Source organism: Pyrus communis, chromosome 8 (genome assembly GCF_963583255.1).
Source record: "Pyrus communis chromosome 8, drPyrComm1.1, whole genome shotgun sequence".
Taxonomy (NCBI): Eukaryota; Viridiplantae; Streptophyta; class Magnoliopsida; order Rosales; family Rosaceae; genus Pyrus; species Pyrus communis.
This window is the reverse complement of record NC_084810.1, coordinates 21,244,649-21,316,381: the sequence shown is the minus strand read 5'-3', so window position 1 is coordinate 21,316,381 and position 71,733 is coordinate 21,244,649. Positions and strand designations below refer to the sequence as shown.

At 37.0% G+C, this 71,733-nt stretch overlaps 5 protein-coding genes and 3 pseudogenes across 6 annotated transcripts in view; 5 read left to right on the top strand and 3 right to left on the bottom strand.

Moving 5' to 3' along the window:
• The window catches only part of LOC137743594 (probable LRR receptor-like serine/threonine-protein kinase At3g47570), a 3,288-nt gene extending 1,149 nt beyond the window's left edge, over positions 1-2,139 (top strand). Inside the window, exons 1-2 of the mRNA XM_068483518.1 lie at positions 1-1,625; positions 1,739-2,139. The exon at positions 1-1,625 is cut by the window's left edge and continues 1,149 nt beyond it. Of these exons, the coding sequence (XP_068339619.1) occupies positions 1-1,625; positions 1,739-2,106 (1,993 nt within the window). The 3' untranslated portion in view covers positions 2,107-2,139. The remainder of the gene's footprint in view (positions 1,626-1,738) is intronic.
• A 13,377-nt stretch (positions 2,140-15,516) lies between these two features.
• On the top strand, positions 15,517-18,778 carry LOC137742120 (RHOMBOID-like protein 1). Its single transcript, XM_068481877.1, has 5 exons — positions 15,517-15,848; positions 16,841-17,004; positions 17,688-17,851; positions 17,941-18,200; positions 18,621-18,778. Exons 1-5 carry the CDS (start codon positions 15,814-15,816, stop codon positions 18,649-18,651), a joined length of 654 nt encoding a protein of 217 aa, XP_068337978.1. The 5' UTR covers positions 15,517-15,813; the 3' UTR covers positions 18,652-18,778.
• Positions 18,779-19,785: 1,007 nt separating this feature from the next.
• Positions 19,786-22,181, top strand: LOC137742121 (probable LRR receptor-like serine/threonine-protein kinase At3g47570; annotated as a pseudogene).
• On the top strand, positions 21,648-24,701 carry LOC137743121 (probable LRR receptor-like serine/threonine-protein kinase At3g47570; annotated as a pseudogene).
• Positions 24,702-41,261: 16,560 nt separating this feature from the next.
• Positions 41,262-44,513, top strand: LOC137742214 (expansin-A6). Its single transcript, XM_068482009.1, has 3 exons — positions 41,262-41,503; positions 41,809-42,127; positions 43,778-44,513. The coding sequence occupies exons 1-3, from the start codon at positions 41,350-41,352 to the stop codon at positions 44,085-44,087; spliced, it is 783 nt and encodes a 260-aa protein (XP_068338110.1). The 5' UTR covers positions 41,262-41,349; the 3' UTR covers positions 44,088-44,513.
• A 1,954-nt stretch (positions 44,514-46,467) lies between these two features.
• On the bottom strand, positions 46,468-50,622 carry LOC137742617 (uncharacterized). 2 transcript variants are annotated; one of them, XM_068482528.1, is made up of 3 exons: positions 50,175-50,622; positions 49,863-50,020; positions 46,468-47,309 (listed from the first exon to the last, which is right to left on the bottom strand). In XM_068482528.1, the coding sequence occupies exons 1-3, from the start codon at positions 50,209-50,211 to the stop codon at positions 46,800-46,802; spliced, it is 705 nt and encodes a 234-aa protein (XP_068338629.1). In that variant the 5' UTR covers positions 50,212-50,622; the 3' UTR covers positions 46,468-46,799. The 2 variants fall into 2 exon arrangements, with proteins under 2 accessions (XP_068338629.1, XP_068338630.1); XM_068482529.1 differs by having other exon boundaries at positions 46,639-47,309; positions 49,863-49,997; positions 50,175-50,620.
• Positions 50,623-51,070: 448 nt separating this feature from the next.
• On the bottom strand, positions 51,071-52,536 carry LOC137743120 (probable LRR receptor-like serine/threonine-protein kinase At3g47570; annotated as a pseudogene).
• Positions 52,537-52,794: 258 nt separating this feature from the next.
• LOC137743119 (factor of DNA methylation 1-like) lies at positions 52,795-57,451 on the bottom strand. Its single transcript, XM_068483025.1, has 7 exons — positions 57,055-57,451; positions 55,043-55,075; positions 54,226-54,812; positions 54,073-54,129; positions 53,744-53,977; positions 53,256-53,477; positions 52,795-53,103 (listed from the first exon to the last, which is right to left on the bottom strand). The coding sequence occupies exons 1-7, from the start codon at positions 57,449-57,451 to the stop codon at positions 52,831-52,833; spliced, it is 1,803 nt and encodes a 600-aa protein (XP_068339126.1). The 3' UTR covers positions 52,795-52,830.
• Positions 57,452-71,733: the final 14,282 nt, after the last annotated feature.

Here is a 71,733-nt window from a genome sequence, read left to right as displayed (position 1 = left end):
ATTGCCCATGTCAATAGCCAATCTCTCAACCAAACTCGAATGGTTTTGGGTTCACGGTAACCAAATATATGGAAGCATCCCATCTGGGATAGGGAATCTGGTGAGCTTGGAAATGTTGATTTGGGGGAATAATAGCTTCACAGGTAACATCCCCTCTGACATAGGTAAGCTTTCAAACCTTGGAGCATTAGAAATTTTCATGAACAAATTATCAGGAAATATTCCGTCTTCCTTAATAAATTTAACCAAGTTATACCATCTTGCGTTGCATGAAAATTATCTTGAGGGCAGCATTCCTTCAGGTCTGGGGGAATGCCATGGGTTGCAAGTGTTGTCTCTTTCTTATAACCTCCTAAATGGCACAATACCCAAACAAGTTTTTAGACTCTCCTCCTTATCGATTTCTTTGGACTTGTCTAATAACCTCTTCACCGGTTCCCTTCCCCCGGAGGTTGGGAATTTCCATAGTCTAAGTAAATTGGATCTTTCTGATAACATGTTATCTGGAGAACTCCCCAGTAGCCTTGGTGGTTGTGAGAGTTTAGAAGTCCTGCATTTGGAAGGAAACTTCTTCAACGGGTCCATTCCTTTGTCTATGAGTTCAGTGAGAGGGATTCAAGATCTAGACCTTTCTCGCAATAATTTATCAGGTGAAATTCCAAAATTTTTAGAAGGCTTTAGAATCCTGAATAATCTGAACTTATCATTCAATCAATTTTGGGGAGTGGTACCAACTGGAGGTGTTTTCGAAAATGCGAGTGCTATTTCAGTTGTTGGCAACACTAATCTGTGCAGCCCTGTTGCTAATTTAAAGCTTCCCAAGTGCAAGTCTAAAGAGACCAAGAAACAAAGATTGTCCCGTAGCTTGAAAATAATACTCCCTTTAGTATTTGGACTTGCTCTTCTAGTAATAGCCATGGTTTTCTCCTACGTCTTTCTATGTTCTTCAAGGAAGAAAAGGAAAGAAATTTCATTGAGCACTTTGGGGAACACTAATTTGCAAGTGTCATATGCTACTCTACTCAAAGCTACTGACGGGTTCTCAGAGGCTAATTTAATTGGTGCTGGTAGTTTTGGGTCTGTGTACAAAGGAGTTCTTGATGAGGATGATAAAGCTCAACTTGTTGCCGTGAAGGTGTTTAACTTGTTACGCCATGGAGCTTCAAGGAGTTTCATAGCCGAATGCGAAGCTTTGAGAAATATTAGGCACCGAAATCTCGTCAAGATTATAACCGTGTGTTCAAGTGTTGATTTTCATGGTAATGATTTCAAGGCTCTAGTTTATGAGTTCATGGACAACGAGAGCTTAGAGGAGTCGCTGCATCCACCTACTGGAATTGAAGATTTAAGAGATTATGTACCCAAGAAGTTAAGTCTTCTTCAGAGGCTAGAAATTGCCATTGGTGTTGCTTGTGCACTGGATTATCTTCATAATCATTGTGAAACGCCAATAGTTCATTTTGATCTCAAACCAAGCAACGTTCTCTTGGACAACGAATTGACTGGCGATGTTTCTGACTTTGGATTAGCAAGGTTTCTCTCACAAGTAACGAGTAATGTTTTAGCAATTCAGAGTCAGGCAAGTTCCATTGGAATAAGAGGAACGGTTGGTTATGCGGCTCCAGGTATATATATGTTAGATATATACTTCATTATATTTCCTTTTTTATTTTGGAGTATTTAATTTACAACATTCAAACTGAACTATTTATACACAAATGTGATGTTTGAATTGTAGAGTATGGCATGGGGAGTGAGGTGTCAAAGAATGGTGATGTCTACAACTTTGGCATTCTCTTGTTGGAGATGTTTACAGGGAAGAGACCCACTGACAACATGTTTGGTGACAGCTTAAACCTTCATAATTTTGTCAAGATGGCTCTCCTTGGGCAAGTTACTGAGATTGCAAACGCACCACTTCTTCAAGGAAGCATGAACGAGAATCCAAATCAATGCGGTGCGACAATTCATAAAATTGAGGTGTGCTTGAGTTCAATATTTAGAATTGGAATTGCTTGTTCAGCTGAATCCGCAACAGATCGACTAAAGAATATCAATGATGCTGCATCTGAACTTCATTCCATTAGGAATACTTTTCTTGGATAGAAACTATTTTTTATGTGCTTTTGTGATGGAGAAATTTCGTGTACTGTTAATGAAGTTTAGCTTTTTTGTTACCACAGTTGATGTGGAAGTTTGCAATGTAAATAATCACCAATGAGGTTCATTGTGCGAAGAGTGTATTACTACTTCTTGTACTTGGTATTTTTGTGTAATATTCACATCAATTAAAGTCTAGTTCGTGCCACGATATTGTTGAATATTCACATTGACAGATTCTAAATTTTCGAAAGATTCATAACCTCAAGACCCTCTATGTACATTCAATAAAATCATCTCGACGATGATTTCAAGGCTCAAGTTTATAAGATGATGCACCAAAGGAGCTTAGAGGAGTGGTTGCATCCCCTTCCTGTAATTGAAGAGGTAAGAGATTAATAAATCCAAGTATTTAAAATCTTCTTCAAGGGCTAGATATTGTTATTGGTGTTGCTATTATGCACTGGATTATTTTCATAACCATAGTGAAACACCGATAGTTCATTGTGATCTAAAGCCAAGCGATATTCTTCTAAACATCAAGTTGACTGGACATGTTTATTGAAAGTGAACTAATCTCAGACTATAACTTATATGAACCCCTCCATATAAGTGAAGGGAATTGGGTTCAAGTTGGTTGGTTGGTATGGTTAATAGGGTTTGCAAATGGCCATTTCAACTTTAAAGCCCATGGGGGTTTGCGAGACGATGAGGGATACGATGGAGTCGAGGTTCTCACGAGGGGGTTTGCGAGGAGGAAAGTAGGGTTTGAGAAGGCATTGTCAATCTGTCAGTCACCCTCCCGCCACCGCAAACACGCCCCCACCAACCCCCTACCCCCGCCAAAAAAAAAAAAAAAAAACAACCCTCTGACCGATGGCACACCCACCTGCACTCCCCTGCCGAAAATCTTCTCCCCTAAATCCCGGCGAACCTCTCCTTCCAACCCGTCAACCCTTCAACCACGTGTGCACCATTGAAATCAGATTCCCTTATATCCGCTCATGTTAAATTGGCTAGCTCTTCTGCATCAGTCAGTTTACATTGAGTGAAAATGCGGATACTAATGACAAAATTAGTCTTGTTCTTTTCAAACCAAATATATTAGCGTTAGCAGATCGTTCATTGTGGAGGGTAGCAGACAAATGCAACAAAGAAAAACTACAATTTGCGGAAAGAAAATAATTAACAAAAACAAAAATTTTAAGGAACAAAAAAAAAAATTGAAGTTTTTTTCTCATGTGTGGGACCATACCAGTATTTGATTCAACCAAGAGTTTTTCTCTGAGCTAGAAGTTCGGACTTCCACTTTTCAACTGGGGATGAAATAACAGAGAAAACGCACAAAATAAAAGGCCTAATTCCAAATTATTTAAAGGAAAAAAAAATTTGAATCAAACTGAAGAAAAAAGTTCAAATTAAGAAAATCCTAGTAAGTGGAAAAGGATACGGTGAGTGATTATTTACCTTGAAAACTCACACAGTTTGGAATGGTTCATCATTCATCAACAATCTCTGGAGTCATCGAGTGGCAGCATCAGCTTCACATCCAACAGCAGGAAGTAGCTCTATGTTCTTGTATAAAAGAGTGTGCTCATCTGGGTTAGCAAGAGTGGGGCATTGAGTCTGCCAATCGAAAACCTTAACCTCCCACTCCCTGTAAGCTGCAGGTACAACATTCTAAGGAAGTTCCATTGGGCACCCTTCCCTTGCGAAATCTGCTCCATGGCCATCCCATTCACCAGACACATTCCTGAAATAATCACGGTTATTCATTCTTTATAACTGTTGACCAACCGTACACAATAATGACTAATTGTAACATGAGTTTACGAAAAGAACATTCAAATTAATACAAAATGCAAGTTCTAAACTTTTGATTTCAGTAAATGTTCACAGTTTTCATATGTAGGCAAGCCATGTGCTTGTGTAAAAGCTCTTACAGGGTACTTTCTCACGAATGACCTGAAGCATATGTGTATTTTCATCTTGTTCTTTAGATTTCAGGAAGCTGAGGATGACTGCACAGAGGCCTTGAATTTGGATGATCGTTATATCAAAGCCTACTCACGACGTGCAACGGCTAGAAAAGGACTTGGAAAGCTTAAAGAATCTTTTGCGGGTTGGTTTAAAACCAAACAATGACCTTGTTTCCTGACAATAATTAAAGAAGAACAGAAATATACAACAAAAAAAATTCCAAAAGAAATCAAAACATAAATGTAATCAATAAATAGTTAATTAATTAATCAAATAAATATAATACTTGAATGGCCCGTTTGAACGACCCGACGCAAGAACCCGATAACCCATCACGGCAAGACCGGACATTTTAGAACCGACTGCACAGTGAAAGGCCTTCCCTGTGTGTCCTGAGCAGAACAGAGTGAGTGGTGGTGGTGGTGGTTTTGTGGTGATGCTTCGCCGGAAAATGGGGGCGTTGGTGCGCTCGGTGTTTACAGAGAAGAGAAAGAGGGAGCTCCAGGGAGCTAATAGTTGTTTGATGGAGTTGAGGCTGGCCGGAGTTCATCTACAAACATGGGAACCAGCATGAACATTTCGAAAATCGACATTTCTATTCGGAAAGATACATTTCAACTGAAACAAATATAGAAAATACCTGATACGGATCGAAGCTCTCATTGTCAGATACCTTCAGAAAAGTTGCCAAACAAACCAGCTGCAGAACACAGATTTACAAAAACCATCAGCGTCATTTCTGTTGAAATTACATCAAATTAATATGATTTAACATAAAAATGCGATTTTTCTAATCATGTCAGTGGATTTAACTACGAATTAATACCAACGAACCTTCACCAACGCTCTTCCGAGATAAACCAGCGCTGCCTTGACGGAAGTACCGAGCGTATCGTACTCCGATCTGCACAATTAAATCGCACAATCGATTTAGGGTTTTGATTTGGGGAAGAAGACGAAGTGAATTGGGTGTGAATTGTGAGAGCGTAAAAGATCCGAAAGAAAAACAGAAAAGTAGGAGGGGTGTACAGCGGCGTGGCGGAGTAGTAGAACGTCAGAATGGCGCAGTTGAAGAAGTGAAACACCGTCATTTCGCTCCGTCTTCTTCTTCCTCCTCTCTTTCAGAAGGTGAAGAGAGTGAAAGAGAGTGACAGAGAAAGGGTTAGAGAGAGGTTGAATAAGAAGTTAGAGAGAGGGGATACAGATCCTCTCCGTATCAACACAACCGGAGCCCAGAGATCAATGCTTCCGGACCACTGAAATTTTATCCAATAGCTACAATTATTATAACTTTAAAAGGTGTCAACGTAGCTAGGAATAACAAAGCTTTGCTATGGAGGTAGAGAGAGAGATTGTCGAAGAGCTTGAGAGAGAATATTGTACTCAACTTTCTATTTCTGTTAAAATTAATCAATACAAGGCACTTCTACTATTTATACTAATACAATCTCATAACACCCTTGAGACAGAACTCAACAGCCACTAATATAAAGACAGATGACACCCTCTACATAACTCAAATGATAAACTACAAATATCCTTATATTCTATTATTCCCCCTCAAGCTTATGTTGGGAAGCCCCAAACATAAGATTGGAACAATGACGACTAAAAGAAGGAGAACATAGGCCCTTGGTAAGGATATCTGCATATTGCTCAGTAGAGGATACAAACTGAAGAGAAATAATGCCTTGTTGAACACGTTCTCTAACAAAGTGACAATCCACTTCCATATGTTTAGCTTTGGAGTGAAAAACCGGATTAGTTGCCAATGTCATAGCTGAGATATTATTACAATGTAACATAGGAGGAACAGAACTCGAAATATACAAGTCCTTGAGTAACTGTTGAATCCAAACAATCTCAGCAGTGGTAGTGGCCATAGCTCGATATTCGGCTTCAGTGGAAGAGCAGCTGACTGTGTGTTGTTTCTTAGAACTCCAAGAGATGGGATTGGAACCAAGAACACCACAAAACCTGTGGTAGAACATCTATCATTGGGATCACCCGCCCAATCTGCATATGTGTAAGCTCGAATATCTAAAACTCCAAGTCGAAAACAGACTCCCCAATCCATAGTGCCTTTGAGATATCGCAAAATCCTTTTGACAACAACAAAATGAGACTCCAATGGTGTATGCATGAACTAACAAACCTGATTAACTGAGTATGCAATGTCAGGTCTAGTGAACGTTAGGTACTGTAGAGCCCCAACAATGCTTCTGTAATTTGTTGGATCAGAATATAAAGAACTGCCATGATTTAATAACTTGTGATTGGGGTGACAAGGAGTAATGCAAGGCTTGCACTGAACCATATTTGTCTTCTGCAACAAGTCTTGTATATATTTAGACTGATGAACAAACAACCCATGTGGACAATACTCAATTTGCAGACCTAGAAAATAATGAAGACTGCCCAAGTCTTTCATATCAAACTCCTTGGTCAAGTGTTGAATCATAGATTGGACACTAGCATCATGATCACCAGTAAGTATAATATCATCCACGTATAACAATAACACAATCATATGAAGACCATCATACTTGACAAAGAGAGAAGGATCTGCATACGAAGCTTTAAAACCCAAAGAAACTAAGAATGAGGTAAACTAGTCATTCTAAGCTCGGGGAGCTTGTTTCAGCCCATAGAAAGACCTTTGCAGCTTGCACACATACTCAGGATAATCAATATCAACAAAACCCTGAGGTTGAGACATATACACTTCCTCCTCAAGGAACCCATGTACAAAAGCATTTTTGACATCGAGTTGCTTCAACTTCCAACCTTTGGTAGCTGCCAAGGATAACATCAATCTCATTGTTGTTGGTTTAACCACAAGACTGAAGGTCTCATAATAGTCAAGGCCTGATTCTTGAGAAAAACCCTTGGCCACTAACCGGGCCTTATGTCAAGCAATAGAACCATCTGGATGCCTCTTAACCTTGTAGATCCATTTGCAGTCCACTAGGTTTTTATTTGGAGGTAGAGGAACAAGGGACCAAGTCTTTTGTTGAAGTAATGCAGCCATTTCCTCTTTCATAGCCTATTTCCACTCAATAGATTTAGATGCTGCAGTAAATGAGGTTGGTTCTGTGCCAATGGAAGACTGAACTGTGGCACTAAAAACTTGTTTCTTCTTAGAGATACCAGACTTGGACCTAGTTTGCATAGGATGACAATTTTGAGGAGCAATGACCACAGGTTGGAGATCTGGAACCTGGGATGTGTTGATGTCTGGATGTAACTCTGACATGGAAGAAGCCTCGGAATTACCATGGATTGCTGATGAAGTAGAGGAGGAGACAAGTTCACCGTGTGAAAGAGAACTAGACTGATTAACTTGAGGTGATGCAGCAGGTTGGTTAAACATATGTGGTAATGGTATAGGGATAATGGGATACTGATGGAAAGTATTTGAGTGAACAACTTGTGATGGTGAGGTAGAATGAGGGAAGGAAGAAGATGTCTTATCAAATGGTGGAGACAAAGAAGAATAGTGTGTTTCATCAAACAACACATGTCTGGAAACTATCAACTTGTATTTAGAAACATCAAAACAAATGTAACCTTTGTACTGTGCAGCATAACCCAAGAAAATACACTGTGTTGTCTTAGGATCAAACTTAATGGTTCTATAAGGTTTCAAAGATGGATAACATGCACATCCAAAAACTCTTAAGTGATCTAATCTAGGTGGAGAGTGAAACAACACTTCAAATGGTGATTTCATGCCAAGAATAGGTGTAGGCATCTTATTGATAAGATAGGTTGCAGTAGCACATGCATGATACCAAAACAAATTTATAAAGAAGCTTGCTGAAGAAAAGTAATAGTTGTTTCAACTACATGCCTATTCTTTCTTTCAACTAAGCCATTTTGCTCAGGTGTGTAAGGAAACGAAATCTGGTGAACAATGCCTTTAGACTTTAGGAAAGACTGGAATTGAGAACTAACATACTCTCCACCACCATCACTTTGAAGAATTTTAATAGACTGAGTAAAAGAAGTAACAATATAGGCTTGAAACTAAACAAATAATCCAAACACAGCAGCTTTATTTATAACAGGAAAAATCCATGTATACCTAGTACATTCATCGATGAATGAGACATAGTACTTGTAGCCTTCTAGAGACATTTGAGGAGCAGGGCCCCATACATTAGTATGTATCACTTCAAAAGGAGTGGAAGATTTAGAAGCATGTACAGGAAATGGCAATTTGGTGAATTTTCCTTTTAAGCAAGAAATACAAGACTGAGAATCGATGGTACTAGGAATTGGAATGAAAGACCTGCTAAGGGCTGTTTTTACAATAGAATTGGTAGGGTGTCCCAATCTACAATGTCATAGGGTAGAACTAACTTTTTGTCCAAGAAATGTTGCTGGATGACCAATTGAAGGTTTGAACATAGGAATGGGGTAAACTGCATTGTTATTCAGTCCTTGGAACAACGTTCTCTTGGTGACCTTGTCCTGTACACACACAGAAAATTCATCAACAATGCATCTGCAGTTGTTATCTTTACACAGTTGATGCATAGACACTAAGTGTTGAGTCAATTGAGGAACATGCAGAACATAATTCAATTTAAACATGTGAGATTTTGTGGAAAGTTGAGAACTGCCATAATTAGCAATTTTTAAACCTTCACCATTTGCACCAGTAACACTGTCATTATCAGCATAGGGAGTAGCCATATGGAGATTGGATTGATCACTGGTCATATGATTGGTCGCCCCACAGTCAAGAAGCCAATATTCCTGTTGTGGTGCAGAAGAAGATGCTTGAGCCCGAGCATTCATAGCAATATGAGAGTTGTGTTAGGAACCTCCAGAAGGCTGAAAAAACTGAGAATTCATTGTAAGAGCCGAATTATGAGAAACATTAGACATTCCAGGATGTAGAGCTTATGATTGCACTGAATGTTGATACTGTGGTGGATATTGTTGTGGATAAGTGGGAAAGAACTGTGATGAATTGAATGTTGGATTTGCAGCTTGGTTTCTGTTAAAACATGTAGCTGCAGTATGCCCAACTCGATGGAAAATTTGACACCCATTCTGGAAACAAGTAAGGGCAGAATGTCATTTTCGATCACATATTTGACATATTTGTTGAGGATTTTGAGAAACCTGAGATCCTTGAAGCTGAAATGAGGGTCGTGAAAAGGCATTTGCACCATAAGAAGGTTGCTAGTTATATTGTGACTGATTCCTAGAAAAAAAATTCTTGCCTTTGCCTTTTGATTTGAAGTTGTTCCCACTGAAATTATTGTAAGTCCCTGAACCATGCTGTAAACAAAAGCCTGAGGTCCAGAGAATGGAATCTGTGCAAACTGAGGCATAAATGGCATTTGTGCAATTGGTTGAGAAAATGAAGCAACAGGAAAGGGCAAACTGTGGTGGCCTGAGAAATAACCACCATCAGATCTAGAAGTATATGGCTTTGTACCCGAAAAGCCACCAACATCAAATGTAAGACCAGTAGTTTGAGCATGCATAGCTGATAATAGAGGAATTTGTCTAGTGGTCTCATCTAAGGTAGATTCTTCAGCCCTCAGTTGTGATCGAAGTTCCTTAAGAGACACCAGAGTCTCATGACCACAAATCACTGCTTTAATGGTGTTATACCAAGGGGGTAGGCCTCGCAATGCTACAATAACAATGGCTTCATCAGATATGAAAACACTCGCTGCAGCCAATTGATCCCTGGCATCCTTGATTCGTTGCAAATAAGCATCAATGTTCTCAGAACCCTTCTTAATATTTTGAAGATCAATCCTCATTTGCACAATGCTAGTCCTAGTCATACTAGCAAACCGTTCATGAAGGCAATTCCACATCTTTCTCAAGCTTTTACAACCAATCACACAAGATAATGCAGTCGTAGACAAGGTAGTAGTGATAAGTGCCATTAAAGCTTTATCATGAATCTTCCAAACTTTATAGGCATCAATCATATTCTGTTCATTTATCACTGTGTCATTATCAGAATCAGAAGCATCAAAACGTGCAGGGCAATGAATTAATCCATCAAGGAAGCCACGAATGCCATTGCCATCCAACAACAGTTCCAATTGGAAATTCCAATTGACATAATTGGAATCATCCAGCTTCACCGTAACAGTGTTACTCACACTTGGAATCAATGAAGAAATTGGGGATTGTGAAAGACCCAATTGTGCAGCAGTAACCATGTTTGAATAGTTGATAATCCTCAAATGTTGATGCACAAGCAAAAACAACGGAAACAATGAATTTCACCACAGACAGAGATAGTACACAAGAAGTGTAGCAAGATCACAGTAGAGAAAGCACAAATAGATGTAGGAATCCACATCAATAATCCCCAAAAATTAGGTTTTCAGGATAAAAATCAGAAATTTCAACAATTAACAGCAACACAACCAGTATGCAGAAGAAATATCACCTCTGCAACCAATGACGACGAACAACTACACTCGATGACGAAGAATCCCAAAAAAAAAATTCTAGGATTTGTAGAGCACCGACTTCGAACACCAGCGACGAAAACAACAACCAGAGAGGGCAACAACAATCCAAAAATCACAACAACAAACAGAGGAAGCGGAAGCAAGAAGGATTGGCAACAGATGGTGTTAACCACACCTGCGAAGATACCATGTCAACATAGCTAAGAATAACAAAGCTTTGCTATGGAGGTAGAGAGAGAGACTGTCGAAGAGCTTGAGAGAGAATATTGTAACTCAACTTTCTATTTCTGTTAAAATTAATCAATACAAGGCACTTCTACTATTTATACTAATACAATGTCATAACACCCTTGAGACAGAACTCAACAACCACTAATATAAAGACAGATGACACCCTCTACATAACTCAAATGATAAACTACAAATATCCTTATAGTCTATCAGATGGCTCTTCTATTTGTAGCCGTGAGATAAAATTTTAATGGTCCGGATGCATTGATGCTCGGATTGTGTTGATCCGGAGATGATCTATTTCCAGACAGAGGGTGAGTGCGACAGAGAAGATCGAACAAAAAGGCGCCCCCTTATTTCAGAATGGCAAGCTCATATATCACCCAATGACAGATTTGTAAATAAAGTGAAATTCAGTCCAAAACACTGTTCATTTGAACAGTGCCAATTGTAATGCTATACTTTCTTTAGACTAAAGTAATAACTAGCAAAAATGCCCGCGTTCTACTGTGGGTCTTAAAACCGTTGAAGATGATACTATTGTTTATTAGCTTTTATCTCTTTGAAATTTGAACAGTGGACACTTGAGTTTCAATTGGGTTTTTTCTATTTGGGTTTTGTAATGTGTTTCTTCGTCTAATTATTCTTTGGGTTATTGATTTTGCTTTATCCAATCTCTAGAGTCCAGATGATATTTGATGATTCGTTACTCAGAAGCTCTCATTCCACATATCTCCACTATATTTATAATAAAATCAACAACAACAAAAACAAAAAAGAAAAGAAAAGAAAATGCTCATCAAACAAAAAATGAGAGACTTCTACGACCTAAAAGGACGGATTTCTAAGTGAAATGGTGGAAAACAAACACTAGTTTTCATAGCGTCAAATAATAGAAATTAGAAACACTTCATTTCACTTGTTTTCATTATTCAATTTATGTCCTAAGAATAATTACTAATAGTTCAAATATTAAACGTTCCACAACCAAAAGCTTTAAACACCTCAAAAAGTTATGGAAACTCTGATTTCACTAACAAACACAACAAACCAAGAACACCAAATTCATTATACCTGCTGCCCTCATACTTTATGAGCATCCAAACAGAACCCATAATACCAAATTTAAAAACCCTAAAATTAGAAAAACGGCCCCAAAACAGCCCCTAATACACAGACCCTTTTCTTTTTTTTCTTTTTCTTCTTTTTTTTAAAATCTAGAGTAAGATAAATTGCTTATCTACTGGTGGTGCGGCGCGATTGACGCATGCTTTGCATTGCAATATATCCTCCACCACAAAATCTCAAAAGGGCTTTTCGACTTTCGTAGCATCCGAAGAAGTTGAAGAAGCCTCTTTGCTTTTCTTTTGTTTCTTCTTCTTTGATTTTTGATTGTTGGTTGAAGCTACACCGGCTTTCGTTTTCAGCTCAGGCCCTCCACTGGTTCATCAACATTTTCTGATTCATCCTACTGCAACCACTCAAGACCCCACAAAAAATGGAAAATTAGAAAACACATCTTGACAACTAAAGTTCTATACAAAAACTCTTCAAGAGCTCAATTGAAAAAGAAAAAAAGCCCCATATCTATCTACTTGTCATGCTCTAATTAATTCATACTCTCCCATTTCCAATTAAACTGGGTTTTATCTAAGGTTTCGAGTTGAAGTGCTTGCTCTAAAGTGTAAAGGCTTACGCTACCAAAAAAAAAAAAAAAAAAAAAAAAAAAACCAAAGTAAAACCCTTTTACAGAATCTAATCAACAAATGTTCGCCTTTTATAATGAGAATTTGTTTCATTTTCTTAAATCCAAAAAAGCAAAAATTAAAATTAAATTAAAAATGTGAACCTAGTGGTCATTGTTGTCTCCGCTGTCATTGTTGAGGAGGGATTGATTTTAGCTTTTACGTTGAGCTATTGGCTTTCTTCCTCCTCCTGATTCAGATTCTATCACGTGCCAGTCTTCTTGTTTTTGTTCCATCAAAACTTTCTTAAATCTCAATTTTTTCTAATCAAGTCAGCTTCAGTCCTAAGTGATTCACCTTCCAACAAATAAAACCCAAATTATTTTAAACCTTGCATGCCCAAAAGAATATCCCCAGAAGATAAGTTTTTTTTTTCTCAATAAGAATTGAAATCAAGTGCGTTCTAGAAAAAGGTACCTTCTCAAAAGTGATCTAAAATTTAGTGATCGGCAATCCAATCTTTCGAAAAAAGAGTAATGAACTTTTGCGAAATGTGATTAAGACTTTGAAAGGAGTTGGAGTAAATCTTTGTTGGCTAGATGATTGACCAGAATGGATTTCTCATGTTCCAACTTAAGATGTATACTTCAATGAAAAAATAAGAGGCATTAGCAATGTAATGGCCTTTGAACTGAAGTTAAAAATTAGGATTTAGAGAAGGAAAGGGACCTATTACTCTAAAGTAGAAAAAGTAAATAAAAAGATTGTGGTTCTTTGCTTTAGAAATGTGATATTCACACATCTCATTTTACTTCTCACACTCTTTTTAATTTTCGACCGTCGAATTGGATGAATTGAAGAAGATCAATTGACATAAATTATCAAGGGGTATGTAAAAAGTAAAATGGAATATGTGGATATCACACCCCTTGCTTTACTATACTCTTGCAATGGATTTTTTTTTTTTTTTTTTCAAATTAAAGCCAGTTTAATATTCATTTTTTAGGACGGTGAACTGAAAATTCTTAAGCAAAATAGTTGAATAATCCTTTGCTTAGACTTTTGATTATGGTGGATTCGTTAAGCATAATTCTGTTGCAACTGCAGTTAGTTTAGTTAGTTTTTATGAACCAGGTGACAAACCGAAACTGAAAAAGAGATAAGTATAATCTGTACTTACCATAATTGGAATGATTGCAATCCGGAAATAAAGATTAGACCCTATCATAGTTCACAGAAAAGAATCACATTTTAAAGTTTTCAAAACCGATAATAGTATTATGAATTTATGATCTTCCAACTGGCAGCTAGAAGAGTATCAGGGTAATGAAATACGCATGCTACTAATATTACTGAAGGTGACTACAGATAAATCCTCTCAAGTTCTATGCATAAGTTTCATATTAAACAGTATGAAAACAACAAATCCCCATAGTGTGCCAAGATATTTAAGAAAATGCATTCAGCTAGTCGTTCTGTGTGGAATTCAACTACTTTACCACTCAATCATAAGAGCATCTGCAATGGTTGGGCTAAAAACCAAAATTTTTAGCCCAGAAATAGCTTTTCTGCTCTAACCATTCTAGTCTAAAATTTTAACCGGGATTATTAAAGAATGAACTTAGGCTATTTTTTTTGTTAAATTAAATATAAAATATATATATATATATAGACCATCGTAAATTAATTTTATGAACATTTTAATCTAAAAAAATTTAAATTCTAATAAATATTGGGTGAAGTCCACTTCGATTTCTGGGCTAAATTTTGGGGGAAATTTGACATTGGTTTAGCATTTAGCATTGTGGGTTTGGAGGGAAATTTTGGAGGGTAATTTGGTTTTTAGCCCACCATTAGAATTGGTCTAATAGGGGAAAACAATTACACTAAAAATTAAAAACAATTAAACCTAGTAAATTTTCTGTAGTTCAAAAAACAAAACAGTTGGCAACAAAGATTTAGAGTTAATTTATACCATGGAGTGCCAACTGATGGACATATAAAGGATGCAGAGCGAAATTAGAAAACAACAAAACCCAGATCAAATATTTCACAAAAATTAACAACTCGAGAAGTTACCTTCCGGAAGTTACCCAGATCAAATAATTCGTCAGTAACCCCCTCTTGCTCATACATGAATGTCGTCTTTCGGAGGTCATAGCTGCAACAAAATAACAGTACAATTTTCATTTCCCACTACCAACTGTGCGGCAGATGGACTTCTGTATAGATGCAAGCTCGCGATTTGGGAATGATTCCTCCAAATAGAAACTCAACCAACCAAACATAGAGATCCACAACCTTTAATTTTGGCACAAACAGAGAATTATCAAATGCTCACCTCATAGAAAACTTATATCTTTCGGTGTCGAGTCTTACTAATGAACAAATAGTACAGACCAGTATATTTTCAAGTAAGGTGAGAACTAAAATGATCACTACAACTTAATCTTACGAGTTAGAAATTAGTATTTCCATCGATTGGGAGTGAATATTCCACTAATGAAATTTTGGAAATTAAACTCCCATATTCCCTCACAAAACAGGCAATGTAAACAAACTATGTTACCTTGTGAAGGGATTCAAGCTTGTCAGGTGTGGCTTTCGATTTTGATACCTTAAGTGATCCTGACAAGAATCTTTCCCAGAGTCTAACAATGCCCTTTTTGCGCAAACTATAACAGCACATAATGGTTATAATGGTTACTTGTAAAGAATAAACAACATGCAACATTCAAAAACAATATTTTAATGTCACATGCGTAAGGCTCTAAGCTGAAATTTCATCATCCATGTCAACTGGGCTGCAAATCGCAATAATAATAAATCTAAATCGGTCAAAGTTTAACACAAAAAAAACTTAAATTTAGAAGATAAGCATTATGGTGATAATCAATTTATTCTGAGCGCTGTCAGTTTAACAAAAAAAAAAAAGTTTAAGCATGCCATATCCAATTGCCATGAAAAAAAAATTAACAAACCTTCAACGCCACCTAAACTTTAATTTTTATTTTATTTTATTTTTTTGTAGAAATCTCAAACACATTTCATCCTGATCTAAACCAAAATTCAACTAAACCAATCAAAACCCACTAACAAAACACTTCGCACAGATACAATCAGAGCAAAACCCAGATTCAATCACACGCACAAACCCTCAAATTAACACAACCCAGATGCAAAATCCCCAAATTTAACCCATCGACGACGAGGCAGCAGTCCTTGCGATCATTGTGAGCGGAGACCTCAGCCAAACTGTAGACCTTTTTTAAGGGCCTGATCCCGGACTTGTGGATTTGGTGGAAGGGATCCGGAGTCCTTTCCGTTGAAAATCTCATCACCTCTCCTTTCAGCCCTTCATGGAAAACCCACTTCTTGGGCCGTCTTCAACCACGTAAAGCTTCACTCTCTTATTAGTTTCTGTGTTTAGGGATTTGTTGGGTGCTCGCATGTGGAAATTTGGAAAGTTTTAGTTGTGGATTGTGGGGTACTGACGCAGTGGCGGTCCCATTTCATGTAAGTTGCTTTTGTTTGTGTGTTTTTGGTGAAATAATGATGAGGAGGGTTGGATAGTTGGACTGGTTTTATTTTTTTTTGTGAAATGAGTAGGATCAATCAAGGTTGAGACTTTTTTAGGTAAGAGTAATTGTGAAAGTTATGTTTCTACAGATTTTTTGGCAAATTTTGTGACTTGGTGGATTTGGAATTTTGGTTATATTAGATATATGAGTAAAGAAAATAGTTGAACTGCATGAAGCTTGATGTAATTCCGGTGTTAATCAATGTTGGACTTGGGAAACCTAGTGAATATACAAGCGAATCTACGATTAGTTGAGAAACTTAAAGGAGCTTGAGGGGTAATGATGGTTTTAGGTATTTAGTGACATTCAGGCCATGCTTGATGTCTATTTGATGTCGGCGTATTGGAAATGCTTGAACAAAGAAGAAAGGTGCTCGAAGAGCTGCAGTAGTTAACTACTTGGATTGATTAGATTGCTATGTTAATCAAAATGTCCCCTGTAGTATGTTATAGGGTTAAAGTTTTACATTAGTGTTCTTTAGCGACTTGGTTTCAAAATTTTCGTTTTCATTTGACTTTCCTTGGTCTGTGAGGCCAATGCTAGAATGATCATGGAAATTGTTTTGTCTTAATATCACTGGTATGAGCTGGTGTGCATTCTTAAAGGACTTGTTTGTCATTCTTTAAGCTGTTTAATGTGCTCATTTCAGTGTGCATCATCCGAAGTCTATAACTGCTAAAAGTAGCACTACAAGGGCGAGGGAGCTATCATCTGTTTGGAAATAAGAGCTATAGACATGCCCCATAAGGGTCAATAGGTCTCAGTTGCATATCTAACTTGTTTCTCATGTGTTTTCATCCTGAAGATTAGAAAAGATGGGTGCTCTAGACGTGCAAGGAGTGGTTCATCAACACCAGGGATGGCGGCTGATCTCATGTATGTGGTTACATGCTGGAGTTTTCCATGTGCTTGCCAATATGCTGAGTCTTGTATTCATTGGAATTTGGCTTGAGCAAGAATTTGGATTTGGTGTGCAACTGGATTTTTAACTTCATGTATGTTATCATGCATGTGTGGCCACATCCATAAGTGTTTGTAGTAAAAGATAAAGCACACGACATAAGTTGTAGAATAATAAATTAGTTACCAAGTGCAAAACTTCTTTCATAAATCTAGAAACACTTTCCGGATGGCTTTAGTTACCTTACGATTAATCTACAGAGGATTTCCTATGCATTTGTTTATTGAATTGTAATCCTAGAGTAGCGGTCATAAAGTGCTGGTTGCGTTATAACTTACACTGGTATGTTGTTTGGTTTGATGGAAACAAGAGGACGTTTTATTCAGCGGTGAGCAAAGAAAAGAGTTTATACACCGAAGATGGGGTTCAAACTTTAGTTTTAGACATAGTATTCCATTTTACAGAATAAAATTGCATGAAACAGAAGCTGAGAGATTATTTCAGTTTTCCATCACATCTATGGGAACAAAGATTGTTTTGGATATCCTGTACATGTAGACGTGGAGCCTCATTTTGAAATGTTTCAAGATGCCGTCTAATTGAAAAGATTGAAAAAATAATAGTTTGATGCTGATCGACATCATGTACGGTTGTTTTTATGAACTGTTTTAACTATGTACAGTTGTTTTTATGAACTGTTTTAACTAATTGGTTTGAAATTCTAATGTTTTTCTGATTTGTTCTTTGGCAGTTCGAATTGGTTTCCTATATCTCATGTCTGGTTTTGGTGGGAGTTTGCTTTCAGCTCTTTTTATTCAATATGGTATTTCTGTTGGTGCTTCTGGTGTGCTTTTTGGTTTACGAGGAAGCATGCTTTTAGAGCTCACATCAAATTGGACAATGTATGTAAATAAGGTAAATAAAATTCTGTATACTCAATGATGGACCTCTTTATAGTATGTGCACGACCCTTTGATCTTACAGTTTCAGATTTCAATCCGAAGTTAGCAGCATTGCTTACTCTCCTTTTCATCATAATAATAAACTTAGTAGTGGGAATTCTACCACACGCGGACAACTTTGCTCGTATTGGAGGATTTGTCTCCAGATTTCTTCTTGGATTTTTGTTTTTGATCCGCCCCCTGTTTAAATGGCTTACCCAATGGAATGCTCCCCGTGGACTTGTTACTACTCCAGTTAAATCTAAACACAAGATGTATCAATATGTATTGTGGGTCCTCGCTTTGATACTATTAATTGTTGGGTAAGCACCTCCCCGATCTCTGATTTAACTGTTTGACTTCATCAACCTAATATACTCCCTGCATGAGAATCTGGTAGCCAAAGTTGACGTGTGCACACTTTTTTGTTTCATATCAGAGAACTGGATTTTGTGTAGATATGTAGATATCATGTGTCCTGTAATATTTTCATTGCGAACAGGCTCTGTATCTGCTTGTTTCTCATTCAGAATGGTTTAGAGAAGGCATTGTGTTATTGCTATTCTCTATGTAATACTAATTGATCACTTTGTTGATAGCGGCTTCTACGTTGCTGTTTTGGATTGCATGTGTTGGCAGTACTTTGTTGTTTTGTTATTGGAAATAAAGGTTCATTTTCCTTGTATATGCAGGCATTTTCAGTATATGCAGGCATTTTCTGACAGAAGTCATTTTTTTGACAGGTATACTCTTGGCTTGGTTACTCTTTTTTGAGGGGTCAATCTAAACAACCACTGTTCCTGGTGTCATTATTTGAGCTGTGTCCCTACATCAAAATGGAATTGCAAGTCACAAAATATTTATTGTCTGATAATATGTTGTACTTTTCTGCACATATTAACTTCCGTCTTAATATTTCTGCACAAAGGATGTTGCCGTATAATATGTGTCAGGAAATTGCTTCTGCAACATCCTTTGTTAGTACTATAAATTGGTTTTGTACTCACATTTTGTTCTTTATATGCATATATGCACCAATCTTGCAGTCAAGCCAGACAGGGAATCAGCTGAACTTAACGTGTGTAAACAATGGTAGAAATGGAACATATTCATTGTCGGATCCCAGCCCCTCCTTGACTCAGCAGCTATATGCTGAGCTTTGCAGTTGACCATACATGTACAGATTTCAGAGTTGATAGGATGTTGATTGATATGCTTCATTCTTGTAGTAAGTATTCTTTCTCTTTCTTTTGTTTTTTGTTGGGTAAAATAGTCTTGTGTATTCACCAAGCAATGGTTCTCATTGTCATTATTCTTCTCATTCTTTTACTGCCTTTGTACCTCTTTTCTACTATCCATAACAGTTGAAACCCATACCGATGACTATGAAATTTACTCGTCATATAGAACTACGCAAACACACAATTTACTCACCATACCTAAGTTTGTTGAATGTGGGATGTTACATATTTAATTGGACCTTTGCACTCTACCTTCTCGGCTCTCTCTCTCATTCTGCAATGTTGCAAGATGATCGGACACATGTATACTTTCTAGTTCATCCTCTAGAGACCAACTTTGAAAAAAAAATCAACTAAATAAAAAATCGTTTAACCATTTAATTAACATTGTAAAAATTTCAGTATTTAACTGAAAAACATAGTTCATTTATTTATTGGATAACAATTAAATGAAAAAACAAGTATTAATTACTTTGGCTTTTGGCGAAGTTGGACTTTAAAGGGTGGCACAGAAATAGACCATTCTGATTATTGTACAACATTAAGATAAGAAAAGGAAAGAAATTTCGATAACTGGCAACACCAGGCTTTACGGAGGTAGTGCCAATCTCCAACTGCAAGTGCAAGTCCAATAAGGGAAAAACATTTTGAAACTTGACATTAAATAATCCCCTTTAGTGTTTTGTCATATTTCTTTCTTTGCTCGTCTAGAAAGGAAAGGAAAGAAATTTCATTAAGTACAATAACAAACTCTTATTTGCAAGTTTCATATGCTACTCTGCTAAGAGCTACTGATAGGTTATCTGAGGTTAATTTGATTGGTGCTGGAAGTTTTGGGGTTGTGTACAAGGGAGTTCTCGATGTTTGATGATAGAGCTCAAATGGTTGCTTCCGTAAAGGTGTTTAACTTGTTACGCCGTGGAGCAGCAAAGTGTTTTATATCTGGATGTGAGGCTTTGAGAAATATCAAGCATCAAAATCTCGTCAAGATTATAACTCCATGTTCAAGTGTTGATTCTCTTGGTAATGATTTCAGGTCTTTGGTTTATGAGTACATGGAAAAAGCAAGCTTAGAGAAGTGGCTGCATCCACCGACTGATATTGAAGAAGCAAGAGAGGCACCCAAGAGTTTAAATCTTTTGCAAGGGCTCAGCATTGCCATTGATGTTGCTTGTGCTCTTGATTAGTTGATTATCTTCATAATCACTGCGAAACACCGATAGTTTATTGTGATCCGAAGCCAAGTACTCTTCTTTTGTACAATAAGTTGAGTACTAGACATGTTTCTGACTTTGATTAGCAAGGTTTCTCTCACAACTGAACAACATAACAGCTTCAACAAATCAGACAATTTCCGCTGGAATAACAGGAATGATTGGTTATGTGGTTTTAGGTAAATATTCACATCCTCTCCAAAATATCTTCTTTTTTTTTCTTTTAAACTTTTGCATAATTCAACTATTTTGTTCTCAATTTGTTAACAATATTTGGGAAGTGAGGCATTAATAACTGGATACGTCTACAGTTTTGGAATTCTCTTGCTAGAGACTTGAGCCCCAATGAAGTTTAAAAATTAAGAAAACTTGATCTCACTAGTAATTGTTACCATTTTTAAAAAGGTTGCATCCACAACAAGCTTTCTTGCAATGATACTTTAGGGGAACTATGAGAAAATCAGCAATTTCACAATCCAGCCCCTCGGAAAACGAATAGTCCTCAAAATTTCCATTCATAGCTAGGGTCGCCTTGACTGGGTAACTTTCATATTAGGTGACACAAGAGTGACGTCTGATGTGAGAAAGTATTGTGTTCCATGTATTTGTTTTTCCATTTTGGATGATTGCCAAAATGAATTATGGATGATAATGTTATTATGTATGGTTGCCAAAATGTTTCCAGTCAGCTTCTGTAGTCAAGGTGCCTTAATGGTCTTGGTCCTTGGCGTTCACCGAAAGTGCCAAACAACAGTTCCCAGTAGTGGAAGTAACCTAGTGAAGTCGTCTAAAAAAACAAGCCAAAGTGGTTATCATTTACTTGGACTTATTCCTTCCCATATTTGAATTTTCAAGAATTGGAAACTGTGGTGTAAGTTCCTCCTATGATCCTATCCTTCTATAAATTGCCTTCTTGTTTAGTGGCAGTATTCCTCCTATGATCCTAGGGTAACTTTCATATTAGATGACACCAACGTGACGTCTGATGTGAGAAAACATTGGGTTCCACGTATTTGTTTTTCCATTTTGGATGATTGCCAAAATGAATTATGGATGATAATGCTATTATGTATAGTTGCCAAAATGTTTCCAGTCAGCTTCTGGACTCGAGGTGCTTTAATGGTCTTGGTCCTTGGGCGTTCACCGAAAGTGCCAAACAACAGTTCCCAGTAGTGGAAGTAACCAAAGTGGTTATCATTTACTTGGACTTATTCCTTCTCATATTTGAATTTTCAAGAACCAGAAACTGTGGTGTAAGTTCCTCCTATGATCCTATCCTTCTATAAGTTTCCTTGTCACTGTGGTGTAAGTTCCTTCTATCTCTCTATTTCTTTCTGCTTCTCTCTCTAGTTATATACTTGCTTTTCAGAGCAGTGTTCCCTGCAATCGGGAATGGGGTTTTTGGTTGTGAAATTGATCTTACTATACTTGCTTTTCAGTGCAGTGTTCGTTTGCTGTTGGAGCTCCCTGCAATCGGGACTCGGAGGGAATGTGACGGATAGGCTGGCGCTACTTGCCATCAAAGCTCAAATAAAGCAATATCTCCATAATTACAACGTGATGAGCTCCTGGAACGAATCCACGCACTTTTGCATGTGGCATAGTGTGACGTGCAGTCGATGACATCGCCAAAGGGTCACTAACCTGGACCTGCAATCTCAAAATTTGGTAGGGAAATTATCCCCAAACGTAGGAAATCTTAGTTTTGAGTTGTGGCTGAAAAACAACAGCTTCAGTCATGAAATTCCTTCACAAATTGGGAATTTGCGTAGATTGCAGGTATTGCGATTAGACGTTAATGCAATTAGTGGCAGTATTCCACGCAATATATCATATTGCTTCAACCTTATCTTTGTGAATTTCACTCTCAACAAGTTGGTGGGTAAAATTCCTTCAAAAATTGGATTGCTATCGAAACTGCAACTTTTTTCATTAAATTATAATAATGTGACGGGACAGGTCCCTCCTTCCTTGGGTAACCTGTCGTCTCTCCAGGACTAGGTCTTGCTCTTAATAACTTGATGGGAAATATCCCCAGTTCTCTTGGCCAATTGAAAATTTTAACCTTCCTCCATCTCTTCCCTTGTTACATGTGACATGTCATCTAACCAAATTCAAGGGAGTATTCCATCAGATATTGGCAAAAATCTTCCTAATCTCGAATTCTTCAGCGTCCACTCAAACCAACTCACTGGGTCCTTTCCTCCCTCAATATTCAACGTCATAAGTGTTTTGTATTTTGATGTTGGGGCTATCAACTTAATCGGACGGGTACCCAATCTCCCAAAGCTTCACAACCTCCTGTATTTCAATATTCAATTGAATAATATTGGAAGCGGTAAAGATGGTAACTTAAGTTTTCTCTCGGACTTGACCAACGCCACCCTCAATTGTATAATCTTAACGAAATTTCGGTGACTAATATTTCTCAAGGCTTCACATTCGGCTATGAAACTCCTCGAAGCTCCATGGCGTAACAAGTTGAACACCTTCGCGGAAACAAGGTGAGCTTTATCATCATCATGAAGAACTCTTTTGTACACAGACCCAAAACTACCAGCACCAATTAAATTAGCCTCTAAGAACCCGTCAATAGCTTTGAGTAGAGTAGCATATGACACTTGCAAAATAGTGTTCCCTAAAGTGCTCAATGAAATTTCTTTCCTTTTCTTCCTTGACGAACAAAGAAAGAAATAGGAGAACACCGTGGCTATTGCTAGAACATGTTGTTCTCCTATTTCTTTCTCTGTTCGTCAAGGAAGAAAAGGAAAGAAATTTCATTGAGCACTTTGGGGAACACTATTTTGCAAGTGTCATATGATGCTCTACTCAAAGCTACTGACAGGTTCTTAGAGGCTAATTTAATTGGTTCTGGTAGTTTTGGGTCTGTGAACAAAGGAGTTCTTGATGAGGATGATAAAGCTCAACTTGTTGTCGTGAAGGTGTTTAACTTGTTACGCCATGGAGCTTCGAGGAGTTTCATAGCCGAATGTGAAGCTTTCAGAAATATTAGGCACCGAAATCTCGTCAAAGATTATAACCGTGTGTTCAAGTGTTGATTTTCATGGTAATGATTTCAAGGTTCTAGTTTATGAGTTCATGGACAACGGGAGCTTAAAGGAGTGGCTACATCTACCTACAGGAACTGATGAGTTAAGAGATCATGCACCCAATAAGTTAAGTCTTGTTCAAAGGCTAGAAATTGCCATTGGTGTTGCTTGTGCACTGGATTATCTTCATAATCATTGTGAAACGCCAGTAGTTCATTGTGATCTCAAGCCAAGCAACGTTCTCTTGGACAACGAACTGACTACTTTGGATTAGCAAGGTTTCTCTCACAAGTAACGAGTAATGTTTCAGCAATTCAGAATCAGACAAGTTCCGTTGGAATAAGAGGAACGGTTGGTTATGCAGCTCCAGGTATATATATGTTAGATATAAACTTCATTATGAACTATTTATACGCAAATGTGATGTTTGAATTGTAGAGTATGGCATGGGGAGTGAGGTGTCAAGGAATGGTGATGTCTACAACTTTGGCATTCTCTTGTTGCAGATGTTTACAGGGAACAGACCCACTGACAACATGTTTGGTGATAGCTTCAACCTTCATAATTTTGTCAAGATGGCTCTCCCCGAGCAAGTTACTGAGATTGCAGATGCACCACTTCTTCAAGGAGGCACGAACTAGAATCTCAATCCATGCAGTGCGAGAATTCATAAATTAAGTTGAGGTGTGCTTGAGTTCAATATTTAGAATTGGAATTGCTTGTTCTGCTGAATCAGCAACAAATCGACTAAAGAATATCAATGATACTGCATCTGAACTTCATTCCATTAGGAATAGTTTTCTTGGATAGAAACTCTTTTTTATGTGCTTTTGTGATGGAGAAATTTCGTGTACTGCCTATAAAGTCCAGCTTTTATGTTACCACAGTAGATGTGGAAGTTTGCAATGTAAATAATCACCAATGAGGTTCATTGTGTGAAGAGTGTATTACTACTTCTTGTACTTGGTATTTTTGTGTCATATTCACATCGATTAAAGTCTAGCTCGTGCCACGAAATTGTTAAATATTCACATTGACAGATTCCAAATTTTTGAAAGATTCAAAACCTCAAGACCCTCAACATTCAATAAAATCATCTTAGAGGCTGTAAAGATGGTGAGTTGAGTTTCCTATTAGACTTGACCACCATCAATGTAAGGTGTTTTCGAAATTAATAATCCTTTTAGTATTCGAACTTGATCTACTTGCAAGTGTCATTTGCTACTTTCTCAAAAGCCACTGATCGGTTTTCTTCAGTTAATTTGACTGGTGTTGGCAGTTTCGAGTTTGTATACAAAAGGGTTCTTTATACTGACAATAGAGCTCAGCTTATACTTGTAGCTATGAAGGTGTTTAGCATGTTACGTCATGGAGCATCAAAGAGTTTCATAGCCGAATATGAGGCTTTGAGAAATATCAAGCATCAAAATCGCGTCAAGGTCATATCTACATGTTTTCTCGATGATGATTTCAGGGCTCTAGTTTATGTGTTGATGCACCAAAGGAGTTTAGAGGAGTGGTTGCATGATTTGCATCCACCTCCCGTAATTGAAGAGGTAAGAGATCAATACACCCAAGAATTAATATCTTCTTCAAAGGCTAGATTTTGTTATTGGTGTTGCTATTGTGCACTAGATTATTTTCATAACCATAGCGAAACACCAATAGTTTATTGTGATCTAAAGCCAAGCAATGTTCTTTTAAACACCAAGGTGACTGGACATGTTTATTGAATGTGGACTAATCTCATACTGTTACTTATTTAAACTCTTCCATATAAGTGAAGGGGATTGGGTTCAAGTTGGTTGTATGGTTACTAGGGTTTGCAAATGGCCATTTTTTGCAGAATTTTAGCCCCATTTTTAAAGCCCATGGGCTATGACAAATCGAGGTTGTCTAGCATTGTTGCTATCAATATTCGCCATGGGCACTCTGAATTCAAATCCAATAGTTTTAGCAGTCGTTCTACCAATCTTGACAATAAAAGAGTTTCTATTAAACCCACAAAAATGAAAATTCTTAGCTATTCATTAATGGATATGAATTCAGATTTATTACAATCGATAGAGATTTTTTTTTGGGCAGTCAATAGGATACTAACAAATATGTTTGTAAAACAAAAATAGGTCACGATAATGGGACTTATAGTCGCCTAACAAACCTTTTAAATTATTGACCTATCTTTAACGTACTCCAATTATTATTGTCCTCCAATTGATAGTATTTAATGAATTACATCATAAATTGTTCTCAAAATATTAATTACCAAAGCAAATAAGCTTGATTGAGTTATAAATTTATTGTGAGCCAGTTGGTACGGTTAGGAGAAAAATCAATTTGGTTCATAATTTTCATGTCTTCCAAGTAAACAAGAGGCTATATAAGGGAAGTTCTAAAGGATACGGTGGTGTAATTTGGTCCATGAATTGTTTCGTCCAATTTGCTTGCATGCATGCGGTGGGTGACTGACTCCCAAATAATTCTCATTACCAAGCAAATTATATACCATCAATTAAGAGCTTAAAAACTCTTTAATTATTACCTCCCTATTTTGCTTTTGCAATTAGGAAGCTTTCTCCTTTTGTGTACAATATTATAGGAATATTTGTGTTCTCCACACTCAAATGATGGTGATGTTCACTGTTTTATTTATCACTATTATATGAGTTTAATATCTTTGATAGACACAAATCTCAAAATTTAAACTCATCAAACGGTAATAAATAAGATGATAAGCATTACCACCACTTGAGAGTAATGACTAAAAATCATCCCAATAATATAAGTAGTTAAGTTAGTTGGTGTGGTAGTTGGTCTTTAACAAGCTTCTTACAGAAAAGAAGAATCTGGGTACTTTGGCCGTTTTGCAGAAGAAAAAGAAAGAAAGGGGCATTTGATGTTTGGACAGACATAGTGATGGTGCTAGCTGCACTTGCTTCTTGGTGTTTTTTAAAAGAAAAAGGCTAATTTGCACCCTTTGGATGTTATGATGCCAATTTGCTTGGTTGAGAAACTTGTCGCTTTTCTAATGGAGATTGCGTAAAGGTGCAAGTGGTGTTTTTTAAAAGAAAAAAAAAAGAGAGAGAGAAAAGGCTAATTTGCACCCTTTGGTTATTATGATGCCAATTTTCTTGGTTGAGAAACTTATGGCTTTTCTAATGGAGATTGCGTAAAGGTGCAAACAATTTGTTAGTGGTTGTGCAAAATAGGTTTCATATTCATACTATTAAAACTTTTCTCTCCGTGTGGGAGTTCCTTCTCGTTTCTTAAGAGTCTTTTCCATCATCTGTGTGTGAGTGATTTCCCCACTGTCTAACATTGTTGCTGACGGCCCTCGCTGTGGCATGGGTCGACGGAAAGCTTTCCATTTCATTGTCTGTTTCTTAGTTTTTCAGTTTTTATCCCCAGTTATTCCTGATTCAATCCATATGTCTCTACCCAAAGCTTGTATTCCCCACTACTTTCAAATTGATATGTAGTCAGATTTCAACGCAAATTTTTGCGGTCTTTTGAGAGGGTGTGTAGAGCTCCAGTGGACTCCTCGGCTCAGGTGTTTACAACGCCACCTCCCTTTCTTTGTCTGCCTTCGATGGCACTGTCGTTCAGGGTGTTCCCTCAGACTTCTTCCACTTTCTGGCTGAGATAGGGACAATTGGAGCAATCGGGGCAATCGGGACAGCTTTCGTGGCTGGGTTCTATGAAGTTGCTCGATTGGATTTGGCATTGGCTGGCAGATTGGTTCTGGGTTGATCGGAAAAACTTTGAAGGCGGTGGATGCTAGGGTTAAGAAACGTCTTTTGTTTTGTCTCTAGTGTTGGGCTCTTTTGTTAAGCTTTGTGGGGCTTGTTGGGAGGTCCATTGTGTGTCTGGTACTTTTTGTTTGTGGGTCTCTCTTTGTAATCTAGTGTTTGAAATAAAATTGGATGTTTTCTTCCGAAAGGTTTTCCCAAAAAAAAAAAAAAAAAAACAAAAAAAAAAGTTTCATGTTCGGGAAAATTATGGTCCCTACGTCCAACCAAATAATAAGGTTTTTTGTGAGATAATGCATGCCAACTTGAGCATTATAGTGTTCATGAATTTTTTTTTTTTTTTTTGGTCGAAAGGTAGAAATTATTGAATTCGAATAGAAACATTAACATCTGATGTCTAAGTGTTAAACAACTACTCTCGCTCGAGAGAGTCCCAAGTATGGGAGCCCCCCATACGAGATACAAACAAAAGCCACATGATTTTGTTTGCGTCTATACTTATATTTACTCCGTAAAAATAGATTAAGTCGGTTGGTAAATACATTGTATCTATCGCGTTCTTACATTCAAGTTTAAATTCTTCTCTTGTAAATTATAGCTTACAATATCGTCTTACCAAACCGAAAGATACTTATTTTTAGTGGGATATATTTTGCTTAAATATGTATGTTTGCAAGATTAAATGAAAACATTCTAAACGTATGGGGTTTAATTGAGTTCTAACCACCACACCACCCTCATATAATTAGGGCAAGAAGCAAATTTAGGAGGGCTCCCTTCAATCATTTTGTACCCCTGCATTTTATTGTGAATCAATGAAGCTCCCAGTAAATCAACTGCATGGGCACGTAGGTAGCCCCAAAAATATCCTTAAGTACAACCATAACAAAAGCTTTATGACGGATCGCTCTAAAATTGAAACCTCAATCTTAAAATTAACCAGTCCATCGTTCCTAAAATTGTTTGGACAATACTACATTTATTCGAGTGTATTTTACAGATTTTGTTCTAAAAATCTCCGTCTAGGCGTTAGGCGGCTGGTCACCGCCTCGATTAATGCCTAGACGTTTGAAAATTAAGAAAATGCGCCTATACCTGGTGAGGCACTCGTCTAGACTGCTTAGGCACCCGCCTAGCCCGCCCACATCCGCCTAGACACCCACCTATATTGAGACTTAGAAGAAAATAGATAACTTTTATTTTGCATTTATTTTTTTTCAATAAATTGTAAGAGACTTGTTGGATACTTAAATAAATACACATTATCTGCTTGTTTCTCATGTTTTCGTAATGTTTCAATACTTCATAATATATATATATATATATATATCATTCTATTTTGTAGTTTTTGATTAAATTACATATATTTTAAGTATAAACTAAAGCTTATTTACATGAAATCTAGGCCCCAACTCGCCGCTTGACTAGCGCCTAATATCTTTTAGAACCTTACTTGAACGAGATTTGTTGCTAGAATTTAGTAGCTCAAAATTGTCTGACAATATAACACTATTTTAGACAAAACTTAAACGGTATAAACTATAAATGATAAGTTTTTTTTTTCTCTAAAAAACAGAAGGATAACTGGTGGCAAGCTCCAGTTATTCACCCTTTCTAGGGACTAGGAAAACTCACAAATTTCAGTCTCGCCCTGGCCATAAGTCTGCTTCCACACCAGCAGCGAGTTTTGAACCCGAGACCTTCAACTTCTAGTTTTAAGGAAATCTCAAAATCCGTCATTTACTATTGGGTCACCAGCTCGTGGTTATATAAATTTAAAGTTCGAAATAAAGACATTATGCAACAATTGTCGGGCCTTGAGCTTGTTGGCAATTGGTGGTGTCGGGCCTGACTTCAAGTAATAGAAGACTGGGCCCACCACATGCATCGAAGTGAGCCAAACAACTCCAATTTGGGCACGCCACAGCCGTTGGATTTCCAACGGTTTGTTGATCTGAACCGTTAGATTTTCAATGGTAAAAGAAAATTGGAAAAACGATGATGATGTGCCACATAGAGCTTTGTGGCGCATCTGATTTCAAAAAATTGAAAATTTCAATGGCCAGAATTAATTCAGTGGTAAAAAAATCTAAAAATCTTATAAGGTTCACACTTGAACAAAAATTTGAGCGAATATTACCAACAGATAATGGTATATGGCGCGATAAAAGTGGCTGAAAATCTTATCAAAAATCTAAACTGATAATGACATGTGAAGAATAAGGCTAAGAAAATATTGAAAAAATAAAAATATATTTATGAAGAGTAATTGCACTTAGCCTTGCCATTTCTTTTCAAACGGATAAACTTGAACATGTACAATTACTGTCTTACCCTTGCCCTCCTCAAAGCTAAAACGAGTGAACTTGCTCAGGTACACTAAAGCATAATAGCAAATCTACCATTGCATCCATCTCTTTCCTTTTTCACACTTTCTATGTCTCATTTTGATTTCTGAAAAAGCAGCGCTGCTTCACTGGCAACCTTGTCTACCTCCTCTTCCTCTAGTCAAACTGCCTTACAGTTCCATGTTCCTCAGTCCCCGTCCACTTATTCCAAAGTGCAAGTCTGTTCCACAAAAAAATCAGTCAAGTAAGCTTTTGCAACTCCACTGTTGTTTTTCTGGAAAAGATATGATATTTGAATTCTTTTTTCCTAATTCATTAAGTATGAGACCATTAAAATTTGATCTAACGATTAAAGTTATTATAACTTTTAAAATGAACTTCTGTTTATAACCGTTGAATCAAATTTCAATGATCCGAATTTCCAAACTTAATGGATTAAGAGGAAGGAAACCGAAGATAACTTCTTTTCCTTTTTCTGCATCAAGGTGAACCCTCACGTCAGTACACATGCAACTTAACCCTACTCCACATATATATCCAAATAATAATAAAATCGGAAGGAATATTGATTATTTACAATATAAATGGTTATATATATTTTCTTCATTTATTTTTGAGGTCACATTCACGGGCCACAAAGGCCTCAAAATTCGACAAACAAGACGATGTATGAAGGATTTATTTTAGATTAAGATCACATAGAAGAAGATCGCAGATAAGGATAGGAGATGTATATGCGTGCAAAACTATATATTTTGTGGGGGGCATATTTTACTTGTTGCCCTTGCCAAGTTTCTTCTCTGATCTGCTTGTCCTCCTACCCACATGAATATATGGGTATATATGTTTATCTTTCTTGTTATCTTCTCCACATGGAGTGCTACTCTGTATTCATATGGGACGTTACGTGTGATAGTGTTCCTTTGAAGCTCCTTTCAAACAAGTCGAAGATATTCAACAAAAAATTAAACCACATCCCATTCCCATTTGGTTATGACAATTTGGATTTTTTAAGTGAATTTTTTTAATATATAATAGGGATTTCGATATACTGTAACAAAAATAAAATAAGAGTAAAAACAAAATAAGTTATCGTTGTTTATCTCTTACTTGATATTTAAGCCCGCAAGTTTTAGGTAATACATTATATGAGCGATATATGGTGATAACCTATCTCATTTTTACTAGTTCAACCCAATTCCCTTTATGAAACTCCTATATATCATGAGGTCAATCTTGATGTAATTCTCCTTCAATGTAGGCCATGCAATTGCATTAATTTGTCTCAACAAATAGTAGTTTACAAGTATGACTGGATTTCTTCACTTCCAATTAAGCACACAATCAAAGCTAAACTGGAGACGGAATTGTCCATATCACCAAGCCAGTTCCACCATAATTGTCTATACAACAAACCATGTGGGACAGCACCATCAGCTTAAAATTGTGTTGGAACGAGGAGAATAACTTCTTACATGGCATGGATATGCGGTCACATGACGTCCCATGTTACGAAAATAAGGATATATAGACACAAATTTACATATGTCTTTATTTCATTAGCACGGGATGTAATCGTTGTAACAACATGTTCCCAATTTTACGGTTTTTATAATTTTAATAAGTGAATTTACGAAAATACCCTTCAAGGCAAATGCTTTGACTTTGTTTGACCACCTTGTCATGTTAAGTAAGATTTATTTTCTTGGCGTCTCCTCGTAGTATTCGTCGCTATGAACATGTAGGCGCAAACAGAATGTCATTCGGAATTATAATGAAGATTTTATGAGGTTTTGAACATTGATGATATTTTGGTAAACCATTGGATGTCCAATTATAATAAATTGGACATGTGATATTTTTGTCTAACCATTGGATGAGTGCCACGTGGGCACCCAAAAATTCTTGAACTCTCTATTTCCTTCCTTTTCTCTCCCATTCTCTCTTTGTCTCGAGAGTTCTCTCACTCTCTCTCGGCTCTCCCTTTCTTCCCATGAAACAAACCACCACCACCACCAAAATTTTGGCTTGTTGAACATCAAAACCACCATTATTTGCATGTGCTCACCACCATATACTCCGTTGTGATTTTTGTTTCATTGAAAACGAACCCAAAACACGAGTTGGAAGAACAAGGTTTTGGGCCGAGATTTCTAAGCGTGATTCAGACAATTTTCAGCCATCTTTTGAACTTAAAACATGTATAAATCGATTCATGTCTTCGATTAGATAAATTTTCATGTTTGGATCGTGTGATTTGGTGGAAAAATGAGAAAGTTATAACGATCGTTCGTGACGCCCCGATATTTGTGCTAGGGAGTTGTAGCGCGGACTCTAGGTGAGTGAGCATTTGCTTTCTATATAAATATATATATATATATATATATATATATATATATATATATATTGTGGTTTCCAGAACATTTTTTAAAAATGATTTATGCTTTAAATGCCATGTAAAAAATGAGTTGCATTTTAAGTATTGCATTATTATAAATCGTGAATTATATCGTTTGATGCTGCAGAGGCTTAGGTAAGCTTCAGGTGAGTATATTGTGATGGTATTGGTTGCATTGCACATTGTTATGCATTGATGCATTTAGAGCTCATCATTGCTGCACCTCGGTGTTAATGCTCTCGCCCGAGGCCAGGGCACAGTCCTTCACGTGATGTTTACCTCCCGCACCACATGCTCACCTTGGATCCAAGTTTGGTACCAGCCTTGTTGTACATACCACAATAAGTGGTTCCGACTCGTAGGTGACACACGATTATTCGCACAGCCTTCACATGATCATAGCACTTGAGCGTATATATATTTACATCCAGCCCTGTCATTCAGACCACAAGCTAGCATATATTGATCAGCTATAGGTCCAATCGTTCATGTCACGTTAGGTGACTCCGACTGACATGTTATTTTATATTGATTTCACACCTGGCTTACATCTTTTAGTGTTGAAACATTATGACATGGCATACTTCAGTTTCACTAGCCTTGTGCATAATTGGTTTTCCATACATATGTAGTATTATTTTCTGGAAACTATACGGGTTTTACAGCGAAGGGTTATAACGTTTTCAAAAGGTTTTTATTAAAACTTTATTTTTAGGCCCACTCACCCTTATTTTTCTCCCTTCCAGGTTTAGTAGCAGTGATTGCGTATCGACGAGGATTATTGGCAAAACTTGGTGTAGACGATTACCATCGATGACATAATTCTCACCCTATTTTACTGTATTGTACTTATGCTTTGTTATCACGTGTGAATTGGGTTCATTCCCGCTCACAGCGCACTCTTATATTTAGACACTTTTAGGTTTACATTTATTCACATTTTCCACATCACTACACTTTATGGTTTCATCACCTTCCAGATGTCGGCCAGCACATCTGGATTCGAAGTCTTAGTAAACATTCCGGGTCGGAGTGTGTCAATCGTAGCGGTGTATCAAAGGCTTCAAAATTAAAGAGTAAAAAAATATGTACCAATGAATTAGATCTGTAATATGTGCAAACGGATTGGAATATTGAGTTGCAACAAGGAGGACATGATAGAATACTATTTTTCTTTGGCCAAATTATATTTATACCCTTGTGGTTCTTCAGATGTTTCGTTTAAGAGGGATAACTAGTTTCAGTATTTGCAATTGAAGTCGTGTAATTTGCGGAAGCTTTCAATTAAGGACAATTCATTGTATCATGAAATGAGATTTGATGTTTTGATCACAAGATATAAACGATGAGAACTTTTGAGAATTTTTTTTAACAAACCATTTTATTTACGATTTGTAGGACCCAAATTCAAAATATAAACGATGGCAATTTAAGCAAGCAAGTGAATAAATTAATCAAGTATGACAGCCTCAGGTAAAGAACAAAAGGAACTGCTCGGTTGTTATGCTTGGTCTATTATAAAGCCAAATCGAAACGTTCCACCAATATAGGTCAAACTCGTTTAATTTGTTTACTTTTTAGAATTTGGCTGCAATACTTATATATATTCGATATAATTATTATTTTGATAATTAGATGCGTTGACACTTATTGAGCGACACTTTACATTCTCGCAAACTTTATCAAATACGTCAACACTAATTGAGTAACGTGAAACATATGCGACTATTGAGTCATTATGTTTCTTTAAAATATTATTTACGATATTAAGAATAACTATATAGTTTCAGAGATACGCACATGTATATGTATAGATTAATAATCGTACGGTAGTCCAAGCATTTAGTTTTGTGTTGAATATCCATAAAGAAAAAACTATTTCAAACTAATTTATGCTTCCCAATCTTTTTAATTTTCTTCCCACCAAACAAACAAGTTAAATAAGGTGAGAAGAGATTAATTAACTAGAAATCCAAATTTCTAAACCCACTAAAAACCCTCGAGTCAAACAACAACGAATTTTCTTTCACTAAATAGGGTCGATTGTATAAATCTTAGACTGCCACTGCGCATGGGTTTTGTGTAAAGTTTTTCCTTAACTCCAAGTAATTTTTGTCATTTTTCAAAAGTCTTTTTCAAAGTCTTCATAGGTCTTTCTCTACCTATTTTTCCATGAACATCTGTCTCATAATGGTATTTTTTTTAATCGGAACATCTATAGTTATAGGTTTTCATTTCACATGTCCAACCACCTTAACCGATTTTCTCTCATCTCATCTTCAATTGCGGCCACTCGTACTTTATCTAGAATATCCTCATTCTTAACTGTGTCATTTTTTCATGTGCCCATATATCCAACAAAGTATTTTCATGTTCGCTACACTTATTTTCTTCACGTGTTAATGCTTGACAGCTCAACATTCCGTGTCGTAAAACATTGCTGATCTTATTACAATCTTATAAAATTTTTCCTTTGAGCTTTAGTAGCATACGAATGTCGCATAACACATTCGATGTACTCTTCTACTTCATCTATCCCGCTTATAGATTATGGTTGAGATCTCCATCATTCTCCTTTCTTTTGTAAGATAGATTAAAAATAACTAAAGTGTTCACTCTTCGATACTTTCTGATCTCCAATCATTATCCTATCTCATTTGAAACCCCATTTTCATTAAATTTGCATTTCGTATACTCTGTATTGAACTACTTAAATAAGTAATGACCTTTAAATTCCCACTAAAAACCCTCGAAACAAATGCAAAATTCCAGATTGACGTTCACATGGACGGTAGACATGGGCTATATTGTTAACTTGGTGAGCTATAAATGAAGCAATAATGATGAAGGATCACATGGTTGCGAGTGCATCGCACGCTCTAATCAGAGATCATCATGAATCCAATGTCAGGCTGGTCCCGCACACATCAAATCTCTGACCCCCACCACCTACGTGGGAAAGAGTTATTGATCCACGTGTAAGGTCTTGTGACTCTTTGTCCAAAATAGAATCAAGAGTGAGGTGGGAAGCACATGGGGCGCTAAATTCGTGGACGCCACCCATGACCTGGCGGTTCAAGGAATATTTTTTATATTCTTTTACATTATTTTACAAAAAAATGAATTTTAATTGAAACGTCCTAATGATTAAGGAAGTTTGTCTCCACAATTTTGGTAGTAGACAAGTGAGAATGTATCAATTAAAAAGGTAAAATCTCGATCACAAAATTCACAATAAAACATTTGGCTTTTGCTAGAAATTAAGCGACATGTTATTTCTAATTTGTTTCATTAAGACTATAATTTTATATGCTTCATAGCTAAGTTCTAAAATGATAATTTGGTATCAAGTTTTATAATGGTTTATAAGATTAACATAACTCTTTATTTTGATTTATGAAATTTGAAATCGATAAAAATGATCATGAGTTTATCAATCATTAATCATTTTGACTATTATGTAAAAAAATATTTGTTAAATAAGGACAAAAATGATAAAAATATTTTCAATTTAATAAATAATGGGCTATAATGATTTGACAAAATTGAAGGTATTTTTTTTTTCTTCATTTTATCCTTATTTAAGGAGGTTTTCATAGAATGACCAAAATGATTGATGATGGACAAACTCAAAGTTCAGTCTCTCGAACCAAGTGAAGAGTTATATCAATCTCAAAAACTATTTTGATTAAAAAACCTTTAATTAGTTAAGAATATTTACTGTAAACTTCAAATCTTATGTTCACCTTCATTTTGTAAAGAATTGAATCTGTGTAGCATTTATACATTGAGTTTTTTTTTTTTTTTTTTTTTTTTGGGAAAATTAGAATCCCTTGCACTTTTCTAATACTCTTTAGATTAAACATTGGTTCTATTTTGAAATTTGATCAGGACGCCTAAACAATAGCCATGTCAGCATTTTTATATTTATTACATGTAATTATTGTGTTTTTTTAATTTAAAATGTTAATTATTAAATTCCATATATATCCTTTTAGGTTGATATATTTTTGTACGTGGCCTTTTTTTTAGGAAGCCAATTTCTTCTCCCACGTTTGAGCCATATGGTTTCTTCTTCCACATTAGAATTCTATGATTCTCATTTTTTACTTTTGAATGGACTTATCCATTTCAATTAGTGGCTGTTTTCACTATTTTATATTGATATCATGTGAGATTATTAGACGTATTCTCTATTTTCGGAGGCTTGAGGCTGGTACGTTCAAATAATATATTTAAACATACCGAATATGTACCAAGAAGATATATAAAGTAACGTACCAAATATGTTTTTTTTAATAAATATAAACGTACCAAAATAATATATAAATGCACCAAATACATACAAAAAAGAAATATGAACGTACCAAATACGTACCAAGAAGATATATGAAGTAACGTACCATATATGTACCAAGGAGAAATATATGTTTAATCAAGAGGAAATATATGTACCAAATATGTTTTTTTTTAAATAAATATAAACGTACCAAATGCATACAAAAAAGAAAACAAACATAATGTACCAAGAAGATATATTAAGTAACGTATCAAATATGTACCAAGAAGAAATCTACATTTCATGTGTAATTTGAAAGACTTTTTATTATAATTGAATACTACAATATTTATCTACAAGATTTTAGGAGTTTTGAGATATTATCTAAGAAAATTAAATGGTATATTAAACATAATGGCAAGTCGCATTCATGGGTATTTTGAAAGACTTTTTATTGGAATTAAATTCTATAGTATTTATCTACAAGATTTTAGGAGTTTTGATGTATTATCTAGGAATTAAAAGGTATATTTATATAATGGCAAGTTGGGTAATTTAAATTATAAAAAAAGCTACTTCTAATCCATGTGGCACCTAAATTGTAGGAAAATATTTAATCAAAACTCTAAAACGCATAAATGTTTAATCTCAAAATTTTAAAAACTAGGCATCTGTATCAAAACTCTCCTTTTTTTTATTGGTAAACATTTATACGTTGAGATTTAAACGATAATAAATAGTGCAGACTCAACACTACTATAACAAATCACAACTCATTATAACAACTACAACCACTCTAAAACCTGTTCTGGTGTGTTTGATGTCCAAGAGCAATCAATAAGCATGCATTACAGCTTTCACCTCTCCCTAATATCGCGTCTATAGGAAAAACCATCATTTTTTGCTTTAGCTAATATAAGGTGTGGATTCGTGATATTATTTTTTTACGGTGGATTCGTGATATTATTTTTTTACATTTGACACATGTTTTTTATGTGGTCGACTCTGTAATGTATTTTAACGATCTGATTTGTCTATCTTTTAGAACATCATTCATATATCATTTTACAAAAACTTAGACAAATCCAAAACTATTAAAACATTTATTTGTAATGAAGAGAATAGTTCTACCAAGAAACCCTTTATCCAACGGTCATATGAGTTCCAGATTTGGATGATCTTTGCTGATCTTTGGTAAACATGATTTTTGAGGAAAGATCTAAAATATAAACGGCTCGGATCATTAAAATTCACTATGGAGTGGGATCTACAAAAATATATATCAAAAGTCATGTAAAAAAAATAGTGCCATGTATCCTCCCATATATATATATATATATATGTATATATTTGTACTGTACTAATATTTTACTTTCATAATCAGTTATACCGATTGGTGAATTTCTAGGTGAGTCTCCTGGACAAGGATTGTATGTCCTCCTGTATCTTCCTGTTTGTGTGGTCACGGTTAAGTAACGTCAATATTTTATATTACTATTCATTTTTGTCTTATTATCTCTATAAAAAAAATACAATATAAAATGTTGACGTGGCTTAACCGTGATCATACAAAACAGAAGGGCAATGAAAATGGGAGGACAGACAATCCTTGTCCAAGTTTCCTTTGTACCTTTCAGTGCTTTCACTGATGGATTCTCCTTTTTCTGGATGGCCATGTTAAAAGCTAAAACACAGTACTGCATCTGCATTGTTGGATCACTGTAAATGTAAGGGAGTCCAAATGTAAGCTTCCCACCAAAATTTGGCCCCCAATAGATTCGAATTTTCTTGCAAAGTCCCCCATAAAATCCACCCTTCCCCTTCTTTTGATGTCAATAGTTCGAAGGTTCCTATTTTTTTCATGATTTATAAAGCAAAGGAGGGAAAATGATAAAGGGTAAGGTTAATCATAATCATTATCAACATTCACCGTCCTTGTTTCTAATATATATAGCATGGGTATCCAATGTAGTATTAATTTGCATAGTATGTAATACTGTGAGAAAAATGACACGTACTACAACAACAAGAACACAAGAAGTACTATGTTTTATTCCACTACTTGGGTTGGCTGTATAAATTATAAAATGTCACTAGGCCGGTTTTGTGACAAGTTTTTCGTTAGCCTCCTGTACTCTATATCTATTCTTACAATTTCTTTCCAAGTGTTCCTACGTTTTCCTCTACCCCTTTTGAACTAAGTTTGCGGCTTATAATCACATCTTTTAACTGGAACATTTGTAGGTACAATCACCTGCAAACTATGTAATAAGTTTAAGTATTCTCTATTTGTGAGGTTTCAGAACCTAAAGTGTTGATTATGGATACATATAATTACTGACAAACCGTATATATCAAGTAAATTGAGATGCTTGTAAGTATTTTGTGTTTATGAGATTTCAAACCCTATATGTTGAATTATAGATACATATAATCACATGCAAACCACATATGTCAAAGTAATTTAAGATGCTAGTAAGTATTCGAACCTAATACATCTTAACTTGTCACAAATAATCCCGCAGTGGGCCATAAGCGTAGCTAGGTTGCATGCAACTAAAGAAACTAATAAACTAAAGTGGGACAAAAGGTGACAGGGAAAATACATGCATGCATGTAATTATGTAAAATAATAGGTTGGCCAAAGCCAAAGTAATGGAGTTTGGTCTACGACTCTACAAAAATTGGACCCCTGTCTGTTATACAACCGCTTGCTTGCTGGGGTTGTGGCTCGAGAATGAGAGGCCTAATTATGTTATTTTATAATTGCCTTTTTGATATGTGCTGCATGCCATTGTGATTGTGATTGTGATTGTGATTGTGCTTCTGCCCCCACTCACAGACTCACAGTGAAACCCAGCCGCGCTATAATGGACCGAAAATTACGGGATTAAGTGGGTCCTACAGCCCACGCTGTTGCCCTCTCAGTCACAATCTCCGTTCTAAGTTATTTTCTGTGCATTCCAAATATGAATGACTTACGCAGAACAAGTTCATCGTTATTTTGGACCTGAATTTTTTTCGGATTTAAAGGAATTGAGTTCAAGGATCAAATGATTCAAATCATTGAAATTTGATCCAACTGCTATAATTATTATAACTTTTAGAGAGCTCCTTGTTTATAGCTGTTTGTTCAAATTTTAATAGTTCGGATCATTTGATGAGTAAGCTCAGTTCCTTTGGATCAGGAGGGGGATCCGGTTCCCTCTATTTTAACAATTTTCAATTTGTGATACAAGATTATATGTTTTTTTTTGTTGCAAATGGCGTGGTCTCCAATATAATGTAATAGAAAATAAAATGCCTAGAAGTGAAACATATCAGCTTTGTTGTCTAATCATATTATAATACGTAAGATTGGTAAGAATATGTGACATTATCCAATAATACAGTTTAGAAGTGAGACATACCAACTTTGTAGTCTATTCATATTATAATAGATGAATTGTTAACAATGCGACAATCCAAGGTACATGTAAAAATTTTTACTCTCAAACTCTCATCAGTGTCTACTTTAGTTGGCTCTGCCTCGTTTTAGTTAAGGTAATTTTCATTTTAGTACTCTTAAATTTTTCAAATTTCGCACTTTACAACATTTGTTTTTTGTTTCACTCTCATGCCTAAAAAATAATTTTTCTCCCATTTTCATACTTCTATTAGTTCTGTCAAGTACGACGTGAACTGGCCCCTCAAATTTGCCACCTAGACTGGCAAATTAAATTATTTGAAAATTAGAAAACATTCTCCCTCTCCCTTCTCTTTTTCCCTTTCTCTCTTCGAATCCCAGGATTGACTTGGGGTATCGCCCCACTGCCGTTTAATCATGTTCTTGGTCTTCATCATTTCTCTAAGAATTCTTCTTATCTCTATTTAAAATTAAGAAATTTAAGAAAAATCACCAAACAAAATTGCAAATTTTGATTTTGATTATTATTTTTTGTTGAGTTTGTGCCATGTGCAATCGAAAAGAAACAGAAGTGGGAATATAGGGTAGTGGTTCGATAACAAGATCTCAGAGATACATGTTGACATCGATGCGGTATCGATCCGTAGAAGGCGACCCATTCGAGAACTAGATCTGAGATCTCGAACTTCGACTCACAACGAGCTGGTTCTGGATCCTATAATGGTTCTTAGAGGAGGATGACGATCGCAAACTCTCCGTCAGCAAAGACGACCCGAGTGACGAGACCCGGTCGCCCGTTTGGATCAGCTTGCTTCTGGCCTTGGCTGGCACTAGAATCTTGAAACAGGCTTTCCAGAATAGGGTTTTCCGGGTCATGTCGTTTCTCAGACTTGGGTCTTCTACCCTGGGGGAAGAGCCGTCATGAATTCGGAGAAGGAATCCTCGACGATCTGAATGGGGATAAGGGTTTCGGTGGCACATATGAAGTTGGATAGGGTTGACAATCGAAGGGAGATTGTCTTTTTCATTAATTTTAGATAATAGTCGGGAGATTAAAATTTTAAATTAAATTTACAAATTAAATGATGTGTCACTTATAAGAAATGACATAAGAAATAAATATGTTAATTAATGTTTAAATAATAATTTTATCATCAATAATTACATCATTTTGTTTGAAAAATTGGATCTCTTTAACATTATCTTTAATTTTAATTGTGTTCAGGCCACAACAAAATTCCTTAATTTATTATTTAATTAATTTCTTAATTCATGTGCCAATTTTTGTGGGCCAGAGCAATGATACAGAGTCACTTAATTTAACTTTTGATAATAAAAAACTAACAGATATATGAAAATGAAAGTAAAATTAAACTTAAGTTTGAAATTGACAAGAAATATAGTGAAGTAAAGCGGGGATTTTGAAAAACTTAAGGGATTGGGCACACTCATATGCAATGGAATATGTAGCTAGTGGGGCTTGGATTGTATTTGCATAATTTTGTATCCCTCTCATGCCCCATGAAATCTTTTGTTTGGTCCCCTAAAAGAATGTCCTCGAATCACAGCCGCTGATCACGCCTCAACTTCAGAATGACTCAAAGTTGCTCATCCATTGAGTCCACATCTAAAGACCTCTCAAGTCTGAAGCCAACCTCCATAAGTAGTCCACCACCCCTCCTTTAACTCCTCACCCTATCAGTACCTCACTGATTCTCTCTCTCTCTCTCTCTCTCTCTCTCTCTCTTTTCTGTTTGTTTCTAGGGAAAATTTAGAAGAAAAAGAATATGGGTGTGGTGAGTGTTTCTACTTGCATTGCTTCTCTAATTATCTCACTAATGTGGGTGGCTGAAGCAAGAATCCCAGGAGTTTACACTGGTGGTGCATGGCAAGGCGCTCATGCCACCTTCTACGGTGGCTCCGACGCCTCCGGAACCATGGGTACGTCACCAAAACCCTGCATTTCCCCTTCAAACTCTTCACCATTTGCCTCAACTTTTCATTTTTCTGAATGTACACAATAATGCCACATTCCTTTTAAAGCAGAGAAACTTACATGCACCAGGAATGTCATTGTGTCAATATCCTAATCATGCGCTGCATGCATTATGATTTTTACACGTAAAGTTGTATGATTGAGTTGAGATACTGTAGCAAAATCCAACAAAACCCATCAAAGATCTAAAACCAAGAACTTAATCAAGCTTAATTATCAATTAATTAACTAAAACACTTGAATTTTTCAGGTGGGGCTTGTGGATACGGAAATTTATACAGCCAAGGGTACGGAGTTAACACGGCGGCACTGAGTACAGCGCTGTTCAACAATGGCCTCAGCTGCGGAGCCTGCTTTGAGCTCAAGTGTGCAGACGACCCCAGCTGGTGCCACGCCGGAAGTCCATCTATTTTCATCACTGCCACTAACTTTTGCCCTCCCAATTTTGCCCAACCAAGCGACAATGGCGGATGGTGCAACCCTCCTAGGCCCCACTTCGACCTCGCCATGCCCATGTTCCTCAAGATTGCCGAGTACAGAGCTGGGATCGTCCCTATTTCCTACCGCAGGTTAGTAAAGCCCACATCTCTGTTTTTGTTCTCTGTTTTCCTTGCTCTATTTTTAGGTTTGGTTATTTAATTTAACAATTTGAAAGGAATAATCTTGGATTTGGAAGTATTGGAACATTTTTTTAACAAAATGAGTTACTATTTTTTTAGGTCTACGTAAAATGAGATTCGATCGTGAGTTCAGAAAACTAATTGACTTAACTCACGTCGATTACCTGTTACTCTTGAAAAACAATAGTTGTAACTTTTTAGCGAAATGAAATGTGGTTTCCAAAATTTCTACTTGGACCACTTTTCTCTCCAATATAATTGTACTGGAATTGGTTGTGCGAGTGTTTCTTTTTTCCTTTATTTTATTTTATTTTATTCTGATTTAATTTCTTTCATATGAAAATAAATTAGACTACTTTTCTTTAAAGCTTTTTGTGACCTTTCTCAATCTTGCGGGTCACACCTGTGGTACAAGTGAGTTGGATTCTGGTCTGAGTTTTAATTACTTTCGCAGAATGTATATGGTTTCTATCGACCAAAATTATGTGGTATTTCAGAGTATACAATATTTCGGACTTCTTAAATATCAAAAGTTCAAAAATTTGAAGTATGTAGCATCATAGAAAAGCCAAACAATCTATTTACTGACCGTGTGGAAAGAGCTCACTTGAAATTGACTAATTGCCCCAAATTCTTGATATTTCTTATGGTAATTAATGGGTTAGTTAATTTCGGTTCTTTCAAAAGTTTGGATTTTGCCCAATTGGTCCCAAACGCTGAAAGCAAAATAAGAAGGGGGAGTAGGGAATATTTAACTCCCCAAAAACCTTAGTTTTAACATATGCCATTATGTCATCCTTTGGCCTCAGTTTTGGCCTTTTGTTATCCACTAGATGAGCATTCGCGTTCTACATAAGGATAAAACCAGGTGTCCAAATTTAGTGAAGTGTAAACTGTGATGCAAATGTCGGTTAGGTCCGTAAGTCAGTGTTGTGTGTCTGACTCCTTATTCAAGTTTGGGTCAAGTTTGATCCTCCATTCTTGGACTCATAGCTTAGGATACTTATAAAATTAACAAAAGAGAGGCGGCATGCTAAGGAAACTCTCTCAAAATGCGACTCTAGAGTTAATTCTTGTGTCAACATAAACAATCTGCCATCTTACAGTTTAATATTAATTTTCGTGCTAATATTATAGAATATTATGAAAAAAAAAAATGAGATAACAAGGAGTCAACGAAAAATTTCCCTTTTAAAAGAGTCTCTTCAGCATTTCTCGAGAATAGAGTTAGCTAAATTTGACTTATAGTTCGCTAAACTTGCATTCAGCTACCAAACTTGGCTTTTTTCCTTGGATTATGCTCTTTGGTCTATGGCAAGATCTGCACTGTACGTACGTTTTGACCAGTAAATCATACGATCACACAGTACGAAGCGCATGTAGTTCACAGTTCCCTACGTACAAAATCAAAGACCATTCCAAAGCACAGTCCCCAAAATTCCGAGACTCGTCGATCAATGTGAAAAGACCAATTTAGTGTTCAATTTTGATTGGCTCATTTAATCATGCCCGCCGTAAAACACGGTCCGCGATCCACGTTAGCACAAACCAAGTCAAAATTCCGAACCTGCCCTCACGTTTTTTGACTTTTTTCCGCAGGGTGCCATGCCGGAAGCGCGGAGGGATCAGGTTCACAATCAACGGCTTCCGTTACTTCAACCTGGTTCTGATCAGCAACGTGGCGGGCGCAGGGGATATCGTGCGGGTGAGCGTGAAAGGCGCCAGGACCGACTGGATGAGCATGAGCCGCAACTGGGGTCAAAACTGGCAGTCGAACTCCGTTCTGGTTGGTCAGTCACTTTCCTTCAGGGTCACCGGCAGTGACCGGCGCACTTCCACCTCGTGGAACATCGTCCCCGCACACTGGCAGTTCGGTCAAACATTCACCGGAAAGAACTTCAGAGTCTGACGAACGACCATCCAAAAGTCAACATATTTATGATTTTCCCGCCATATTTATGTATTTCCAATTGTACCCTTTCTTGGCGCCATTTTAGTTGCTTTTACAAGATGCTGTTTTTGATGGGCCGTTGGAGAACGTGTAAGTGTTTCAGGTGCAAGTTTGACTTATTGATTGGTGGAATTTGCTGTCACCTATGTGAGTGGGTATGATGAGTAGTGGGTGGGTATAACAATGTAACAAGTGTAAGGGTAATTTGGAAATTAAATTAAAAAGCCCTATGTGGGCAAATTGTAGGAGAGGTTGAGGCGGCCGCAGAGAATTGTAGCCCGCACCGTATTAATACTTTGCTAAAAGTAAAGTTGTAGTGTATATTCATATGATCATATATATATATATATATATATGCATGAGAAGTGTATTTGTATTGACTTATTTTGTTAATTTTCTTTTTCAGTTGGAATTTTGCCTAATTCAACAAGCTTTACGTGATTGCGTTGATGATGGATAACCAAAAGCACTTGTAAGTTTTCGGGGTTAGCTCCAACGTCGAGGCGACTGAAAAAATGGATCAGAATTAGGATAGGCTAATGATTCATTTTCTTTAGTGTAATTGAAAAGGAAGAATTTAGAGAGTTTTAACGAAAAACCATATTTTTACACTTTATTTTGTTCTTATCATTAAAACTCAAAGTTTTCAAACTTTTTTTTATTAATTTTCCTAAGAACTTAAACAGGAAGTTTTCGGTCCATTTTGAAGAGTTCGCATAAATATTTAAAAGTGCAGAGAGCTAAAGGGAGAGCGCGGCTGAATTACAAAACATAGAGTGAAGGAAAAGCTTCAATCAGTGAACCCATAAGTCCAAATGGGTCAAATCAAAACCAAACCTGCACGTGGGTGGGGTTGGGGTTGTTGTGGGTATCTGGGCTTTGTTGCTTGGTGAATTTATTATCCATCTTCTTCTGTCCTTTAGAGGACAAACATCTTTGAATTCCAACTACCATAAAAGTAAAAGCACAATGCAGTAAGCTTTGGATACCTTAGAGCAACTCCACCCCTATCCACTTTGCGCCAGCACCCAGCGCATTTATCCACTTAATTGAACAGTAATAGACCCAATGAACAGTAATAGGCCAAAGCGTCTCCACCCCTAAAAAAATGTGCTGGCACCCAGTCTAAAAAATGCGCTGGCACAAACGATCTCCACCCCTACAAAATGCGCTGGCACCCAGTCCATTTAAAATATTAAATAATTTTTTTATAAAATAAAAAAAAATAGTTTTAATTTCGGATAGGATTTTTAACCAATCTCGTCACGCCACGTGTCATTATCCGAACGTACTATTTTTTGAATAGATTTCCGCTAAGATTTTCAACCAATCCCGACAATCCACGTGTCACTTCCTGTTTACAATAATTTAGGCAAGATGTCGATAAGATTTTTAACCAATCTCGTCACGGCACGTGTCATTATCTGAACGTACTATTTTTTTAATAGATTTCCGCTAAGATCTTCAATGAGCTTCCACGAAGTCATTTTTTTCTCTCAAAGTGTACAAAATATTCAAATGTAGAAAGTGTAAAAAATATTGAAATGTGGTGTAAGGTGGAAGATGAGGGTTAGGTATTTATAGAAAAAAAAATTATTTTTTTAAAATTTTTCTGTATTTTTTAAATTTTTTTTGACATTTTCTAATTAATTTTTAATAAATTTTAATGTTGTAATTAATCTGGACCGTTGGATTTGAAAAATAATCAAATCCAACAGCCAACACGCTGCCACGTGGCCAACGGTCAAATTTCTGACCGTTGGGCCTTTTTTTTTTTTAAATTTTTGATCAAATAAACGTGGACCGTTGATCTGTGATCGGACGGTCCAATTTAAAACTTAAATTTAAATTTTTTTTACCGTTGGAAATCCAACGGCTCTGAGGAGGGCCACGTAGCCCTTTGACAGACACAGCCACTTGCCCTGCACCGCGGGCCCCACTGCCTGCAGTAGCTGTCGGCTACTCGCCATCTCCCCCGCGTGTTGTGCACGCGCCAACAAACAGACCGGCCTCTGGGTCTGTCCATTTTGGGCTGGGCTGCTGCCTGGCGTGGGCTGGGTGCCGGGCTGTTTCACGGGCTGGAGGGTGTGGACTGGGTGCTGGGCTGGTAATTTGACTGGGTGCTGGGCAATTTTCTGTGGGGTGGATCTGCTCTTATGCAAAAAGCCAATTACTTCCTTGGTTGAGCTTCCACCTCAAGGTTTGGCCTTTTGTTTAGCGGTCTGTTCGATAACTATTTCGTTTTAGTTTTTCGTTTCCATTATTTGTGGTAGAGGAAGACGGGAAGTATATGGGAGAAATGAGGACTGGGGAGAAGAATATGTGGAATCCAAAATCTTGAAAGTGAAAACAACTGCTCAGCTTTTAGTTTTCGTTTGAGTATCATTCCGTCCACATTTCTTCCATCATCCTTTCTTTATCCTTTTTTCGCGTACTTTTCCTCTATTTATAACACAAAATGAAAGCTTAAAACGAAAACCGAAATGATTACCAAATGGGTATAAGGTTTGAAATTTAGAATCTTTTAGGCAATTAGTTACGAAAGTGAGAACAAAATAATTTTTGTATAAGAACAGTAACGACATTATTCAGGTTAAATCTCACTTCAGAATTCGATATCTATATAGAAGCTTACACAGCCTCACTGCAGTTCTACAAGAGTTATGAATTCTAACCGTGATATCTCCACTGCGACTGCCAATGGCCATTTGTTCCACTTGTTCCAGCACCATGTCTCCTCGCCGCGGCAACAGCTTCAACGTGCCTTTGTCCGGCACGATGATTGTTGAAATCCATCTCGCTCAGACACACCACATTACATAACGCGCAAGTCCTTAAAGCGTCGGGTGCTGCCCCACTTTCAAGAACCTTCCTTTTCTTAGTTTCTAAATCCTCTGGAGGTTGATCAGCTGCTCTCTTCTTACTGTTTTCTCCAGGAATCTTTTTGCCTTTCAACTTATCCAAATTCATCTTGTGCTTTTTCCCCTGTTTATGCTTATTGAGTACATCCTTGGTGTCGCAATAAATATTGCATACCTCACAATGAAGTTTCGGAGCACCATTTCCAGAAGGCCGAGGAATAGCATTTCCAGCCGGCTGAGCACTAGCATTACTCCACGAGGCAGCATTCGGATTTGCAGAAGCATAGTGATCTGTCCCATTTGATGGAATTGAGAAACCCTGAAAGAAGGTGATTAACTTTGACACGAACAACAATACATTGAATACAACACCAACATGAAATGCATCCACTGATTGACGTAAACTCAATCCGTATTAAATATTCTTCCATCGGTTGCTAACAGCCACATCTTCAGCCTCTTCTTCCATGCAGGGATAAAAGTGTATATGGAAAGATACCCTCAAAGGTTGCGGTTTTGAAATACGTAATTGTTGTCTACCATTTGAGATTAATTTTGAAATTAACTAGTATACAACACAGATATGCAAGCATGCGGTGATCAATGTAATCTGAGTTGGTGTTTTCAGAAGTGCAGTTGGACACAAAGCATATGCCTTGAACCATAAAAATCAACCCCATACCAAATAGCTTTTCAGCAGAACAAAATACCAGCACATCAAAATAATAGCAATGCAAACACCATAGACCTGCTAAATAGACTAGAAAAGAAAAGCTCCAAATAATCGCAACAAAACAGACCAAATAACACTAGTAGAATGAAGAAGAAATGTGAAAAGAGAAACGTAAAAACAATAAAGCTTCCTCTAAGCTAGTGGGGTGATACTGAAACCTCCTCTAAGCTAGTGTGTTGTCACCAAAATACTCCAAGGCACTGTTTTCCTTGAGAAATATCATGGTTTGCAGCGAAGAGCTTTCCAAATTCCCATACATGAAAAGACTTAAAAGGAATTTTTCTTCCAATGTTTTCAGACGATCTATCAGGGGAAGAAAGGGGTTTTCCTCCGACTTCTTTTGGTTATATTTACATTTGGAAGTTGCATACCTCATGCTGTTGTTTAGACCTGGAACATGGCAAAAATATAACAGTAAAGTAATTGCATGAGTGATTTACACCCTTTCTCAAAAAATAGGAGATGAGGTGTACACGACAACCAAAAGAACTTACACCTTTGGGGCATTTTGGTGACTAAATGAATGACTTAGTTATTTTCCAACTGGACTATCCATGAAATTATTCTCAAAACTCATTTGTCCCCTAAACAACTACAAGTCATGTTTTAAATTACCCCTTCCCGTTCTGTCAAAATTTTCATCTTTTTTGTTAGCCAAGCTGATGAGGAGTCAAATGGCAAAATTTTGATGTGCATTTTGGTCCTTCAACACCTGTCTCACCTATCTTCTCTTCTCCGTTTCTCCCGTCTCTCTATTCTTTCACATGTTTTTGCCATATTCCCTTCTCTGTCTTCCAGGGATGGAGACTATTTTTTTCCCTTCCGAAACGAAAAAACGTATGTGCATACATAAAAATGTGTTTACTAAACTAGGACTTGTTAATTAAGGCTACTTATCAATGTAATACATGATACAAACCTTAAATGTCCAAGGCCCACAAGGAAGACAGCTAGACAACACGATCGACGGAAGACTACTCGATGATACAGTTGAGAAAATAAAGGACTAGTATAGAACCTAACAGCTAATGGATAGACAGACCATTCACAATCCTTGATGTCGATCTATCAGTACTACACAAGGGGAGAAAAGAACACTAGAACGGAGCGGTAGTGGAGTAGGCTGTGTTAAATAGCTAAAATATACACCTATAAATGATTTTTATTTTTTATTCCTGATATGACCTGGGCTGCACATTGTTCCATTCCTGCCCTCTTATGTGTCTGATTTTCTAAATAAATAGGTACATAGTTATTCTCTTACTTTTTTGGGGTTTCAACCATTTTAAGCAGCCACATTAACTTTTTCTGCTCCTCCAATTATTTTCCAACAAAGTGGAGAAGGAGAATTTGTCACCGTATAAGATAAACTTTGAAGCTTGCTAAACAGATATGGGTCTTCAAACATGAAATTGAATATTTGAAAAACTGATGCTGACAAAAGTGTTATATTCACATGCTTTAGGTAAGTACATTCAACACCATGAAATACTACAAAGAAGCACAATAAGGAAATAAAATAAAAGAAGATAACAAAATGTCCATAAATTTTATCCACGTAAGTGCCGCGTCAACTTGGTTAACGGAAGACACAACAGACTTGATGGAATGGGGTTTTTGAAAACGAGGGCATAGTGTTTTTTTTTGGGGGGGGGGGTGTTTGGGGTGGAGAGAGGGATTGGACACCTATTATATATCAATGGATAGAATTGTAACAAAGCCTAATATGGTATTAGATCCTTGATATTCAGTTATGCCTTGTAAACGGAATACGTTCAGATAAAATTTGCATTGAAAGGGTGTGTGATCCATAAATTTCTGCAAAAAAATCTCAGAACAATAATCATTTATTTCTTGTGTGTTTGGAAAGTCCTTAAAATTCAGTTCAAACATGGCTTTCAATTGGAAGGACTACGCAGAACCAAGCGGAAGAGGAGTATCCGAAAGATCCCTTTTGTTTTCGTTGAACATCACATAAGTACTGGAACAACTAGAAGCCTAGAACAAATATGAGGATTGAAGAGCCCCAACGGCAATGCACTAACTTGAAATTCAGATCACATCAAACCAACACGAAAATGCACCATATGCAAAACCAAAGTTAACTTGATTTATGTTGAGAGAACAATAATTAGATACCATTTGTTGCAGGTGAACCTGCCGCTGCTCGTTTTCTCTGCTAAGATCTTTCTTAAGATCTTTCCACTGAGCTTCAAATTTCAACAGGGCCCTGCCCTGCTCTAAGAAGGACTTCTCAAGGTGGTACCTCAATTCCTGAAAGTTTTGATGCAATTTTGCTATTTAACAGCATAAAAAATGAACAAAAATAAATCTAGTAAGCTACTACAGGCCAATCAAATTGTAACAAAAAGAAGTGAAATTTAAAACATGCAGCCATTATCAAAGGCAAATGGAATCATGGGTATTTAATTAAAAAAACTCAAAACTCACCGATTGCATTATCCAATTCCTCTGAGCAGTTGGCCATTTCAGAGCTCCAGCACAAAAACCCACCTGGGTTTTGTGCCTTTATGGCAGATTAAGCTTGTGGGGGGGGATCTCTGAAACTGCAATTTTCGGGGAATTAGAAGATCCCACATGCAAAAAAAAGTGCTTTGGACAATTGGGTAGAAAGCAAAAGCAGATTGAAGGAAGAGGAAGCAAATTTACAGTCAACTATGGTGACTGTAATGGAAATTGAGGACTGTAAGGTGAAGGGGGCTTCGATTCCTCCGCCCACCAATTAGCTCTGTTGCATGAATTCATGAGGAGAGCTGGGCTTTTATATTATTTATTGTTTTATTTTATTTTATTTCCATTTTTGGGGTGAGAAGAGAGCTGGGTTTTGTGAGAGGAAAATCATAGAGCAGTTCGTAAGACCAAAGTGGACTGTGATGAACAGAAGACTAGGAATTCTTGGGAGGATTTCTTAACGAGAGGAGGAAGAAGGCCGCTTCTCGGCTCAGGCCCACCAGCAAGTCCATTGGTGGGCCGATCCAACTTTCTATTTCACTGTAATAAATATAGAGTAATACTATTCAAATACTTCTTTTTACTTGTTACATATTTTTATTAATTTTGATCCATTGATTTTTTTTTCCGTTCATTTGAACCGACAGTTGAAAATTAAAAAAAACGTGTAAGAGGTAAAAATGAATGTGTTAATATCACCACCCTAAATATAATTTGAATAGAGTTTTAACGTATAGACCCTAACACGTGATATCGAAGTATAGACCCTAAACCCCTTGCCACGGCAGTCTACCTTTCCGATTGCCAAGAAGATTGACAAAGGCATCACAGATGCTCTGCGGGCGATCCATAGGGGATTCAGAAGGATATGTGATTCAGATTATAAATATTGAGCTGAAACAGATCTCAATCTTCTCAACTCTCGCACTGTATTGATCGGGAGTTTCTTCAATGCCTCTTTGCAAGAGCAGTGAATCTGCAACCTCCATTACTCGGTTGGGGAACGCTAACTTCACAAAAGTATGAAGGTTCAAGTTGCCAGGAAACCTGTCGTTAGTCGGCCTCTTCCCTGTGAACATCTCTAACAAAGAATGCCAAAGCTGCAGACGTCTCCATTGGTGGACACCTCACCTCCCATACCATACTCTACAACTCATACGAAACAAAATAGTCACCGCCATTGTAAATAAAATCTAGGATGAGGATATATACCTAGAGCAGCATAACCAACCGTTTCTCGTATTCCCATGGAGCTTTTCTGATTTGTAGAAACAGTGGTTCGTAGTGAGAGAAATTTTACTAGTCTGAAGACAGAAACATTTCCAGCCAACTTGTTGTCCAAAAGAACATTGCTCGGTTTGAGATCACAATGAAGTATTGGTGTTTCACAATGGTTATGGAGATAATCTAGTGCCCATGCAACATCAATAAGATGTCTAACCTCTGAAGAAGAATTAAACTCTTGGTTGGGGGATTTATTACTTCTTCATCTGCAATAGTTGGATGGAGCCACTCCTGTAAGCTCCCATTCTCAATGAACTCATAAACTAGAGCCTTGAAACCATTACCACGAAAATCAACACTCGAACAAGCAGTTATAATCTTGACGAGATGTCAATGCTTGACATTTCTCAAAGCCTCACACTCGGCTATGAAACTCTTTGATGCTCCATGGTGTAACAAGTCAAACACCTTAACAGCAACATATTGAGCTCTATCATCATCATTGTCAAGAATTCCTTGGCGAGGTAGGGAAAAAAAGGAGTTTCGGGGAGAACGGGGATAGATAACCTAGGATTCGCTTAACTAGGGTCAACGAAACTTGCTTGACATTGCTAATCGTGGATTCACTCAACACAACCAAGTCAATGCTTGTTTTTGAAGGAGAAAATCATTCTCTTCTTAGATTAATTTTTAATTCACTAATCAACTACTTTAAAAATACATATGGAACCCTTTGAATAGAGGGATTATAAAGCATTGGTAGGATAAATATCATAGCTAGTACTAGGATAGTTACTATGGAACTCAATTAAAATACTGTAGACACTTCCATTTGTGAGGTTTTTCTAAACTCCGTGTAGTCACACCCTTTGATCAAGAGGCACCACTTCAGAAAAGACGTCCACTCATTTGAATCCATTCTCAAACTTATAGAACACGTTTCAGGAGTGATTTTGATACTATATGCGAAGTATCAAACCTTTGAACCGAACAGACACAACTCTGCCTCCGAAGAGGTGTGAAAGTTTGAATTCTGGATATCAGGAAGACCGGTAGCCCGATAGAGCCTACCTGTCGTAGGTTTGCAGAGAGCAATAATCTTTGCTTCTGACCCCATCGACTGGTAGCCCAGTACTGTCTTCCTTTCCAAAACTTCACTTTTATTTTTGAAAATATCTAACAGCTCGAACGTAACCTGTTTACAATGCATAAAAGCCAAATAGCCCTATTCGTGTATCATAAGAAATTACTCCCCAACATGGACAACTAGCCATAAATTATCTGCATTAAGTTTAGGTCTCATACATTGAAGCATATAGTTTCTATCTCAATATGGTCTTTAACAATAGCATTATAACAGATAGTTTACGTGACTTCTCTGTTTAATTAGAACCAAGTTGCCTCGTACAACTTACCTAGTCGGAGACCTTAACTGATTGTTTTGGATCTGAGAGCTTCGACGTGTTCTTATATTTGGTTTCCAAAGGTTCATCAAATACGAGACTCCTTCTGCTACTGTTGCCTTCCTTTTTTCCTTGAAGTTCCAAAGCTCTGGCACGGGAAACCTGCCGTTGGGATTGTACTCATTCAACTCTGCCAAGGCAGTTTTCACAGCTTGAAAAACTTGCTCACCAAACTCCTCCTTTAAGCCCTTCAACTTTTCATCTTGTTCATCAATGAATTCCTGTCCACCAACATCCAGTATAAAATCAGTTAGCAAGGCAGATGGAAAGTACGTGGTGCCTTAAACAAATTACAGATTTGAAGTACAAGAAGAATGGGCCAGAAAATTGGACAAAACATAAATGACTTGTGGAAGTAGTAAGCACTGAATACCGTTGGCTTTTGTTGCTCATTCATTATAATCCTGAATGGTTGCCAATTTGGATCTCTCAGATGCTGCTCCCATAGAGAACATAGCTTCTTGGCCTTATCATCTAGACCGGCACCTCTTTTTGTAGGACAGGGCCTTTTGAGCACACTACGGAATGGTTTATTGTCAAGCTCTCCCATTCTCTTCACACCGATACAAGTTTGGCTCGTTGAGTCACTTAGTCCCTGCAAGGGTTAAAAATTAGACATTACAAGGAACCAATAAGAACATTATCACACGAAAAAGAAACCAGCTTCCTTCAGCAAGTTCACACCTACTTTATACTCTACAAAACGTTACCCAAAAAGTCTGTAGACATGAACTTATGAAGACAAAAGGGTTTGCCATATATACCTCAATTCCATCCAAAGAGGGATATTAATAGACAGAAATCAAAAGGAAATTAAACTGCAGGTGAACATTCAAACCCAAGAATAGCAAATATACATACAATGATGAGCGCTTTGCGAGCCTCCTGCAGCTCAACATTCTTTTCATGCTCGTTGACAATAAGTACTCCGTTAAGGGTTTTGTTATTGCCCAATTCCTCTTCCAGTTCCTTAAACTTCCCTTCAATTTCATGGATCTTAACTTCCAGCTCATCCACATGTTTGAGGTTGGTGTCACGCTGCTTTTCCAATATGCTGATTTTGTCGTGAAGTTTAACCTCTTGATCCCGCCATTGCTAATCAACCATAGAACAACATTTCAACGGATCACACTCATATGATCTTCATTAATCTGAATCTCTACCAAAATATAGTCAATGGGAAAGCCAACCTTTCGTTCTTCCTTCAGCCATTCCACTGTTTCATCAGCATTATGTTGCAGCTCATTCTGAAACAAAAAGGAATATATACAAGTGGAAGTTCATGGCAGCGTCAAACTCTATACATAAAACCAAGGTTAATGGATTTTAAGTTGAGAGAATACCGATTCTTGCAGTTCTACCTCTTTCTGATAAAGATCTTTCTCGAGCACTTTGTTTTCTGCTTCCCTTTGCTGAAGATCGTTCCTAAGCTCTTTCTTTTGAGCTTCACTCTCCTGAAGATTTTTCCTAAGCTCTATCTTCTCAGCTTCAATCTTCTGAAGATTTTCATTTAACCCGTTAATTTGGGCTTCACTCTGCTCAAGTTGTTTCTTGACCTCCTTGTTTTTAGCTTCACGCTGAAAAAGTTGTTTCTGAAGCTCATTCTTTTGAGCTTCACTGAGCTCAAGTTCTTTCTTAAGTTCTCTCGTTCGAGCCTCACTGAACTCGAGTTCTTTCTTTAGCCCTCTATCCCCATGATAGTTTTTAAGCTCTTTGTTTTGAGCTTCACTCCCTCCAAGATCTTCCTTATTCTTTTGAGCTTCAGTCTGCTCAAGTACTTTCCTAAGTTCTTGGCACCGAGCTTCACTCCGCTCAAGCTCCTTGGTAAGATCCTTCTTCCGAGCTTCAGATTTTATCAAGGCTGTGTACTGGTCCAAGACTACTTTTTCAAGGTGGTCGCGTAGTTTAATTACATTTAGATGCAGTTTTCCTACTCAACAACGTAAAATGAAAAATTAAGTAAGCAATTACAGAAATGAAAGAGAAGAAGAAAGGTTCAGTCGTATACTCAGTCTACAAGAAAAACACCCAAAAAAATGAAGCAAATGCCATTTCAGTTAGTAAACTTTCCACCCTTTCCAAGCCCTCGAAACCGACATCAACATATTAAAGTCGAATCAGAAAGTTTAACTTGAATGAAGAAAAAAAATTCAGACTGACCAATGTCTGGTTCTTCTGAAGACATTGTAAAACCTGGAATACAGAACAAAATACCGAAGATTCAGAAATCAATCTTGTCCCTGCAGAGCAACTACAAGGAAATAAGGTATAAAATATAAACATAAATGAATGAGTTTTTTCTGAAACAAGTAACGGAGTTCTCTGTTGTTAGTGTGTAGCTAAGCCAAATGGTGAAGGCAATACTACACCGAATTTCAACGGCAGGTTCCGAAAGACGAGAAATGCAAGCTAGTCTCAGAACACTAACATTATATTTCATCATCCTATTTCTCCGATTTTGCTTAGCAACCAAACACAATGCAAACCAGAAAAGGTCAGAAAAACAGGAAACTGGATGAATGGCAGAGTCATAAGTCCTGAAGTTTCAATGTTGACTATCGGTAACATTACTATTAATTGATTTTCCATTTTGTTCTTAATTTTTCTTAGCAACCAAACACAAGGGATGTTATTTTCTAAAATAAAAAGCAGCAGATACCCAAAATAAATCAACGTGTAAACCAAAACAAGTGGTCTTTTGTGTTTGGTTCCTATGAAAAATTCAGATTGACCAGAATTTTTGATGAATGGCAGTGTTCTGAGTCTTAAATTTTCAACTTTTCACTTTCAGAACACAACCACATGAACTGATTTCCCACTTCTTTCAAGACCTTTTCTCGGCAACCAAACACAACTCATGCTATTATTAAAATACAAAACAGAATAGACCCAAAATAATCAAGATGTAAGCCCGAAGAAGTGGTATTTTGTTGTTTGGTTGCTAAGAAAAAAGTTGGCTTGCTACGAAAATCAATGGATGATAGGGTTCCTGACTCTTAAAAGTTTCACTCTCACTTTCAGAACACTGCCATGAACTGATTTTCCCCTTCTTTCTGATATTTTCTTGACAACCAAACAAAATGTATATCATTTCAAAAACACACCATGCACAAAATCAACCAGAAAATTCTCACCTTGAAACAGAACGCCCAAGAAAAATTTCAACCTTTTGAAATATTTCAAAAAGAAGTGAAGTTTTGGAGTGAAATGGTTGAAGGGTTTTGAAAAACTCAGAGTTGCATAAGAAAAGAAAAACATCTAAAACCCAAAGAAGCTACTGATCCTTACCCAGAACAATAACAGAGACTCTCTCTCTCTCTCTCTCTCTCTCTCTCTCTCTCTCTCTCTCTCTCTCTCTGATACAGTGGACCGTTGAGACACGTGTAACGAAGAGAATGGGTAACAGACATATGCCTATTGGCAGAGTTCAGCCTTGACCATCAAGGACTCAAGATAGCAAATGGCAAATGGTACTTTGTTTAAAAGTGGATAGAACTCCTCAGTCCTCAGTCACAGGACATGGAAATATTGAGCATTAAGGTTATCTGAAAAAAATCTTGTCCATTAATGCAGCCTTGATGGAAATCCGAAGTTCAAGATGCAAAATAGCAGGAAGGAAGAAGTTAATGGACCAAAACCACATCTAAACCCCTTTATCTTCCTATTAGGCCTTATGAATCTTACTCAACCAATAGTTAAGAGGGAATAAAAAAGTTTTTATTTTTGTTTTACACGAGTAACTTCAAAGGTACAAGAAGAGAGCAACTTACATGGAACAGATTCACCACCACGTGGAGTCTCGATTCAATAATACATTGTCATGTGAAGAAAAACTTGCACGTAGAAATAAATTATTAAACAAGGAGCGTCACGTAATGATGAAATAGTTTCATGTAAGTCCTTCTCGTACAAAAAGAAGTTTTATTCATGATTTGAAAAAAAGAAAACAGGGTTAGGGGGACTAAAACCAGTTGACATGATATCACAAATAAGGACATGCATACTTACCAGTCCAATAATGGAAGCACATCATAAACAAATCATGAAGGAGTACAACTGACCTGTTTACATTTTTTTCAAAAAAAAAAAAAAAAAAAAAATTTAATACTAAAATAACATTTACATTTTGATCGAAAATAATTAGCATAGTCTTGGAATTGGTGAAGGCCAACATGGGAGCGAAAGGGGAAAAACGTACGTCCAAGGATGAAACTCAGCAGACTCAGCACCATCTGACCTGTTTCTAGCTCTGTTGAACGAAGTTCTTGTCCGAAAGTTACACGCTACAATATCTCCATCGAAATCTAGGTACAAAATATCCTCATCGTTTGGGTCAATGGCCACCGCCCTACTCCTTAGCCACCTGATTCTCTCTCGCCATTCAGCAATTCCTGGATTTTCCACAAGCATTTGGTTCAAGGAAACCATTTTTAGCAAGCACCATTTTTTCAATTTGCCTGCGATTCCATCGACGTGCTGATCATCTTCTGCTTCTTTCAACTCCCAAACACACAAAATGTCAGTGTCACTTTCGCTGTGCGGCTTCCCATCCAAACCAAAATGGCACATCCTTAAACGCCCTTGACACACACCTAGGTGTGGAAAACATTGAATTTCATAACTCAGGCTTTTGAAATTCAATGAAACGACATAATTCGTTATCATCAACAATTTCACCGCTATTGGCAGTAGTATCGACCGTGGTATTAAAGTTGTTGAACGGATCTACCCCAATAAGAACGCCACAATAATCCAACCAGTACACCATTCCACTGTGTGCAAAGCGTGGAGAAAGAGTGTAAGTAGTAAAGCTAAAACCTAGGGAGTGTGATATAACTGTCTCTCTCCATTCATTAGTCTCAGAAGAGTAGATTTCCACTGTGCACTCGGTAACATTAATTTCAGTTTGAGGCATTCGCACAACAATGCACCTGTAATCCGCATTAAGCTCGACTTTAGAACTTGCTTTGTCACCGTTGAGTTCTTCACAGTTACAGTAGGGATGGTCACCTGTGAATCCCGTTTGTACTGATCCTTATGAACTTTTCGGAAGACTATGCGATACGGTTCTTACCCCAAGAAGCCCCTGTATTTGAGGATTGTAATGTTTGATCATCAATAAATCACTTTCATTTTTTGACTCTTGAAAAATATTTGAAACGCAAGAAGGGATGCGGAAGCTATGGATTGCAATGCTTCTCGAGTTGAAACTTGGAAATCAAGGACAAGTTTCCTTCATCTACAATCACATGAATCAACAATGGCAATGGCAGCGGTTTTCAAAGTTCATGACAATTGTTTTGCCCGCGATTTGGTTCAAGATGTGATCAATTGAAGAAAATTGAATTAGAGACGGAAGAAGGAAATTGAAGATGTGATCAATCATCTGCATCAACTTATGGACAACTTAAACTTAGACATGTTGATTTCATTAGTTCAACTTAATGGGAATTCCCATTCATAAAGAACAGAATAATTGTTCCACTAAATTTTATTAAAGTTCCAAGAATACATGTTCTTGAATTTCCGAAGTCTCTAGAAGAAAAATTGACGTCTTTAAAAACTACCAATCCCACCAGCAGTAAAGATTGCCGAGTGAGCTACATTATTACACAAGAAAAGGACCACAATAACCAAATATAAAGACTAAAATCCTCATCTGTTTGAGCAAGATAATTTAAAAGAAAGAAAATTTGGAGGCAAATGAACGAAGGTTTGAAACCACCAACACCTTGACCTCTCTCAACAAAATTCAGCGGCGCAAACCCAAAATGATTTATGATTCAGTAAGCCATTTATTGGCTCATCTACCTTCTTGGTCTCTAATCTGCAATTTAGGTTTCAGCGATTTCCTTAGCTTCTTTAGACTTAACCTCATAATATCCTTCCTGCATGATAACCTTCTCACGGATGTTGTTGCCTTTCTTCATCTCACTTCCTTTAAATTCCGATAACTTGTCACTGGTGCTCTCAATGCTTACCTCATTTTCATCACATTCGCAATTTGTAATTGTCGATTGTTCCTTTCCTGAAGATTTCCTCCCGTAATCATCCTCTGCTACATACATTCCAGAACCCCTTCCGTGAAGGGCATCATGTTGTCCACCAGAGAAGATGTGAGTACTCAACGCTTCCCGCCTGGCCACTTCTTTGTTCTGTAATTGATGTTTCAGCATTTTTTTTAGCTCCCTCAGACTCTTCTGCATGATATCCTTTTCAGTCATGCTTGATTCTTCTAGACTTGCCACATCCTTGACTTGAAAATTTGAATTGGTATTGGTACTATTTAAATTCTTCAAGCCATAATTTGTGGCAGCAGTTTCTTGGACACGTGCTTCGTGTAAACAGAAGAAGTGCAGAAAGAAGTGCAGAAAAGTCTTGGACAGAGAGAAAGTTTTCTTTACGTATATTTCATCAATTGTTAATCTTCTATACAGTTATATTTCTGTATATATCTAGTTACATTGCTTAAGTACTAAGCTATTACAATACTCCCAAGATCTTGACACTTGTCATAATCTCTACACATATTCTAAACAACCTTAACTAACTACCTCAAGCATATAATATCTAACATCCTCCCTCAATCTCAGGATGAGGCTTGCCAAGTCTGAGATTGTAACAGTGCGTTTGAAATAAAGGAGTAGACAATCCCTTGGTGAGGACATCCGCAAACTGCTCATTTGAAGAAACAAAATGCACCTGCAGAAGGTTGTTTGCAACCCTTTCACGCACAAAGTGGACATCGATCTCAATATGTTTTGTCCGCTAGTGCATAACCGGATTATAAGCAAGCGCTATGGCAGACATATTATCACAAAACAATGTAGTCGGACAAGGGACATCAACCTTCATAAAATGAAGAAGCTGTCGGATCCAATCAATTTCAGAAGTAGTGCTGGAAAGAGCCCGATATTCAGCTTCGGTTGAGGACCTAGAGACTGTATTTTGTTTCTTCGAAGACCAAGAAATAGGATTAGGCCCTAAATACACCACTGAACCAGTTGTGGATCGCCGGTCATTGGGATCGCCAGCCCAGTCAGCATCACTAAATGCATGTAGATCCAACTCCCCGTGTGTGAACTGAATACCAAGGTCCGCAGTACATTTCAGATATCTGAGAATGCGTTTCACAGCAGCATAATGGGAATCCATAGGACAGTGCATAAACTGACACACCTGATGAACGGAGAAAGCGATATCAGGTCGAGTGAAAGTAAGGTACTGAAGAGCACCTACAATACATATCTGCCTTGACCAGCAAATCTGAAACATATTTGGATTGAGAAAGAAACAGGCCACCAGAGTTCTGAGTAATCTGAATTCCAAGAAAATAATGAAGCGGACCCAAATCTTTAATGTCGAACTCCTTAGTCAAAGCTGTAATGACTGCGATAATAGCCTGTGAATCACTACCAGTAATGATAATGTCATCAACATACAAGAGAAGAATAATCACAGATTGTGCATCATGCTTAACAAACAAGGAAGGGTCGGAATATGTAGACAGGAACCCCAGAGAAGGAAGAAACGAAGTAAATCTCTCATTCCAAGCCCTTGGAGCTTGTTTTAAGCCATATAAGGACTTATGTAAACGGCAAACATGTGTGGGATGATTGGAATCACTAAAGCCTGGTGGTTGCGACATATAGACCTCCTCTTGAAGAACCCCATGAAGAAATGCAGTCTTCACATCAAGTTGCTGCAGAGACCAACCAAAATGAGTTGCCAAAGCTAGAACCAGCCGCACTGTGGTAGGTTTGACAACAGGGCTAAAGGTTTCCCCATAATCAATGCCCTTCTTGATTGAACCCTTTGGCAACAAGCCGTGCCTTATACCGGGAAATAGAACCATCAGAATGTTTCTTGATTTTAAACACCCATTTGCAGCCTACTAAATTCTTATTGAGAGGTAAGGGAACCAAAGACCAAGTATTTTGAGTTTTAAGAGCTTGCAACTCTTCTTCCATAGCGGACAACCACAAAGGAGACTTGAGAGCTGACCTATAAGTGGCAGGTTCAATCTGAGACAGAGCCAATGAGCAATCATCTTGTACAACAGAAAGATAGGCTTTCTTCTTGGAAATACCATTTTTAGCACGTGTTTGCATTGAGTGAGTATTCATAGGAGGAATGGGAAGGATAACCTGCAAATGATCAGGGTGAAATTCATGCGGAACCACAACACCATACTCACAATTAGGATCAGCAGCAGATTCACCACCAGACGAACCAGATGGAATCGCAGGAGCCACAGGGGATTGTGAAGTTCTGGATACAGTAACAGATTGTAAGGTAGCATCAGGGGAGCTGCTATGATGATCTGAGCGAGACAGAGACGTGGGATGACAGACTGGAAAGGGAACTACATGATTTTGCTGATTAATGGATATAGAGGGAGATGAAGAGACACATACCGGTGTAGAAGGAGTAGTGATAGGAACAGGATTGTGCAAAGAGAAGCTGGAATATGGAAACTCAGACTCATCAAATATCACATGTCTGGAAATGTAAAATTTAGCATGGAGAAAGTCATAACAAATAAACCCCTTGTATTTGGAAGCATAGCCTAAGAAAATACATTTGATAGTTTTGGGTTGTAACTTGGTACTGTTGTATGGTTTTAACAATGGGAAAACTGAACACCCAAAAATTCTGAGATGATGAATATCGGGAACAGCATTAAACAATAGCTCAAAAGGGGACTGATTGTGAAGAGTAGGTGATGGCATTCTATTGATAAGGTATACAGCAGTTTGACATGCAAAGGACCAAAAAAGTGGAGGTAAGGCAGCTGTTTGTAACAAGGTAAGAGCTGTTTCAATTATATGTCTATGTTTCCTCTCGGCTAAGCCATTTTGCTCAGGGGTATAGGGACATGACAATTGATGTTGCACTCCTTTAGACACTAGAAATTGTTGGAAAGATTTACTAAGGTATTCACCCCCACCATCACTCTGTAAAGTTTTAATTGAAGTGGCAAAATGATTCGAAACATAGTTATAAAAACCAACAAAGATGGAGAAAACTTCACTTTTATTGAGAATGGGAAACAACCAACAGTGTCTTGTGCATTCATCAATGAATGTCACATAATACCTAAAGCCATCGACAGACTTACAAGGAGATGGACCCCATACATCACTATGAACAACTTGAAAGGGGTGAATTGACTTAGACACAGAATGAGCAAATGGCAGTTTGCAAAACTTGCCTTCCAGACATGTATGACAAAGCACAGACAAGGAATCAGGTAATACAGACAGATTACATTTCTTTAACATGACCGAGACTACGGAATTGGAGGGATGACCTAATCTATGATGCCAAAGGCTAGAAGAGACTTGACGTCCAAGATATGCAACATGAGACTTTGGAGGTACATCATTACTCCTAGCCGGAAGAGGAATGGGATACAATCCATTACTGCAACGTCCTTGGAAGAGAATCCTCCCTGTGGCCTTGTCCTGGATCCAAAAACAAAACGCATCATAGATCAGCCAACAATTATTGTCCAGACATAATCTATGTACAGATAATAGATTCTGAGACAAGCTAGGAACATATAGAATCGAATTAAGCTGCAATGGTTTTAATGGAGTGTGTAGTGTGGAAGAGCCAATATGAGATATTGATAAACCTGCACCACTTGCAGTCTGAATTGTTTCATTAGTGGGATATGGAGAAGCCAGGGACAGGTTACTAATATCAGTAGTCATATGTGAGGATGCTCCTGAATCAGTGAGCCAGAACTGTTGAGGAGAAGTATTCGGGTCACTAGACTGAGTATTGGTAACATGCATAGCTGTAGGAGTGGAAGATGACACATTGGAGTTCCTAAAATGACAATATTTAGCACTGTGATTCTTCTTCCCACAGATTTGACACCCCTCAGCATTTGCATTGGCAGCTTCAGAATTCCGGAATCGGCAATTGGGAGCCAGGTGGCCAAACTTCCCACATATTTGGCAAGAAACACCAGAAAAACTCTGTTGTCTTGGTGGAGATGTACCAAGAATACCCGGAGCATGATTCACAGTATAGTTCCCATAGTTAGGCTTAGAGTTCCCAAACCGATTCTGAGAACCAAATTGGAATTTCCCTTTGTTTTTGGTCTTGTTGTAGTTAGAGCGAAACCCAGAGGAGCCTCCATATGAATGACCATGGAAGGAGGTCTCAGCCTTGGAAGATTCACCACAAGACCGTGAGTCAGTGCTATTATTCCTAGCAACCATCGCAGACAGGAAAGGAGTAACAGGCACATTTTCAACCATTGCTTCCTCAGCAAGTAGCTGAGATCTCAGGTCTTTCATGGAAATAACATTCTCTCGACCCCTAATAATGGATCGCAGGGTATTATACTCAGAGGAGAGACCATTCAAGGTTAAGATGACAATATCATCATCATCGAAGTGAACCCCAGCAGTAGCAAGATGATCACGAGCTTCTTTAATCCTTTGCAAATACATTGAGATCGAATCAGTGCCCTTCTTAATGTTTTGCAATTCTGACTTCATCTGAAAAATAGTAGTCCGAGTAACAATCGAAAACTGTTCCTTGAGACGAATCCACAAGTCAGAAGCACTAGCACTCCCGATTGCACACGAAACAGCAGACGGAGATAAGGTCGCTGTAATCAATTGCATCAGCGCCCGATCATGCATTTTCCAAATCTTGAACGCATCAGTTTCAGCAGAAATAGAGGAATCAGCAGAACTAGTTACAACAGACCGAGCAGGACAGGAATGCGACCCATCCACAAAACCCATGAGACCATGACCTTCAAGTAGCAATTCGATCTGAAAATTCCAAGTGAGATAATTGGAATCATCAAGTTTAACAGTAACAGAAGAAGAAATTGTTGATATAAGAGACGTGATAGGGGACTGAAGAATCTTCAGCTGATCAGAAGTCACCATTGTAGCACAAAACAAGAGAAAACCCAGATGAAAGTTTCTCTAAGAACTTAGAACAAACAGTTGGTGTGCAGACACGAAAATGCACCCAGTCGAGGAAGGAGAGAACGATCAAGATCCCAAGAAGAAGAGAAATGATCAGCAATGGAGATAGAGGAGCGGAAGCAAAAGAACCAAGATCAAAACCTTCAAGCACAAAGCTTTTCAGGCGAAAGATACCATGTAAACAGAAGAAGTGCAGAAAAGTCTTGGACAGAGAGAAAGTTTTCTTTACGTATATTTCATCAATTGTTAATCTTCTATACAGTTATATTTCTGTATATATCTAGTTACATTGCTTAAGTACTAAGCTATTACAATACTCCCAAGATCTTGACACTTGTCATAATCTCTACACATATTCTAAACAACCTTAACTAACTACCTCAAGCATATAATATCTAACACTTCGCCATCTGATCCTATCTTCTTCGCATCAAGCTTCTTTTCCAATTCAATTTTTTTCCTTTGAAGTTCATCCTTTTCTCTATGCCATATCTAGTCAACAAAATTTTATTTTATTTCTCAGAACACTAAAACAACATTCAAGGTTCACCCATATGGTTGGTTTGTTGATCCAATTAAACAACGAGTTGAAAAAGAAAAAAAAGAACCTTTCGCTCTTCCGCCAGCAATAAAACCAATGCATCAGCCTTTCTCTGTATACAATCAGCTCTAATTAACAACTTCGATCCAATAGGTTGAATTGAAATTCAAGTTGAGAACAGAATAGTTATACCATTTGTTGCAGTTGGTTCTCACACTGATCAAGTTCCTTCTTGAGCTCTTTGTTTTGAGCTTCACTCCGCTCAAGCTCTTTCTTAAGCTTCTTCGTTTCTGTTTCAGATTCTATCAAGGCTTTATTCTGCCCCAAGAATATCTTCCGAAGGTCGTCTAGTACATCTTGTTGCAATATTCCTGTATAATAACAACATATATGATTAAGATGAAAAACAATGTAGGCTACTATGGACAGAGCAGAAAAGAATCATTACATAAAATAGAAAAGAAAAAGAAACTCAGACTCACCAATATCTGTTTCTTCTAAACTGTGAGACATCTCGTATTCAATTTTCCTGTTCTTCTGAATTTTCCTTACCAATCAGGATTTATACACTTAACAAACCTAAAAATTCACAAGGGCGTTGTGTGAGAAGCAAAATGAATTGAAGAAGGTTAAAGAGCCAAAAACTGACGAGGGTATGTGAGAAGTAAGAATGAGTGTAAAATTCACTATCCTTTTCAAATTTGGGCTGATAAATGGCATAAATGTTGTGCAGTGCCTCCCAATCTAAACACCAAATCGTTCTTAAGTTTAAATTCATCACGTTTGTCCAAAACAATATTATTAGTCAATCCAATCGATTTTTTTCCTAAAACATACATTTTCCTGTTTAAACTATTTAACTTCTTGGTAACTTGGTAATTAACACGCTAAAATATAATATATTTGGAGTGAAAAGTTTTATTTGGCCATGCTCGGTGGGTACCACTTGCACTTACTTGCACTTGCGGACATGGTCGTCACTAGTCAGTTGCCGAGCGTAGCGAAATGCATATAGTCAACTATTAAAAACACAGTGAGCACTACTGAGAAGTAAGCATACCTGATATATTCACACCACTTAATGGTAGAGAAGATGAAGATTGTTGGGTCTCAGGTTTATCATAGTAATCTTCCCAGCATCACTTTATTTAAAAAGGAAAAGAGAAGTAGGCAGCTCGAAGAATTTATTTGGATCCAGCAGGCTTTTGCTACTCTCCATGGCAGAGATTTGTGTTTATTTTATTATTATTATTTTTTTCCAGCAATCTATCCATCCACGTCCATTTTGAAATTTAAACTATGTGATAATACTTGCAGTTATTTGATTCAAAATTCATTTATCTACGTTTTATATATCAATAACACATATATAAAATAAATATTTTAAATAATGTAACAATACATGTACAATAATATAAATAATGTAAAATAATTTATTTATATTTTATACATAAATAAGACATATAATAACAATAAAATATTTTAAATATATGAAATAATATATTTAAAATAATTTACCTATAAAATAATAGAATGCTGTTTGATTCAAAACTGATTTACTTCTATTTTACATATAAACATAGATAAATTAGTTTAAACACACATATGTCTATGCACCCTCGCGCGGATTCGATCCCCACTGATCTATATTCCCCTAACAAATAATGAAACACAAGAACGCTATTGTTTGTAAAAAAAATTACATACAACATAATTTACCTAAAAAATATCTGATTTAAAACTAATTTACCTATATTTTACATATAAATATCAATTAAACTATTTGTAACCCTCATATATAATAACAATAGAAGGTGAACTAATATATAATTCATGCAAAATAATTTACCTATATAATCAAAGAATATGAATTGATTCTTTGTTTTTTGGTATCAAACAATTGATCTAAAATAACTGATTGTACAAAGGAATTATTTTTCATGCAAAAGATGACACACCCTGACCCGACATGTCCACTAGAACTCTAAATCGAGCTGTGCTGGCTGACACCTAGAAGGTGACAAAGCCATAAAGTGTAGTTGTGTGGAAAATGTGAGTAAATTTAAACCCAAGAGTGCGCTGGTGAGCGGGAATGAACCCATTTCACACGTGATGTCAGAGTATAAGTAAAGTATAATAGAGTGGATAATTATACCCTCGGAGATAACCACTTATACTAAGATTTTCCATGAGTCATCTTCGATAAGAAAGCTCAGCTACTAAAACCTGGAGGGGTGAAAAACAGAAGGGTGAGTGGGCATAAAAATAAAGGTTTATAAAATCCATTTACTTTCTGAACATACTAATCCCTCACTGTAAAACATGTATAGCTTTCAGAAAATCATACTTCATATAAGTATGAAATCAAATGCATGCCAATAGTAAATACGGAAATATTCCACAACAGAATATATCAACAGTGATGTAAATATAATCATGTGTTCAACAATGTATACTAGCACGCAAGTCGGAGTTGCCTAATATGACATGTACGACTGCACCTATTGCTCATCAATTTATGCTAACACATGAATCAGAGTCGCTTAATGTGACTTGTACGACAGGATTAGGTGTAATAATATACGTTATAGTGCAACGATCATGTGAAGACTGGCGATAATCGCGGTCACCTACGAGTCGGAGTCACCTAATGTGACCTGTATGACAAGACTGGCACCTACTTGGATCCAAGGCGAGCGTGCAATGCAGGAGGTGAACATCACGTGAAAGACAGGCCTTGGCCAGGGGCGGGAACACTAACCCCGGGGTGCAGCAATGATGAGCGAACTATATGAATATGAGCATGCCATAATGATTCAATGATTTCAATCAGCATAATAAACTTACTTGAACTTACCTGCACATCCCATATGATTACTTTTAGCATTCACAATAGTACAACATTTATGAGCAGGTAAAATGCATATGAATATGCCATGACAAATCTCAACCAGCATTTTTAAAATTAAATAAAATCATGGCATAAAATGCATAAATCTATTTAAAAGCATTTGTGGAAACTATAAAGTGTGTGTATATATATACACACACGAAAACAAAGTGCCCACTCACAGATACGCAGTAGGAACGAAGCCTCCAAACCTTGCTTACCCTGTACGTCATCGGGATACGTTTCCCCTATGCGTGAAATTACTAATTCAATTAGTTTAATAACACATATACGGAAACTTAAATAAAATCTTTGTAGTTTGCTCAAATATAAGGTTTGAATATACAAAAACGATCTACTCAACATCACGAACCTACATAAATCGAAGAAAGCCAATCGGAGGCCGGATGCGCCGGCTAGGCCACGACCATACGCACCACCACATGCAGGCCAAACCCTGACGCCCGTCAAGAATATTTCGTCAAAACTGACGAAATATTCCGTTAAATACTAACAGAAGTTAATGACATTACCTGACGCTGTTAGAGTATTTCGTCAACTTTGACGGAATATTCCATCGTTTTCTCTGGGAAACCTTGTCGGTCACCGTCACCGTCTGGTTTGCTGGAAACTAGGGAAAAATTCAAACCTTCATATCTTCTTCATTTCTCAACCATTTTTCACAAAATTTAAATGGAAATGAAGCTTATGAATAGTAGAACATGATTGTACCTTTTGGAAGTCCAAAAGTGGACAGAGGTTGCCTAAAAATGGCTCGAAAGGTTCAGGTTAAACTCTGACTTCTCGAAACCTTGTGTTTCAAGGTTGTTTCTTCTTCAAACCATCACTAAAGACCTTGGGGAGTTGAGGGAGGCCTTTAGACTTCCTAAAAACTTGTAACTCGCTTGTAACTCGTACGGGAAAACTGAACCGAGCTGGACTTTCTGAGTTCGACGTCCAAAACTCAGTCAAAACGTGATCTGAGGGTATGGTTGTGCTCGTGGGTTCAAGAGGAGCACGATCGTGTGGTTTTCAGGTCACGTTTGTGAGGTTTTGGTGCTGTTTGAGAGAGTTGCATAGTGAGAGTGAGAGAGAGCCTTCAGGGAAAGAGAGAGAGAGAGAGAAAATAGAGAGTGCTGAGGTTTCTGATTGGTGGGTGCAAATGATGGTAATTAAGTTTGATTGGTTGCTTCCAAATAAGGGAAAGAAACTGATTGGGTGGTGAAGAGGGTTTCAAGGGTTTGATTGGTGATTGGTTGGTTTATTAGAAAACCGGATCCACAATTTTGAGAAAATGGGTGGATTTTGTACAATTTAAAATGTACAAAATCTGCCTCTTTGACAGTATTTCCTACATTGTAAATTTGTACGCGCGTGTACAAATATACCCATGGTTAACGTATTTTAACGGAGTGTAATTTTTTCGTTACAGATCCGATTCGAGTCTAACACGCGTTCGTAACGACGAGTACTTTTTAAGTACGAAACTAGGAAAAAAAATAACAGTAAAAAAACTACTTCCACGTCAGATTCCACTTTTGTCCAAAGAAGGGTAAAATCATCAAATTACACCAACGGAAAAGAAATTACAGTGAGAAATATGGACGGGTCGTCACAAAAGTTGCTTATTATTTTTTAATATGGGTAAATAATTTGTAGATGTTTAAAATATTTATGATACAAGAAAGGTAAAATTTCTATATGGGCTTAATTGCTCATCATAATTAGGAAGAATAATAATATTTATTGACATAATTAGAATTTTGTGGCATAAGTTATAAATATATTCTAATAATTCTTTACATGCTTGTCTACATGCAAGGACGGACCCACTCCTGGACCCGGGTGGTCCCAGAACCACCCGAACGTTCGAAAAAGTATGTGTGAGAACCTCTGAGGACCATCCAATGGTGTGAGCGTATAGTCGAAGACAGAAGACCATAGTGGCTTTGCTGTTCTTGGACCTTGGTTACAATAAAGAAGAAAGATTTTTCTCTCCATTTCCCAAGTAACCAACACTCATTTTTTTTTAATTGTAGTCCCGTCAAGTTGTGCAAACCTAGCATTTTAATAAGCAAACGGATGGTGCATCATTCAACAAATATTTTTATACCATATGTTTGACACCGTTACTTTTACAAAGTGCCTACAAATTCATACGATTTCTGAAAAGTATTTTGTAATGTACTATGAACTTGTAGTCACTTTCACTTTCATCTCATACCATCAAACTCATTAAAATACTAAAGCAAAAATTCTAATATTTTGTATGTTATTTATTGAATAATAAACCTACTTTTAAATAATAAACCTCAAATTCTCAATGCAAGTATGTATTTTTGTAAGTGTAAATAGGCCCTTACTTGTATAATATGTAGTAAGTTTACTTAAATCTACTTAACCTACCTATGCCTTTGCCTAGACTCCATCTAGGCGCATAGGAGGCCTCGATCCGCCTCTGGACTAGCGCCTAATGTCCATTAATGTCCATTGACTAGGACCACCTAAAGTTAGAATCCTGGATCCGTCACTATCTACATGGCAGTTTATTTGAAATTTGAGTTTTACTTGGAGAGCTTTTCAATGTGCCGGAAACATGAGGCGTCATATGTTATTATTCAAGTAAGGGGAAGTTTTTTATTCAAGTGTCCCTCCACTTGTATCGACATATATGCCCATAGTCCGGGCACATTAAAAAATCTTTCTTTTATACGATGTTAAATTTTTTTTTTTAAGTGCATCAATATATTTTTACATTAAGGGGAGGGGGAGTTTGGTTAAGTCATACAATAGACAACCTAATTTGGTATCGAATTTTCCTTCAATGAAATTCGAACCTAAGACCTCTCACTTCCAAGTGAAGAGAAATACCACCAGACCTAATACTGAGTGACACTCGCTTAACTTCGGAGTTTTGATGGAATCTAGTGCATGTGAGTTGGTATGATCGCATCTTATATGATGTCAAAATTAGATGAGTTTTCGTTTGGAAAATAGGAGTTTCAAGCCTATCATTATATAGCCCTTAAAAAATGAACACATAACATTAAAAAGTGATAAAGTTGACTCGATTACCCGCGGTAGCAATTAACAAAGTGCTAAGAAAAATTAGTGTGCTTTCACGCTAACACCCGCTAAGATTTATCAACCCTAAAGGGTTTATGTGAAGGTAAACTAAAACTTCAAGAGGTGTTTGTGTTATGTTTCAAACATGAGGGGTTTTGTGAAAAAACTATAAACCTTAAAGAGCATTAGTGTAATTAACCTGAAAAAAGGCTTTTGCAGAAGGAGAGTCTTTGTATATTAAAAACGGAAGAAAATCTCTGACAGAGTTTTGCATGAGAAGGTATTAATACTTCACTACATAACGTTCCATAAGGATACTTCAAAATATCAGAGGTCTACTTTGAAATATTACTTAACTAGGTATACACATCATACAGTAATAAATTTCACTGATAAATTATCATCGCTTAATATATAAAGAGAGAAGAAAAGGTGAATAGTGTTTTGATGTCACCAAACTTCAACAAAATTATTGGACAAAAATGCCCCCAAAACAAAAATTTCAAAGGCATCCCAAAATAATGCATCAAATAAGGTAGGGTCATTTTCGTCATTTTAATAATTTTTTTTTAATAATTAAATTATTTTGTGGTTTTTTTTTATTTTTTATTTTTTATAATTAGTATCTCACAATAGACTAACAATAATGTGATTCAATTTATCTATTTTTAAACACATTCAAAACATCTTAAGAGACGTGTAATGCCGGTTATAAAAAAGATCATTCACACGTGGATAATAATGTGATTAAATTAGTTGTCAAATTATTGTTTTTTTTTTTTGTAATAAATGATATTATCCATACTGAGGGGAGGGAGGTGGGTTTAGCCTCATGATGGGCTAGCAACAATGTGATTCAATCAGTTGTTTATTAAATATTATTTTCTCTATTTTAAACACGTTCAAAACATCTTAAGAGTCGTGTAATGCCGGTTTAAAAAAAAAAAAATTCGCACGCGGATAATAATATGATTAAATTAGTTGTTAAATGATTATTTTTTTTATTTTTAACAAACGATATTATCTACACTAAGGGGGAAGGGTGGGCTTAGCCTCACAATGAGTTAGCAATAATATGATTCAATCAATTATTTACTAAATATTATTTTCTCTATTCTTAATGTAAATTCTATAGAGACCGATTTTATTATGTGAATTCAGCTGCTTTAACTGGTTTATGAGAGATTTCTTCTAGCATGATCTAAGATTATTCATTTACTTCAAATATTTGACTTTCATTTTGTCAATTTACACATATATATACATTTAAAACGTGTAAGTCGCACGTAGCATGTCGTGATTCAAAAAATGTCTTTTGCACGTGCATGAGCACATGCATGGAGGCTAGTAATAGGGTGATTCAAGAGACCAACACATTTTTTGTATACTAGTT

Excerpts from the sequence above, each read along its gene's own strand:
- LOC137742120 (XM_068481877.1), top strand. The coding sequence starts at position 15,814 with ATGGAAAACCCACTTCTTGGGCCGTCTTCAACCAC. Across the intron at positions 15,849-16,840 it reads CTTGGGCCGTCTTCAACCAC|ATTAGAAAAGATGGGTGCTC; the intron begins GTAAAGCTTCAC and ends TTCATCCTGAAG. Across the intron at positions 17,005-17,687 it reads TGAGCAAGAATTTGGATTTG|TTCGAATTGGTTTCCTATAT; the intron begins GTGTGCAACTGG and ends GTTCTTTGGCAG.
- LOC137742214 (XM_068482009.1), top strand. The coding sequence starts at position 41,350 with ATGGGTGTGGTGAGTGTTTCTACTTGCATTGCTTCTCTAATTATCTCA. Across the intron at positions 41,504-41,808 it reads CGACGCCTCCGGAACCATGG|GTGGGGCTTGTGGATACGGA; the intron begins GTACGTCACCAA and ends TGAATTTTTCAG. Across the intron at positions 42,128-43,777 it reads GTCCCTATTTCCTACCGCAG|GGTGCCATGCCGGAAGCGCG; the intron begins GTTAGTAAAGCC and ends TTTTTTCCGCAG.
- LOC137742617 (XM_068482528.1), bottom strand. The coding sequence starts at position 50,211 with ATGGCCAACTGCTCAGAGGAATTGGATAATGCAATCG. Across the intron at positions 50,021-50,174 it reads GGAATTGGATAATGCAATCG|CAAAATTGCATCAAAACTTT; the intron begins GTGAGTTTTGAG and ends GCTGTTAAATAG. Across the intron at positions 47,310-49,862 it reads AGGTTCACCTGCAACAAATG|GGTTTCTCAATTCCATCAAA; the intron begins GTATCTAATTAT and ends ACCTTCTTTCAG.
- LOC137743119 (XM_068483025.1), bottom strand. The coding sequence starts at position 57,451 with ATGTGCCATTTTGGTTTGGATGGGAAGCCGCACAGCGAAAGTGACACT. Across the intron at positions 53,478-53,743 it reads CTCGCAAAGCGCTCATCATT|GGACTAAGTGACTCAACGAG; the intron begins GTATGTATATTT and ends TAACCCTTGCAG. Across the intron at positions 53,104-53,255 it reads ATGAGCAACAAAAGCCAACG|GAATTCATTGATGAACAAGA; the intron begins GTATTCAGTGCT and ends GTTGGTGGACAG.